This window comes from Falco rusticolus, chromosome Z (genome assembly GCF_015220075.1).
Source record: "Falco rusticolus isolate bFalRus1 chromosome Z, bFalRus1.pri, whole genome shotgun sequence".
Classification (NCBI taxonomy): Eukaryota; Metazoa; Chordata; class Aves; order Falconiformes; family Falconidae; genus Falco; species Falco rusticolus.
In genome coordinates this window covers 7669292-7741380 of record NC_051210.1, presented here as the reverse complement: position 1 = coordinate 7741380, position 72089 = coordinate 7669292, and the positions used below count along the sequence as shown (strand labels likewise).

The 72089-nt window shown below is 42.5% G+C and overlaps 1 protein-coding gene across 1 annotated transcript; it reads left to right on the top strand.

Annotated features, from left to right (window-relative positions):
• The first annotated feature begins 32879 nt into the window (after positions 1 to 32879).
• On the top strand, positions 32880 to 70024 carry ELL2 (elongation factor for RNA polymerase II 2). Its single transcript, XM_037373742.1, has 12 exons — positions 32880 to 33008; positions 40692 to 40739; positions 52571 to 52692; positions 54714 to 54877; positions 56612 to 56871; positions 59609 to 59733; positions 59872 to 59971; positions 61804 to 62365; positions 64664 to 64733; positions 68097 to 68268; positions 69280 to 69324; positions 69463 to 70024. Exons 1-12 carry the CDS (start codon positions 32880 to 32882, stop codon positions 69601 to 69603), a joined length of 1938 nt encoding a protein of 645 aa, XP_037229639.1. The 3' UTR covers positions 69604 to 70024.
• Positions 70025 to 72089: the final 2065 nt, after the last annotated feature.

Below are 72089 nucleotides of genomic sequence, written 5' to 3'. Positions count from 1 at the left end.
TGCATACAAACTGTAACATGCACTGCAACTCCTATAGCCTGCAGTTTGCAAAATATTACAGCAGTATGGAGATGAAAATCTGTGGGTTCCCAGCAAAAGGAGGTAAGCAAAGGAAGAATGACCAGTCCCAAATCCATCATACAACAGTTTTGCTCTCAAACAATTTTTAAGATTAATTCCATGAGAATCTTCACAGAAGACAAACAGTGAAAGCAGTCCCGTAGCCCCAGATGGGCTCCTAAGTCATTCAGGAATAGAGAAGGGTTGCTGAGACATGCTTCTGGACAAAGTGCATAACTGAGCCTAAAATCCCAGGTTCAGAATAGGAACCAAAAATGCAGGGACCGCTCACAATCCACTTCAGCAAAACCAGCTGCTTTATAAAAAAATTAAGTGTCCTCTTGTGTCGGGACCCTTGTATCTCTTGTCTGACACCCTGATGACCCAGCCTATTTCCAGGGTATTAAAATTAGCTCTCAAATTTATATTTGAGGGGTTTATCTTTTTCCACTATCAGCAGGTTTTCAATGTGAAAATCCAGTTTTGGGGTTGCTAACACTATTTCTATACCATTCACCAAAAAGTTGCAGAATGGGGCTTATGAAACATATTTATTGTCAGCGCCTGGACACATGCCTTCACAGGGGTTATGGCAGCACCCACCACAAAGAGGTTCTGATGTGGGTTTGCATCTCTGAGCACTGCTGTAATGGAACTTAATCCCTTTCAGGCAAAGGATCTCTTGCAGCAAGAAGGTTTTGCAGTTATGAATGCAAGGCGTACACACTTCACTTCTTGCTGCCAGTGAATGAGAGCTCCTGGAAGAGGTGGGTAAATTTTTGGGCACATTTTAACTTGCTGCAGCTGAGATTTTCCTTTGCATCTTTGCTTTTGCTTCAGCTGCACACCTGCTAACAAGCAGTGAAACCCCATCTGTAAGCTGCTGCAGGCCTGTGTGACATAAGCAGATCACAGGTGTCTTTTCATATAGGAAGGGTTTCAGCTGCACTGAGTCATACAGCTCAACATCCAAAGCAAATACTATTTGAAATGTACCGTCATCCAGGTCCAGTAAAAAAAACCCCAAAACATAAACACCAAAACACACAAAAAAAAAGAAACATTTGAAATAGTGTAATTGGTGAATGCAGCAGAAAGTTTGAAAGACTTCTTTAGAAGAAAGCATAACCTTACTAAACCTGTGTTACCCAGATTAAATAAACCATCATTGGGGTCATCCCTTGCATAGCCTGTGGCCAGTGGTGCTTTTGGGAAGGGGCAGATAAGGCTGGTGCGGGGCTGTGCAAAGATGGCTGTAGCATACACTGTGCTGGGGGTGAGGGCTGGAGTACCCTGTGTCCCCACACCAAAATGTCAAAGAAAAAATATTTAGCAGCCTTGAAATTTTGGAGGTTTTTAGGGACAATTAGTGCAAAACAAGGGCAGTGACCTTGTTGCGCAGCGGTACCCATCGGTTGGGCAGCAGCTGAGGAACAGGGTCCGGTTTTTGCACAGTCCCTGCTGTGATGCGCCAGTTGTGGCTCTGCTGGGCTGGTATCTGCTGTTAGACAGGGCAAGGGGACCCGCCGGGCACCTGTGATAACTACTTATCTTGGACAGAACCACCATGGCACAAACCCCGGGCTTGGTGAGGAATCTCCATCAGAGACCTCACAGGCAGGCAGTCCTTTGGGGAGGTGTGAAAAGGAAAATGAGCAATGCCAGAACTTCTCCCGGTACTCTGTAGATGGCTAGAAAGGATATTTGAGTCTTGCACTGCACATGTAAAAAGACTCAACCATGTATCTGGGCTGGTGTAGTAACAAGCCTGTACAGCTATGTGTTCCCTTCACTGGTTTTGCCTTATTTTTCTGCCCATTTCTCCCTGCTGTACATGTTCAGTGATGCCCCAGCTCCCTTTCTACTGCCTGCCTGGGGCTGGCCCAGGAGCAAGCCACAGGCACAAGGTCACAGGTATGAAACTCCGCCAAGAAAAAAAATCTCTGCTGCTGCAGCAGCAGCACAGCACTCCTGTGTAGGTCTTTTGCAACCACTCTGGTACAGGCTAGTACATAATAAGTTTTTAACAGCCGTGATTTCATTTCCTTAAATAAGAGAAACTTTTGCATACCCTGCTTTTTACTTATTTTCTTAGGAAATCACTGTTACCAGCTTCTATCCTGCCTGAGAGTGTCTATTATTGATAGCTCAAGTAGGTATTGCGTGCTCCCAGCATCCTTTGGAAGCCTCACAACCCTTCAGACCTTCAGCTTCCTTTTCCACCTATTTTTAAACTGTCTGGCTTACAGTCAGGGAAAGAACTCCGCAGGAGTTTTGATAAACATTCACCAGCATAAAGTATCTTCCCATCTGCCTGCATGCTGTTGTTGGGTTGTGCATGCTGATATCAGGTGGCTGACGGAATTGAATGTGTTGGTGACTTTGAGACAGTTGGAGGGAACAAGTTGTTAAGGGTTAATTCAGGTAACAAGCACTTTGCAAGTTCTGCTTAGCACAAATCCTTTTGTTCAGAAAAGGAACTTTACAAGGGAAGCACCTCCACTGGATAGACAGGCTGATTGGAAATTCATCATGGGCAATGAGCTCAGCACAACTAGGGGAAAGGTAATTCTGGCAGGGGGAGATGGTAACCACCGACCCATTGACCACTGAGACTCATTGACCACCAACTCCAGGAATCCCCCAGACCCCAAAGAAGCTGAGACTGAGCATGTGAACTAATTAACACAAGAAGTGATAGAATTATTTAACAAATGGGAAACAGAGTACTAAGGAATGAAGGAGTTGGGTAACCTGTAACAAACGAGGGGTGATGCCTTTGTGTGCTAAATGGTAAAAACAGTGTAAAGTTTTGACAGTCAGAGAGCTAGGCATTTGTGGGTTACCACCTTGTTCCCTTCTTTGCACAAACTAGAAGAAATAAGGAATGCTTCAACTCAGTGTGTGAATTGGTGCTGTGCACCGGGCAGCAAACTATGGGACAGCAATGCCACTGCTGGTAGCTCAGACACACCATGGAGGATCTGGTTCTCTTCCATTTTCTGCTTTCTGAGGATACTTTGCTCAAGACAAAGCATTAGTGAAATCTAACACGTCTCTTATGGAGCTGCTGCCTCCTTAAGCAGCCATTTGTTTGACTACACAAGCAGCTGATTTAGGTAAAAAATAACTGGTTTTGCCAGTGAACAGGGCCTGACCTTGTGCAGCCCATAAGCAAATGTAACAGCAAAACTGAGCCACTCACATGGGACAGGAACAACCAAAAGGAGAAAGATGAAGGAGGAGAGACTCTTTTAATTCATCTCCCTGCAGAATGTTCATCCATTAATAGGCTGAACACAAAACACAGCAGTTTTGATGTGGTGCTTTTTGCCCTCCCCCAGGGACAGGCACGAGTGATGGTACAGCTTCTGTGTGTGCATCACACTTTCCATGACAGTGGATGTCCAGATCTGTAACGTGCTGTTTTCCAGCAAGGGTTGATCTATGACTGAAGAGGGTCCCAGCACCACGATCACTGGGATTACGAGCACAGCGCGGGTTATCATCAGGCGAACCGGGGATGGATGCTCCGGACCAAAGCTGCACTGCTGCAGCTTCCCCTGCAGATGCCCTTCCATGGCAGCACATGGTAACACGCTCCTACCTAAAAGAGGGGTAAGCTACCCTGTAAATTACCACAGTAGGAGAATGCCAGAGGTGGTTCTTGGAGCAGCTTGTTTGCTAGAACACAAGCTGTTAACTTTTGTACTAGTAACCCACCCACGTGCCAGTATCCTCTCTGAGCAGCAGGCAGCAGAGCCTACAGACGTCTCTGCACGTGAAAGCTGCCTTGACATACAGCAGTCTATGAAAATAAAGTAAAATAGCTGCATCTGACTGCTGCCCCGGTCCCCTCTCCGCCCCTGAAAAATGGCAAGTGGTGCTGCTCACTGAAAAACGCATTAAGGCAGTTAGTTTCAGACAAGGCATTTTTTTCCCCAAACCAGGAGTCTAAAACTGTAATTTCTCTGAATTCCTACACAAAATTCTTTTTGTGTGCGTGAAATCACCTAAGCTTCAGGAGGTGCCGCTGTTTTACAACCGGTGAGCACACTGTGAAGTTGCCATTCAGAAGGGGGCAGCAGGCAGATGAATGGGATCCACCTCCTAGCTGCACGTGAGGAAAGGGAAAGTGAGAACAGATTCAGCCCCACAAAGCTGTACTCTTCACTGATGTGAGTGAATGAGACAGTGACAAAATTCACTGCTGGGACTTGAGACAGACATAAACCATAAACGTGGACGCAACAGTGGTTACACTTGAAATTCAAGACAGTTTTTGTTTTCTCTGTTGGTGAAGCTCTCATCTCAACCTTATTTAAGCAGATTGCTAAACAGACACCTTTTAGCTACTTCAAATCATATCTTAATTGCTGTTCAGCCATATATAACAATTCCACTGAGAAGCAGTGCAAAGTTTTGTCCACAAATACTGTTTACATCACTTCCCACTAGCAAGCACAGATGACATTGTTCATATCCAGACTGATTAAGAGCAATTAATCATCAAAAGTCAGAGTTTGAACACAAGCCTCACAATGACTTAATCACAGATAAGAAACCTGCCATTACAGAAAGATGTGCATTTTTAGCATAGCTTCTCCCTGGTAAGAACATCATGTTCTGTGCTGCTGCACTTTCAGCGTAAAAGGTGATGCGAACAGAGCTCACTGCAATTATTTTGTGGATATCTTGGGAATAGATCATTACATTTCTTAGAATTTTGGGCCAAAGAGTGGCTCTTTCTACAACTTCCAATAGTCACTGCTCAAGATATGGCCCACATTAGCACAGATGTGTTAACAGACCCAAACAGCCTGAAAGTAAAAACTAAAGGTGGGAGCAAATGTTTATAAGTAATGAGACTGCTGGGGTCAGTTAATCCTTTTTGATGTAGGGACTCGCTTTAACTAGAAAAAATACCTCCCTTAGGAGCTGGAAATTAATCCACTTTCAATTGTGAGCCTGCCATTCAGAGAAGAAATGGTCAAGTTATTCCATCACTATGTAGCTGATCTTGGCTAAATTCTACCTGCAGCAGTTTATTCACAGCCTGCTAATTAGTAAAGTGCATGATCCTTATCTGTTGATGTGACTTCAGCCAGGGATTTAACTCCATCTGAGTCATGGCTTTGAGCATTAATTAGCACCTAGTTCAAACAGCATCACACCTTACAGATTTGTTTCATGTGCACTTGGCAAACACCCACTTGACTTTAAGGCACAGCAGCTCATGGTCCCTATTGCCAACCATCCTCATTGCAGCATGCTCAAAACAGAAGGGGCACCTCTCCTCTCAGTGATTTAATAGATTTTAAAATACCGTTCCTAATTTCACTGGAAAAAAACACCCTGTGAAGGCGGGTATTAAATTGCTGATGGACTTAGCATTGCTACCCACCAACCCACAGCAGTGCCATGTGGATTTGGGTAGATGATAGTTCACATGCATGCACTCTGGTCACGCTTGGACCCCTAAAAAAGTGGGGCAGGGCAGACTGCTGGGGCAGCAGTCACTAAAAATATGCTGGTTCATGCCAGCATGGGGATGCGCACAGGGATGCACTGCACTCTGCCAATGACACTGTGGGTACGGGTACTTGCAGGGAACTTTCCCTCACCTCTGCACCCAGACTCCTTCATGTCCCCTCTTTTGGGGCCTTTTTTGTTGCCTCTGGAGTCTGGCTTTGCATTGCATCCTTGCAGTTGCCACCGATGACAGCAATCAACCTGCCCTCTTGCAAGCTGTCAGGGTTGCCCTTTCTTGCCATAATCTCATGCTCATCATCCTGCCATCAGAGATGGTCAGCCTGGCCAAAGGCAGATTACAAAACCCATCTGGCATCCCAGCCCCAGCCGGCCAGAGGATGAAGCCTGGTTCCCTCCTGAGTGGAGGCAGGCATGGGCTCAGAGGTGCCGCAAAGCATCAGTGCAGGTCTCATGCCGCAGGGTCTGGCCGCAGAAAAGGCACCAGGAGCTTGACAGCAGAAAACAGATGCTGTGTGGGTCAGTGTTTTATTCTGTGCCTATCTCCATCAGAATTAGCCACAATCATTTAAGCTTAGGATAAACGTTTTTGACTTCTACACTGAAGAAAAACCATCCCTTACTACTCTAACTGAGATTTAGCCTCTTTTCCTAATTCAGTTGAATTTTACAACACTCAGTAGGTTCACAGTACTCAGCTGACACATTTTCAGAGGCAGTAAATGGTCATAAACATCTCCAAGTTTTGAAGGACAGTTTAAAAAATAGATAAACATACTGCAGGCTGCCTAATTAACACATAAACTTCCCAATCTTTCTGTTTATGAGCCTGTGGGAAACATGCGGCCTCTGCTTACTTCTTAATTTCACAGCTTGGTTAATAAGTTAGTAAAAAAACTGCAACAGCATCATGGCCACAACTCTAGCTTACTTCTGCAAAGCATATTTATCTTATCACAACAGTGTCTGATTTCTACCACATATCTACTTCTGTCCTTGCACCATGAAATACCATTCTGAGAGGAGATGGAGGCAGCACTGAAAAGCAAAATGTGGCATTCCACAGATCACTTCTGGACGACTTCAAAAAAATCACTTAACATTGACTGGGCTGGCTTTGGGAGTTATCTTGAAGCAACCGACCAAAAATAAGCACCAAAAAATCAGAAGTAGTGTTAGTAGACTCATAGGGGTTTGAAGAACAAGCCTTTGGCTTCAGAAACAATGCTTATTGACTGTAATTCTCCATAATCAAAGCAATTAATTGCAAAGATTTGTCCCCAGTCACAACACAAGTTACATTTCAGTTTTTGCCTAGTCTTTGCTAATGATGTCCACTCTGTAACTGTGCTGCTGCTGGGGAACATCTTCGTGGTGTCAGCAAGTTCAGTGCAGATTGGAGAAAGAAAAGGAGCAGCTTAAGGCTGGAATTTGCAAAGAGCCCTCAGATAGCATGAGGAACAACTCAGGCGCATGGCATTTGTACAAACACAATTATTTAGGACAACAGAATGATTTCGTTTTTAAGCTGCAATACTTATATTAGCACACCACCTTGCTTGGCATGTGGAAATATTCAAACCAGTGTAAATCTGTCCTTGGGGGAAAAGGCATCAGCACAGGAAAAAAGTACAGTTGCCACCTGCAAAAACCAATCCATTATTTAAAATCACTGAACAATTGAGGCTGGGAGGGATCCTTGTAAGTCATATCGTCCAACCTCCTGCTCCCAAGCAGGTCCAGCTAAATTATGGGACTTGTCCAGGCAGTTTACCCCACACAGACAAAATCCCAGCATGTTCTCCTGAACCACCAAAGGCAGCTAACACAGCCCCATGTTCACTCCCCTGAGCTCTCTGTGGAGCTCACTGGTGCTCCTGCAGCTGGTTTTGAACGGAGTTAAACCCAGCAGCTGAGGCTGCTACTACCCTACTGCCAAGCTCCTTGGGCAACCTAACCCAAAATGTATATGAGCTTCTCACAGAGACTTTTTGGATGTTTTCTTTTTAGCCAAGGTATGTTTCACAACTTCTACAAAACATAGTGACCAAAGCCAACCAGTACATGATCTTAAAGTTTCCATTTCAGGAATTTTCCAACCTAAACGATTCTATGATTCTGTGAATCTGTAAGTATTAACAAAGGTATTGGTTTTAGTAGAGCATTTATTGTTTGCACTGGGGATGCTGGACTCCACTCCTGCAATTATTGGAGCTGCTTCAGGGAACCATAAGAGTAATAAGAATACAACATGCTGCATGAACAGCTGAGCCTCAGGTTTTTTTTTTAATATCCAAGGTCACTAGAAAAGCCTTTCTGCATGTTTACAGTTCAAGTTGACCCAAAATAAAATATAAATGGGTTTTTGCTTTCTCAGTGTTTCCAAATGAAATTTATCACAGCTAATTTAAAGCCATTTGTTCTTTTGCCAACAATGCCCATTCATTTAAACAGCTTTTTTTCCTCCTGGACATCGGCACTGATGAATTTATAGGGCATGATCCCCTTGCACTGTGCTCAGCTAAGCAAGCAATTTCTTTCACAAGGCAACCACTGTGCTTCACAGAAGTAATTTTCATTCCACACTGAACCTTTCCACGCATCTATCCTGATGTGACATTTGCATCCTCTTATCATGGGCAACCAGGTTGTTTAGGGCATTTTTCTGTACCTGTTGCTCCAGTCCTTCAAACCCACTCACCTCACTTGCATGATACTTGCAGCAATGCTCTCTAAAATGACAGTAACTTCTAATTTTGCAGTATCACGATCACCAAATTTCTTCATTCCATTCTTCCTTTTTTTTTTTGTGCCAAGGTCACTAATGAAAGTATTAAATAACACTGCTTCCAAAAACCAATGCCTGTGCAGCTTTGCCAGTGGCAAATCTTCAGCTCAATAGTTCCTTCAGTGCAAAGCATTGTCATGTCTTTTTTAACCTATCTCTTTCCCAATTTACAGCTTTTTCTACTAATCTTTGCACTGACCAGTTTGTTGTGTATTTATTATGTCTGATGTTCAATGTATTATGATAGCCAGCATTTTATCTAAGCCCGAACAGGTTAGATCAACTGCCTATCTTTTACATAAAACATGAACATTTCTATCAGGGAAGGCTGTCAGGTAAGCTTGGCATAATCGATCATACAGTAAAACCATGCCACTTGCATAGTTTTTTATGTAATTCCATGCCTTGCTACTTGTTTTCTAGCTCCAGCGTACTATCAGCACTGTGTGCCAGTGATTGCTTTGATAAACTGGCAGACAGTTTCTGCAGCCACAAAGCATCGCTCCTCATTTCACACCTGTCTCAGCATCACGGGTCCTGCAGTTTCACATGCTAAAAATCCTTCACTGTCCTAGGAGGCAAAGCAGTGTCACTCCAGGGTCTGCAAATATTGTAATCTTTAACTTTCAGTCTCATCGTGGGGATGTTCATGTACTTCCCGGGTATGTACAAGGTCACAAGCCTTATGCTTCTCTAAGGCTTGAGCCTCTAGCTAAGAATTTAAACAAAGGAGTTAAATTCACAGATATTTTCATGTATTCTTAGCAAAAAGAAAAGTACAAGGTTTAGCTGTTCTTTTTCTTGTTACCTTCATGTTTATTGACTTTGCATAATCAGTGGGAACCAAACATCTTAGACAGTGTCCAATCCCACTGAAAACGAGCTATGCTTTGTAAATGATACCAGCTGACACCACAAAAGACATCATCAGATATCACTATGAAACAACCATACTGCCTGTGTTTTACTGTGACACTACAAGGCTCCTCCATCCTTTTTTTAATCTCACTTTTTTGAGCAACAAATGTTTTGTACACAGTTAGTTGAGCATCTTAAGTCTAGAAACAGTTCCAGACAGAAATCTCCTATCTAACTATTCCCAGACTGGAATCATCTCAGGTTCAGGAAACATTTTTCAAGGCTCCTTAAATTACTAGACAGCTGGGCAACAATCCTAGAAACTGTTTTTTGCAAATGTAGTGTGAGATGATGATTACTAACACAGAGGTCAGCATTCATCATGCCAATCAACATTCAGGAAAAATACACAAAATGGGTTAACATCGAGGAGGCATTGCTACAAACCTTAGCACATGCCTATGCAAGCCTTGATTTCTTCAGCAGCATTTTTAGGAAAGGATCTCAGGCGAAAGAATCACTTGACAAGTAGAATGCTTTCCAATGAACAGTTTTCCTTTGCAGTGAAAAGCAAAACATTTCAATTTGAAACCAAAGGAGCTGATCTTGAAACCATGACTCACCAGAAGCACAGCCTTATGTCTCTTGATCCTGCTATCTCCAGGCCAGATTCCCTAATGCCTCATATCACCCATAACAGGCTGTGACCTCGCTGCAAGAAATCTGGAAGGTCTTAGCTTAGTAGATCAGGGCAGCTGGCTTACTGAAACACAGAGGTATGACGTTATCTGATTTTTTACGCCAAATCAAAATATTTTGAGGGCTAGTCAGTACTTTTTTCTCCTAACTTTGTTGAAAAATCAGTGTTTTCTCTGGAGAAAACTGTTCTGATGGAACACTTTCCATAAACCTCTTTTGAGAATAAAATTTCTTTTAAGACATCTAATTCTAAATTCCAACTAAAAAAAACCTAATGCCCCAGCTGAAGAACATAGTTTGCAGGACTCAAAAATCCTGCATAGCCCTAACAAGGTTCAGAAAAACTTTCCTGTCTCCTTCACACCGAGAAAATACAAAACTACTGAAAACAGCAAGCCACAGGCACACAGCAATCTTGACCCCATCTTAGTGGATATTGTGCAAACAAATGTCAAGGAAAAACAAGTCTCCCAGGCAGGAATAACACTGCTGAAGGAACACATCTTCTAGGCACTAGAAAGCAGTGGTTTCCAAGAATTTCAGATTTTGCAATTGTGCTTTTTCTCTTCTAGCACACATTCACCTGCTTGAGGGTCCTTCCCCTTCCTCCTAAATAGACACATTATTTGAAAATAGGTATTTTTTATAAATTTGGGGGGCTTAAATTTGATTTATTCAGGCTTTTCTAGTAATGCCCTTGTAAAAGACCCAGATCACCTTGGTTTGCAGAAAGTCCACAAGGAACCACATTCTCATCCTTCCATCATCTTCATTCCCAGAGGAAGATGGACAGGTCAGAGCATTGGCTTCAGGGCTTTCACTTCACAGTAATATCCTTCAGGCTCTATAATCTCATGGAGAGATGCAAACCCATTTCCCAATTAAGTCAGCTAGGTATGCCTGACATTAAAACACTAAGGAATAAAACACAGGGTAAAGAGCAATAAGTTTTTAGAAAGCTGAAAAAAAAACATCAGAGCATCCTGGTTGACAGATCACTGGGTTTATTAGACCATAAAAATATGCAATATGTGACACAGCAATTAATTAAATAGTGTGTTCAAGCTTTATTGAACTCTCCACACCTGTACTAGGTGTCCTTCTTCCAGGAAACCAGCCTCATCTGAGGGCTTAATAAAGTATTGTGCTAAAATGAATCCAGCTGTGTCATATTAAGAACGAACCAACACTGTAAAAGAAAAATCAAATGCTTAATATTCCAAATTTGTGCACTATACACAACCTAGCTGTAACAGAAGTACAACAGAGCTAAGGCTATGACCTGGCTGTATGTGACTACTTGGCTTGTACAGATCATTTTTCCCTGGGCAGGATGTACAACCAAGGTACATCAATATGCTCAAATGAACGGATAAGATTTTCTGTTACAAAAAGCACTTGCTAATTACTGCCAAAATTTTGCCACCCAGCTTTATAAACTTGTCCTTCTGCCTCGCTGTCTGCAAGGTGCAGCACAGCCTGCTTGCACAGGAAGGACATACAGCTCTTGAAAACCCTCTGCCAGATTTGATGGGTAGAAAGTTTTGCCCTGAACAAGGGCACTCTAAATCAAGGATGCCTGGGTTTCTGATGCAGTGAAGGCAGGTGAGCATCCGGATCATTTTTGGCTAAGGAATTTGAGTAAGGCAGCAGGCACCTCATGTGTCTAAAAAAATTACATGTTTTGGACCCCACTTTGCCTGTTAAACCTTAGAAATAAAAAGCTGGCTGGCAAGGCTGAGTGTGCAAGCACATGCTGCCTCTGGGTCTGTGGTGGTCACTTATTTTTTCAGGTGTATAAGCTAAGACAGGAAGATGTGCTTCCTGTAGACCAGACTTTTAAGCACCCTTAATAACCAGTCAAAAAAATGCAACTGTTTGAAGCAACATTTCAGTTTTACACTGTGAAAGGGCTAGCTGGAAATAAATAACTAAACAAACAAACAAATAAATAAAATCTTTACAAGATGACCAGCTTTTTCACCATGTTTAGCTCACCAACTGTATACATGTTAGTCACCTTAGAAATGACAGGACAGGGCCGAACCTGCAGAACATCCCCAGAGATGGTTCATAGAAGTTGATTAGTTAAAGGAAGACTTTCAGCTGCTGTTCTAATCTTGCCCTTTCTTTCTAGCACATATTAAACCCCAGTGCCTAATGAATTACTTGGAGAAAAAGCAAGAGAGAAAGATGAGGAGGAAACCCCAGATAATTATATTTTCTTCAAAGACACCATGGTCCCTGCGTGGGGGAGTAGAAGTCCCCCGGGGCAGGTCTCAGATATTCCTCTGCCCTCCAGACCCAGGTCCTTCAGCTATGGCAGGTAGGACTAACACTGGTGATCTTTCTTCAGAGATTTTAGATGAAAAATAAGCCTACCAGAAGTCTTTCAAAGACGTATGTTACACTAAAAAGAGGAGCATAAAGACAAGTGGTTTTAACCCTTTCACTCACAAGCCACTTTTGGAAGACAAAATTCTGATTTGTACCTGGAAAAAAGAAATTTTGGCAGACCAGCCTTCCAGATCTGGTCTGCTCTGGGAGAAAGCTGCACAGTTTAAGGCACTGGCACAGGCAACAGATAATGTCTCCAGAAGCTGCCCAAGGTCTCCCAAAGTGAAAGAATACAGTGTTCCTTTGGTCACCCTCCCTGAGCTGGCAGGTTTCAGCACTGAGATAAGGAGGCTTCACCACTCACACGCATATGCCCTGGGGCTGAGGACTCCTCAGCTTGCCTTTAAGAAGAGCCACCCTCAGTCCTGCTGCAACCCCACAAAGAAACCAGGGTTTCTCTCAGGCTCTGGAACTATCAGTACCACTCCACTGGCTATCCTTCTCCCGGCATGGTCACGCATAAAATAAATACACAATCTTTCAAAAGATTCAGCATAAGTGTTTATATTTGTGTTCTGCTAAGAAGCATAAAGGACACAATAAATCAACAAAAAAAATCTTGGTAATATAGAACAAACTCTTCTGTGCAGCCAGCAATTTGTACTTTATTTTTTTTAATTTTTACTTCTATTTTTATTTACTTTTAAGCTTTTCTTGATGGCTGACAACACTACTTTTATTATCAAAAATGTAATAACATTTATTATGTTGTTTGTTATGTTTCTGTATTTATAAAGCTATAATCTCACAGGATGCCTCTCAGGCTCTGGAACTATCAGTACCACTCCACTGGCTATCCTTCTCCCGGCATGGTCACGCATAAAATAAATACACAATCTTTCAAAAGATTCAGCATAAGTGTTTATATTTGTGTTCTGCTAAGAAGCATAAAGGACACAATAAATCAACAAAAAAAATAAGCTAAAACCTTCTAGATTAGGCTACAGAGCCATCTCAGTTTGTCGGGCTCCCCCCTCCCATTCTGGGTGGATGGGAAGAGGGCACAGACTCTCATGGCTCTGCTTTTACAGTCCACGTTTACTGTATTGTCGATCCTCTTCCCAACATCTCCCTGTCTCTGCTCCTCCTATGGGGATGAGTCACCTGCAGCTACTGAAGTCATGCAAATTACAGCCTACCCTAAAAACAATTAACACATTAGTCTGAAAACTACAGCAGCTCAGGGGCTGCTCTCTGCTGCTGAATGCTGAAATGTTTTTGAAGCAAAATAAACGGTATTACATTTTTAAAACTATTCTTGACAACACCCTAAATTTCTAGTTTAAAAGGATCTTAACAACATCAAGAGGTTCATTTTGAAGTCTGTGGCATCCCTCAGGGCTGGTGACTTAGGAAAAATTCTGACTCAAGGATTAAAAAAAATAAAAAAAACAAAAATACAAAGCTGCTAAACCAACTCCCCAGCAACCGAGTGGGAGCCACTTAAGTTACCTTAAAGGAAGGTGCCCCCACCTGTGAGTGTCGGGGGGGGGGAAGTGAAAAAAGTATTTGTGTTTTTCAGTATAAAGCAAAAAGAAAAATAATACAGCTTTATTTGGTTTCTTGTCTTAATACAGGGAATTATGAAGGCAGCAACGTCACTGCACGGTGATCCATGCAAGTTGGCACAAGACAAATGATCACACGACAACAAAGCAACAACTGGATGAATATTAAACATGAACCAAACATATGACCTTTCAATTAGCCAGATGAAATTGTGCTAATTGAAGTCCTATGCACTGTAATGCCTTCCCATTTACTTCTACCGCACAAACTGTCCCTAATCCTTTATTTAGAATGTCCTGTAAGGTTCTGGTAATCCACTGACGTTAGTGGGGAATTCCACCTCCATCACCGCATCGATGGTGCCACAGACAGGTAAGCAGGCTGAGTGCTGCGTGTTAATCCTTGATCCTGGCTGCTGTAAATTCTCAGGCTGGTATTTGGCAGTGATCAAACAGCATCTATCTGCTATATTTTTTCAGCTGGCAAGCCAGCACAGAGAACTGTCACTGGTTCAAGATGAGTCCCACATTCCACTTGACACAATCAGCAGGAAGCCTGGCTTTGGTCTTCATGGTGCGTTGTTCTGCTGGACAATGGGATACAGCCTAACAGCACAATTTGTCTGAAAAATCAAAATTCTCCTTGAATACCTTACTTTGTATTTGGAAAGTAAACATGAATTCTCCTAGCAACTTCTGCCAGTTTCAGCAATGCTGTGAAAAAATAAAATGGGGTGTAAATTAATATAATTTACATATAAACAGGTTAGTTCATTTGCATAGAGTATGTAGCATAGCAACTTTTTTTTTTCTCTTTCTGATTGCTATTTCTTTCTCTTCTCAGATGCACATCATTATTGACAATTACTGCTTTCATTCCATCACTTTTCCCCAGAGCTGCTCCTCTACCCTCACAAACAAGACCGTGGAAGGATGGAGTGGGATGCGTTCTTCCAATGCAAAATGAAAAGTCTTGCAACTCTTAAAAGCTTTCAAAAGACATGTAAAGAATGGCAGCACCAGGCAGAGCTCTCTGTGAGTCTTTGCTTTGCTCTGCCTCATCCTGTTTGCTCTCCCCAGCCCGGGGGGAGCGGGACCACTGTGGCCATGCCTACCCCCCGTTTTCAACATGAAGGATCGTTTTTGGAGAAGCAGCCCTGACACTCTTCCCTGTGCTGCAGGCATCCAGCTCACACACAGCCCAGTCACAAATCACTGCTTAGGTGTGTAAAGGTCCTGGCAAAAGCTAACATAATACAAACATCCTTCCAGCAAACCCATCACCATTTTTCCTGCTGAAAGGAATAAAAATACAAATAATATTGCTTAATCTTATATTTAGCAATTATTTTTTCCAGTGTGCTGCTGTCCAGTTTTTCACCAGACTGCAGTACAGCTGCTACTTTTTTCCTGTGCATGTTGTGACACAAACTGAATGAGGATTTCTGAAGCTGCTACACATACTGCAAGCCAAACCCTCATGAGCAGCTGGAATAAATTCCTTTACACAGAATGTTTTTAAAAGATGATGTGTGAAACGGTTTAAAGCAACAGGAGCCTTTAAAAAGCTAATCAAAACTTTAACATAGCAAGGTGGCTACCTAAATTAATATTTTACGCTTCTTCCAAATGAACCGTAAATCATATCTACCATCAGGGACCATACCAGCACAATGCCAATACTTGAAAAAGCCACAGTACATCATTAAAAGCATAACCAGCAGAGAAGTCAGTTTTTTCTTTATTCTTTTTTCCTTTTTTCTTTCTTTTTTTCAATAAGAGGCTGAAATTCCCTCCTTAGCTCTGTGTCTCTAATTGCTGCAGCATGAAGTACGTGGTATGTGAGATGTCCTGCTGTTTGGAGACTACTGAAATCTCCAGCCCAAACAAAATGAGTTAATTTTAACTCTGGCTCCTTTACTGTTCTAGATTAAGCCAATGAAGTTGTTTAGCAAATTTTTTGCATACATTTTCTTTGTTATTTTTCAATTTTTGTTTTAAAAATCCATTCTAAACAGATATAGCTGATAGATGAGATCTAATGTGCTCTGTTTAGCTCTGACATACAGTTTTCATGTATCTGTAACTCTTCTATACCCCAAAATATGTCAGTTAAACTTTTACTCGTTTCCCATGCTACCTGCTCTTCCACATACTGCATCTACTCTTAGCTGGCTAGTTTGTCCTGCATGTGCTGATACAGACCCCACTCCTTGCACAGCTCACCGTTTGTGATGTGCAAAGGAATTGCAGCTGGTACACACAGCTTAGAAACCGACTTGTCAATCAGTGAAGTTATGGGACTTGACGTTGTATGTACTTATGTACGGTACACCCAGCCACTTGCCTTGGTATTTCAAGCAAATGGGAGGGAATGGCGGTGGAAAAACATGGAGGTTTTTACCAAAGTTATGAGCATGTGAGGAGGCACGTGCCCAACGAGGGCAGGGGAGCAGCAGGGAGTTGGGGATGTTCTACCCTGCATCCCACCCACTTGCCAGGAGCAGTGGTCCACAGCACATCCCCATGCCCACTCCAGGGTTGCTCCTGCTGACAGTCACCTGCCTGGGCTGCTGGGCATCCACCAGCCACTCTTCCACTGCCTTTCCTTGCCAAGACAGATGCTTCTCTGATACCTACCCTGCACCATGAACCAGGGAGGGCCATGTGGACAGCCCTGTGCCCATCCCCCCGCAGCCCTCCTGTGCCTCCAAGTGCCCCAAAGCTGCAGCACTGGGGCTGGGGAGATGTCCACACCAACGGCATCCTCCCCATCTGCAAAAAGCCCTTCACTCTTGGATGGGGGATTTTTCGCCATAGGCACAATCTAACTGCAGAGTGGCAAGTATCCCAGAATGAGGGACAGCAACAGACACTCTGGCAATGTGCAGATTGTCAACATGGAAATGTTTCCAAGATTAATAAAGAGTAATAATACAGTATCAGTATAATAGTAACCCTTGGGAGACAGACAGGGTGCTTAGAATTTATTCCTATATGGTTATGCTGCTGGGTAATTTAAAAAGTAACTACTTTTTCTGTTATAAACAACAGATTTGCTTACTTGATATCCGTAACAGTTTTGAATCGCCAGTTAGCTGGCGAGGCGTCACCTTTACACATGACCGAAACAACCCTCAGTCACACTGATCTCTGTCATTCAGCACAGAAAGAAAGAGATGTGTGTACGGAGTGAAGTTACACCCCTGGACTGGGTCCCATGATGTCATCCTGCATGAGAAATCTGGGGAGGGCTGCGGGGAGCTGGCTGGGGAGCAGCCCATGGCTGGGTAAAGAGGTGAAGAACTTACTATTTTCTAACCAGAGCTTACTTCATGGGAGAGGTAGCAGCATGTCTGCAAAATAATCCACCATCCCTCCCATAAAAAAACCAATATTAATATTAATAATATTTTATATTAATATTAATAATAATATTAATATTAATATTATTATTATTAATAATAATAATAACTCCTCATTGTGTCTTGTGTTTAGAGCACAAAAACCATGGGCTATGGTCCATTACCTGTTCGCACAGTGCTAGTTCAATAATCCCTCAGCACAGAGCTGCTAATACAATAGCCCTCAGCAATCCCCAGTGGCAAGCCATAAAAATTCTCCCATACCTCAAACCAAGCCGTAATAATGTGACACATTACTGGACCAGCTGCTGGGAAAACGGCCTTTATCTGGCAGCTCCGCCACAGATATTTGGGCAACTTCCCTCTGGAAGCCCTTTGCCTCCAGCACCAGAGCCCGTCCCTGATGGCAATGCAGATTGAAGCACTGTTGTCTTTTCATCTGGCAATCCAGCCGATTGAAACAACAGCAGCAAATTGTGTGGATTGCTCCCATACGTGGGATCTCAGCTCTGAAGTCTAATCATGACAGCTTAATTGGCAATAACGTTAACTGTTTCACAGCTCAACTCTGTTCCAGAACCAGTGTGCATTTGTTAGGGCTGGAGACACCTAAATCAGTTGTGGTGGTCCTTTCATTTGAAAAGGTACCAATATGTGGATTTTAGTACAGGTCACAGGGAAAACAAAGATGAAAGGTCATAAACTGAGGTATATGCTACTCACCCCTGCACAGAGATTGGAGGATTCAGGATTCAAGACATGTGGGCATCGTGGGAGGTGGTGGGCTTGTGCACATGTGGGTTAGCAGGGCAGGGGAGGTTCCTCTTCTCCTGCTCAGAGCAAATGAGCAGAGGAGCTGTGCTCTAACTCATGTAAGGAGATATGACACTCCCTAAGACGTGCATTTTTTCAGAGGTGTCTCACTTGTCAACTTGTTGCACTGTCCAATTCCACCTCTGTTACCTGATGTGTTATTCAAGTTTATTTGAAACATCAAGAAATTGATGCCTTAACTTTCAGCCTACTAACTGGAACATCATTAACTGGTTTATAATTTGCCGTCAAAGTGACCTGTAATCTCGAGGCCAAAATTAGAAGACAGATTTGGTCTAACACTCAAGATGTTTTCATACTCGGCCAAAGGCTCAGCCTACAAACTGTCATGCAGGAATTTGATTGCAATAAAGCTATTGTAAGTTCCACTGAGGAGCATCCACAAAGGAACATGGAACCTAGTGCAGATTTCCAAGCAACAGCTATTTTGACATCACTCAGCTATGGTTATGCACCAGATCCCAAAATGAGGACATTATAGCTGAAAGGTTTATAATCATGTATTTTCTGTACTTGCAAACAATGGCCATCTTTTTAAACTGATATTTATTATTATCATGCAATCACAATGTGTAGAATGCTCTCTATAGCTAATGGAAGGAAGGCTTCCTAACACAAAAAGGACTTGGTTGTTAAAAATGCTAATACCTAGCTGGCAGTTGTGAGTGTCTGAGCACCCAGGTGACTGAATTTTCTAGAGAAAGAACACTGTCCTTATTAAAAATATTGCCAAGTTTTGCTGAATTACTCTGACACATCAGCCCTCTCCTGACAGAATTTCACTGCAATTAATCTTACAAAGCCTAAGCCAAAAGACAGACATCGCCTACAGCTGCAAACACCTGAAACTATTGCAATTAATCAAATGGTGGTGGACTAGCAAGAGTCTGACTTCATTGTCACCATAACTGCATTCAGGTTGGTATTCTCTGGAAAAAGTGCAGAGGAGTTTGTCTAGGAACTTAGATGCTGACCTAGAGACTTTATATAATATATACATAAAAATATACAGTTTGGTGCACTGGCAGGTTTCTGAGCTTTATGGAGCTCATTAGTAGTTCAGATGGTGTCATGGCACGAGATCACTGGGGACTCTTGGATACAGCACACCCCAGCTCGGGGAGGAAGCTCCTTTCAGCATCAACAGCTTACCCAGGAGCACAGCCAGCACAGTCCCTTCCCACCATGGAGTAGGAACCAATTTTGTCTCCTTCTGAGCTGTTCCCAAAGTGGCTCTTATGCACCTTGTGGTCTCAACCCTATGCAAAGACCCTAGGAAACCCTTAAGGATGCCATTCCAAAGCAATGGTCACTCTGACTACAGCAAGCCACCTGCCAGAGTATCTCATACAACCTCCAAAACTGGTTGCACCAGATGTTTTACAGGGGGTCTTGCACAAGTAATCAGCTGAAAAGATAACAAGTGTCTTACCAGCTCTCTGCCAAATACATATTTCTGGGCAGCAATAGTAATTTTTGAGGTGTTCTCTTAACCTAGTCCCTATTGATGCAATTGCCAGTGATTAGCTAGATGCAAGCTTGCCAGAGCATCAGAAAAAACTTTGGCTTACAAACCACTCTGGTTTGGCAAGCGTATTGCACCCAGACTTGGCACTCACTACAAGCAATGTAGGACTTACACTTTATCTCTACCAATTCTCTTGCCGTGACTCCCCAAAAATTTGTGTGTCTACTCACACCACTCTATAACTTAGACTTATTATTCTCCCACAGACATTCACCTTAGTTCTTTCATATAAAAAGATCCAGAGGGCTCTGCAAAAGCTCTTTTGTAAGTCTGGAAGCTCATTTTTTGTATAGAGTAGCAACACAAGGAAAAGAAAGTGAAGTGACATCATGGGAGAAAGTACAAAAGCTCAATCTCATTTACTTGAGACCTACTTTCACGTTAAGTGTTGTAGTTATCATTTCTACCTGCTTCTTCTTGTGGCTGAGGTTTGTCCACTACCTCAACCTAAACCAAATAAGGACTTTTAGAAAAGGTCTGGATGCGTTTTTCTGCTCAGTCTCCAGCTGTAAGTTGCAGCTCTTTTGCCTGGTATTGCATTAGCAATCATTTACTGTCACAGTGACACAGCTCAGCTTCCTGACTGAGGTGGAAACTAGAACTTTTGGAAAGGCAAGTTTTCAGTGGGGTTGGTGAACTGATCTGGATAATCATGCAGTCACACACACCATTACTGAGGCACAAGCAATGTGCTGTTCAAAGGAGTGGAGGAGGATCAATGTGTCTAAACCAACCCTGAGAACATGTGTTTGCATTTCCCTTGGAGGCACCAGATGTAAGTGGCTAGAGAACAGCTGGTGACTAGTAATTCATGTTTCCTCCACGTTTTTCAGGTAAAAGTTAATTAGGTGTCTGTATATGTGTGTGTGTGTATATATCTATATATCTATATCTATATCTGTTCTTGTCATATACAGCATCACTAACATGAGGTTGTACTTTGCAGCTTCACATACTCCATCGCTCTGGCTGGGCAGGTGGCAGAGCCAATGCTAGCAACCATCAGAGTCAGGACAGGAAAAATGCATCTCTCCTGAGAGAATACATGAACGTTGGCTCACACCGCCATGCTCTGCAACACCCAGACTCACATGGAAAGTCACAACAGTGTTTGTGCATCTGCTGTGCACCCAGCAGAAATGCACGGCTAGGCATGGATCATTGCAAGCATGCCTGTGCCATTGCAGCAGCTGTTGTTGCATCCTACCACCATGCAAAAATCAAATCTCAGGTGCTGGCAAGAGGTCATAGCATTCAGTCAACAACAGGTGACTTTTCTCTGACAATGTGGGCATCACCAAACTGTTTCATAACAGTCCAGGTCAGGACAAATCCTGGCAGCTGCACATCCTAGCAGGGCTGGCCCCATGGCAGCCTTTCTAGGAGTAGCTGAACAGTATCCAGAAAGAAAACTTTTATTATAAGAAGGTTATAGAATCATTTAGGTTGGTAAAGACTTGTAAGTCCAACCGTTAACCCAGCACTCCCAAGTCCATCACTAAACCCTGTCCCTAAGCACATCTATGCATTTTTTTTAAACTCCCCCATGGATGGTGACTCCATCACCACCCCAGGCAGCCTGTGCTGAAGCCTGACCACCCTTTCCATGAAGAATTTTTTCCTAATACCCAACCTAAACCTCCCCTGGAGCAACTTGAGGCCATTTCCTCTTGTCCTGTTGCTTGTTACTTGGGAGAAGAGACCAACCCCCAGCTGCCTACAGCTCCTGTGAGGTAGTCAAAGAGAATGAGAAGGTGCCCCCTGAGCCTTATGTAGTGCTAGGAGCAATAAAATGCTGCTCAGAAAGAAAAAGAAAATGTCACCAAACCACCCCAAACTTTAAAAAAGGAACCCTTTCTGGCGTTTGAACCCCTGCTTCCTCTGAGGAATGAGCTGGGAGATTTGTTGCATGCCTGCTCACATGGGTGGGATGGCTGAGCGACCCTTAAAGGGACTGGAGACTCTGCTCCACACAGAAAAGCTTCAGACTGAGAAATCAGGCCATGTGTGCCTGGAACAGGCATTGAGAGTGATGGGAGGATCCCGCTAGGAATTGGGGCTCCCTGCAAGGATCCCTTCAGAACAGTGCCTGGCAGCATTTGCATCCCCCGCATGCCAGGTGCCCTTGAAAGGTGAGGACATTAATTTTATCTTGTCAGTGAAGTCTTTGGTCCAGAGAAAGAGCTACACAGCCCTTCTGGTTAACACCAAGGAGCTAATTAGATTTGCTCCTAACTTAATGAAATCCTGAGCAAAGTCATTAAGGGTTTTGATGACAGTAAGTGACTCAGAAAGATGCTAATGAGATGCCACAGGGACCTACTATGCAACCAAAGCTGTGAGATTTATTTCTGGGTTGTCCAGGAAATAGACAGCATATATGTGTGCATGTGTGCGTGCGTGTGTGTGTTGGCTTTTAAATGAGAGCCTGCACGCTTGATATTTCTATACATAGATATATCCAAGGAAGCGGTCCAACAGACTTCTGGGGACTGTATCAGTCTAATAGTCTGATGGAGAATTTGCCTCAGGATACTAAAGAAGCGCTAGCTGACAGGATGACTTAGTGGCAGCCGCTTATTAATTTTTCTACTCTATTCATTTTGGAAGCTCCCCAAGAAGCTGCTTTTTAGTTCCTGCAGCGCTGTAGCAATGACATCCAGCAGTGTAAGCTGCGGAGTGGCCTAAAAGGGATGTCTTATAACAGGAAAGGGCTTGTGCATTTTTCTTTCTTGGAATTATTTGCAAAATAAAACCTCAGGCCACTTGTGAACATTTCAGTCTTCCCTGGTGAAACAGCCCTCCTTCTGCCCCAGCATACACACCACCTGGGCAACACGCATCACTCATGAACAATATCATTGCGAGAAATTCCCCTTCTGAGGACTGGTCGTTTCTTCATGATCATCTCACACTGTCTGGAGAAATAATTACTAATTAATCCCAGTGCGGTCTTCAATTTGGTGGCTTTCCAGCAAGAAAACTACTCCCAGAAAAGATAAATCATGTGTGAAAAAGTTTTCAGGATTAAGGCTAAATTAATTATTGCCAGGCACAAGAATACTGTTAATCCTAACTTCTTGTTCTCCAGTTTTGCTTCATAGTAAGAGAGACATTGTATAGTAGTTGCATTTTTGCATTTACAGAGTAACTTCCATTATAGGAATTCAAGACACTGCAAAGGTAGCTAAATCAGTATTACGCGCCAAAAAATTATGTTTCTTTCAAGTTACTGCCAGGAGCAGGAACAAAGCCCCGATCTTTTTGCTATTATATACTTGTATTATTGTAGCATCTACCAGCTCCTAGTCATAAGCCAGTTTTCCCTCACACTGAACATCACTGAACCCCTAGTCCCAAATTTGGCATTTTGTTTCTTTTTGCCATGAAACTGAATTGCCTTTGCCTCTGCTTCAGTCTGAGCCAAAAAGCATTTTTTTCAGTGGGTCAGGGGGTGGCAGGAAAAAAGATCACAGTGAAATGAGCTGGTTTTGTTTTCTTTTGCAATGTCCTTATGGTCCCTAGGGTGATATCTGTTCCTATGCAGTCAACAGCAGCTTTCACAACAGTTTAAGTGGAATCATTAATTCCAGCCAACAGCAAATAATAGCGATACTGGTATATGGCACTTTTCCCCTTCCTTTCTTGTTTTTGAGTGTGGACATTAATTTATTTTTTATTTATACAGTATAGTGTAATCCACTGTCTAATGCAGTGGATCACATGGAGTACCTGATTTCTCCACCAAAACTCATGTCTTCATTTCAAATGCATGACAGAAATTTAAAGACTGGAAACTAATGTGGAAGGCAAACATTCCAAGTCATACTTAACTGTTCTGAATGAATGAATAAGCTTTACAGAGCAAATGTAAAACAAAACTAACTGAACATAAATAAGCTGCTTCCAGCAGTTCCAGCCTACATCTAAATTTAAACTTCTCTTCAATGAAGTAGAAAAAACTCCAAGCTTGCAATTAAAAGACAAAAAAAAACCCCAAACCAAACCAAACAAAAAAGGGGGGGGGGGGGGGGAGGGGGGCCAAGTTTAAAATACAAGAAAGGAAAAAAACATTTTAAACTGTGCAATGTAAAATTGGAAGGGGTGACTAGCTAACAATTACTTGATAGTATAAACAATAGCAAAGTGGGATGCACAACGCTAATTGTCAAAATTACAGTAACTGTGGTATTTTGACAGAGCTGAAGGTGTCTGAATGGTGACTGTGACTATTTCTAGCAAATAGGGTAAACAAATCTTATTACTACAGCATTTAACAGTGCTATTTGTAAAGAAAGCCAGTGCTGCATGCATGTACCTATTCCAAGAGCTGTATCTAAACATCCGGGACAATTATACTTTTAAGAATGGTGCAGTGATAAAGAAGGTAAAAAAAACCCCTAAACATCTTGCTACATACTATGTTACATATAAATTTATGGTTGCAAGTCTCAAAGAAATTATAGTCAGCAAAAACATGGCTCTAATTGGTTTAATGATTCTCTGTCATAACAGAGGCATATAAGACATGTATTATATTGGAAAGAGGCTGTATTTCTATTTATAGAATAAAATTACAATAAGGGCTAAAACTACAATAAGGGCTCAATCATATGCTTTAATAAGGAGTTTAGCAGCTGAACTCTTCCATAAGAAAGCACATCAAGGCTGGTGTCTGTCAAACTATGCAAAAGTAGTGCAGAGTAAAAAATCCTTCACATTCATAATTCTCTATATTTTACTCAAGCAATGAAACAAAAGATACCTGATATGAAGTATGATAAAAAATGACATAAAAAGAAATTTCATGAAATCTGAAAGCTTTTAATCGTTTTATAACCTCAAAATAAAGAGGAAAATTTGGAAAGCAGGTGTCGTTCTCATGAGTAACAAAGTTTTACTTCTTACAGTTTGCTTTCTCAGTCCTGTTTTCCCCATTTTGGGAAAAGTACACAATTACAGTCTCTTTTCATCTCTAAAGACAAAAGCAAGTAGAGAAAGCAAAAGTTGTGTTTATTTTCTTCTAAGAACATTTGCCTTGTACTTAGCTATTTACAGAAAGTATAATCACCAAGAGTTCATTCATGAGAGAAACCAAGCATATTACAGATTATTACTCACACTTTTAAAGGGAATGGAAACCAAAGTTTAGGTCCATTCTTTCTACTGCTTTTCATGAATCAACAAGACAGCTTCTGATTTAATTTTATGCTTATTTTTAAGTCTGGAAATACTAGACAGGATCCAGGGATGCTGGGAAGATGATCAGAGCTGTTTGAAGGACTGAGGATGTGAAGAGACTCTTAGGGTGAGCTCTCTTCCACTCAGTGGGAAAATCTGCAGCAGGTAGCATGGCCCGTGCTTCTGCACTCCCATGTAGTCACACTGGTGCATTCGTGGACAAGCTGACCCTTTAAACTTGGTCTGGGTTAAGCAGAAGTATAGCCAAGAAAACACAAAAAGGAATGTTTGTAGTAGTCTCACTGCTCAGCCTGGAGCAATGCTGTCCCAGCGCTATCCCTTCTATCTAATATTAAGCAATAACTTAGTTAAAAATCACTAGGTAATTTCAGAGCACAGGCCAGCTTGTATTCAGCAGTTTGTATTGTTCACTTTTCCTCCCCATGCAAGTGCCAGGGTGCTGGCACCACCATACGGACACACAGCCAGCAGACACCGCGCTGTGCTGGCACTGGCTCTGCGCTGGCTGCTGGACTCCCCAGCTGGCTGTCCTACAGAAAGAAAACACCTCTTTCCTACATTGTTTCCAGATTTTATTTCCCTCAAATCATCACAGTGATTTAATGTTTGGGTTTAGTGTATTTCACCAGGGAGGCAAAGTGGTTTTGGTCCAGTGGATGTAGTATTGCGCAGAGCCATGGAGTAATTCAGCTGAACTGCTGTAAACCTCTAGGACTGGGACACGCTTGTTTTAATTATATTTATTTCGACAGCAATTAATGTACCAAATGAGATGAATTTTCATTGCAAATGCACAAGGTTTCTAAACCACAGAGTGTGGCACATGAGCTCTTCTTCCTATTGCAGCTGCACAGAGGGAGAGCCACCTCCTAGATGACTGGCTGCTCTGAAGTGATGCTCCTCCAACAGCACCGCGCCTGGAAAGCAGGGAGGGACACCCAACCTCCTTCTCTTTGAGAAACAGGAAAATGACCTCAGTCCAGGCAGGACCATTAAAAAAACTTAATTTTGGGCAAACACATCAATAACTGTCCCTACTGCCAGATTTTGTTCAAAGAAGGAAAGAGGGAAGGGAGCAGGAAAGAGACAGGTAGCCAGACAAGCCCCACAATGTTGGAGGGACTTTAGATGGTGCTTTTTGTTTTTGCATTTTAACCCTTTGCAACAGTGAGTGAGGCAGGCAGAGTTCAGGTGTGGGAAAACCACCTGTTATCAGCTTCAGTTTCAGGTGCTGATGTGGCGCGCAGAGCCCCTCATGTCACAGGCAGGTCCCCCCACAATGCCTGCCCGCTTCAGGACTGGGAGCTGAGGCTGGGGCTCCCACGTGGGCCCTGCACAGGGACGAGACACTCAGACAACAGCCTGAAGAGCAGAGGACCCCTCTGATGGCACCCAAAGCATCTGCCATCCAAAGCATTTGCCATTCAAAGCATCCACCATGGCTCTGGACCATTTTGTTGACTATGAAAAAAGCCCGTGCATCATTTTACCCAGTAAAACCACCTTAACCAGCCAGGGAAACAGATTTCATGCCTTGATGACTGACCAAGAAAATGAATGAGATTTGGAAACAGCATGTTAAAATTACCAACGCCGGACTAATTAAACTAAGTTTTCACAGCAGAGAGCAAGCACTTGATAGTGATTCTGCTTTAGACATACATGACTTTGGTTTACCTTTCTTCCCACAAACCCTTACATGCATATTGAACTATCAGCAGAAATGGTCTTTTGGAGTCATGGACTAAAACACACAAACATATATAAAACAGAGCAGCAACAACAACAAAAAATCTTACAGACCTTTCTGTGTACTACTCTGTCACTCTATTCACCTCCTTCAAACATTAATCATAAAGTCAACAAAGTTGCAAAGTCAATTTTTTTAATATTGATATTAAGTCAAATCATAGTTTCTTCCTATCTTGGCTGTATACAGAATAATTATGCTAGCGTCATCCCTTCTATCTCATAATAAGCAGTAATTTGGTTTAAAATCACTAGAAAATTTCAGAGAAGCATACACATTCATCCTTTTGCATCTGAAGCTATGCCTTAACAGAAGTACAGCATTTGCTTCAGAAATGTCAGACTGTCATGACATGATTACATTTCTGTATAATTGATTACAGAAGTGGATAATGTCCTTCAGCCAAATAAATTACTAACTAGTTCTCCTACATCTTCATCCAAATCTCAGTTACCTTAGCAACTTCATGTTATCCAGGGGAATTTAAAACACATCACAGCCATGCAACTTCTGATAAAACAAAGGCAGCATGCTGTGCTGTATGCGGTGGGTGCTTCCATGCCTGCATGGCATGTTGCCAATACATGGACAGTGTCTATCCAACTAGTTCTTTGCCTACAATATGTTTTTTTCTTTAAGCAGGATAAAGAAAGGATTGTGTTTACAGGCAGGGAAGACTGCAGGAGTCAAGAATAACTACAGCATACATTGTGCAGGTATATCTCTGTTTCACAATTCTGCTGAATTTCAGGGGGAAAAGTAACAGTGATGATTAGTAGATTTAAGTTATCACAAAACATTTTTACATGCTTCTATATTTTCAACAGCATTTTGAAAACAGAAATCTTGCCTATGCTTTGATACATATGCCACAGAAATAAATACCATATATATATTTACATGCATATATAAAATAAAGACCATACATGTGTGTGTATGTATATGTGTGTGTGTATATATATATATTTAATACTTTTTTTTTTTTTTTTTTTTTTTACTGTGAGGGCGGCAAGGCGCTGGCCCAGGCTGCCCAGAGCAGCTGTGGGTGCCCCATCCCTGGCAGGGCTCAAGGCCAGGCTGGACGGGGCTGGGAGTGACCTGAGGTAGTGGAAAGTGTCCCTGCCCATAGCAAGGGGGTGGGACTGGGTGGTCTTTAAGGTTGTTTTCAACCCAAACCATTCTATGATTATACATACATACATACACATATACATACATACATATATATGCGCACACATACACACAGGCAAAAGCATAGCTTTAGGACCAACAGAAAACAGCCATTAGCTTAAGACTGCATAGAGGTTACACAAAATAATTCTACTTTCTAAACACTTCCTGATCTTTCCTGTGCCTCATATAGACCAATAATATACCTAAATAATTTGTTTGGGCAATTTGAAAATGGTACACCTCTCAGTCTCACACAGGCAGTGAGTAATAGTAAAAAATAAAAATTTGCCAACTCAACCTTGGCACTCGGCAGATGCAGAAGGCTGCTGTACAAAGGACTAGGATTGCACAGGAATTATGCACTGGACCCTATATGATACCTGTTGTGGGGTTCATGAGAAGGGATGAGGTTTCACTTTTTGACACAGTGATCCTGTGTAGAACAGGGGTAAGGGATACAGCTATAAAAACATGCATGTTTTTATACACACATACATATATAACATGTAATTTGACATAGCCTGTATGACAGACAGTATTTCACTAATTGACACTAATGTTTTATGAATGTAGGGAAAGAACCACTTAAGTGGTTAAGCAGATTAATAACTCAACACTGCACTGAATCTGAAAGCAACCTTTTGACGCTCTTGTAACTAATTTACTGTTGAAGACTACTGAAAATTAAATACAACCATTTCTCAGGTACACTTAAAGATTTTGTTCCCACTATCTCTGGAAGTATATTTTTAGCCTTCATAATGAGGAAATGGTGATTTTTCTTGGCAGACCACAAAATGGGCCTAAAACATTCACCTCTCTTCCAGCAGCATCAAGTGCCACTGTAGCCTCCATTGCCCCATAAACTACAAAGAGCTCACTACGCATTAAAGAAAGAACAAATAACGTGAACGGCTGCTTCGCAGCAGTAATTGGATGTTTTTCCCCAAATGCTGGCTACTTTATGTGTTTTTAAGTACAATTGTTAGAGGAAGTGCTAGATGTTAAGACCTTGAGGAGTCCTGTTTATCCAAGTGAGCCACGTGTTTCAGTAGGTTCAATTTTACAGCAGGAGTGTGCAGGACTGAAGCCATCTAAACTCTGGTTATAGTAACATCAGTTACCAAGCATAAACAAAGAAAACCCCCAAAACCCACAAGCTGGGTCATGGCAACCACCTGGGAGACCCAGTCTTACTGAACAGGAGCATGGGGATGTCCTACCAGTGACATTAGCAAGAGGAAGTTCATGTCAAAAACTTGTAGTTGTGAAAGTCCTTTGCAGTTAGTTGCCTTCCTCAGGCTCCAAGCAGCCTGCCCTGCCTAGTGCTCCACAGTGGCACTTCAGGTGTGCTGAGCCACCGTCTGCTCATCCGCACAGGGGTCCGGAGGAACCCTTGTCAGAAATGGAAGGGTTTCCAAAGCATCGCTATCTCCTTCCTCCCTTCCTGAACAGAGAGCAAAGCACTGCTGATTTTCAGCAACAGCATCACAGGAGCAACAGCCCAATTCCTACTACTGGTCAGCTAAACCATGTGTCACAGTAGCGTGCAAGCTAACGCACCATATACCTTAAAAACATTGGTAATGAGTGTTCTCCAATTTTGTGCATGTGTGCATGCATGTAACTGCACTACAGCACTAAGAAACCGCAAAGCATTTGTGCTCATTTCAGTATGGAATGAAATGTAGGCAAAGCAGTAGAAGGAAAGAAAATGGTCTGCTTTTATCTGTCACTTCCCTTTGGTTGTTGTGTTTTCTATAAGCATAATGGTGCACCTCTGAATCACATCAGTTTTTTTCCATATGCAACCCTGACTCCTTTCGGCACATAGGCTGCTCTGTCACACCTCACTAGGCAAGGGATGAATAACACTGTTGCCCAGCTACCAAGCTTCTTATTTTACAGCTCCTTTCTCCAAGCAGCTCTTCTACGGCAGACTATGGAAGAGGAAACAGCATACACAACTACCAGTATAGTCAGCTCCTCTCCTTCACACACTCTCCAGTTCAAACAGTAACAAAAATACCTCCCAAACTTCACATACATGTACTAGCCTCTGCCTATAGAAAGCCGCTGTCAGGAAGAAGCAATAGTTTCAGCATTTTAAGATGAAATTATATTTCTCACCTTGACAATTGCAGAATCTGTATGAAAAAAAATCTAATCATCAGAAGATCTAGAAACTGCACAAATGTTAAAGCTCATCCATGCATGGAATTTGCATTCAAAACAAGGAAGAGAAAGAAAAAAAGCCTTCTTCCATATCTACCTGCGCTGGTGGAAGAAATTATATCACTTGTTACTTGCCACCAAAGCAGGTTGTGTCAACATTTCTTAATTCACTTCTGCAAGATAAGCTTAAAACGATTTACTGTGAAAGAAGCCTCTCTCATTAGCCCAAAGGTGTCCACTTACAAAGCTGCACTGGTTTAAGTAGCTCAGCATGCAATCACACCTTTAATTAAAAAGGTTCAACTCCATACATTGGCAAGACCACAGGTTCTTCCCTACACAGGCAAGCCCTAAAGAGCAAAAAATACTGCAGTGTGGGGAATGCAAGGCTTCTGACTCCTGTGGAATGCACGCAGGGTTTTCTTCTGGGGGCTGTTTTCAGGAGCAGGGCCTGTGAACTCATTTTGTGAAACCAAGGAGTGAGCTGCGGCACCATTACCAACCTGGTAAGCTGTCCATTATTTTTTTGCGAGTCTCGTATTGTATCCTTGTTACTTCGATCCTGATAACAGGAGCTGGACTAGATCCTAAATTAACTGAATAACCAGAAATGTTTCATTTCCTACCAAAGATTATTTACATTCTCCATATTGTAACACATGAAAACTAACAGCAGAAAGAAAATCTGCAAGCAGGCAAAATGAGCATAAATTAAGCTTTGTTTCTGCAGTTGCTGAAAGGTGTTTATTTTTTCCACTGTAAAGCTTTGGCTTGCTTTACTAAAGCTCCTGGCTGTGTGTCTTACAGCTGAGGTTCTCTCTGCTTTTCCTGGGGCTGTTGGCAGGGGGAAGAAGATCTGCTGCCTTCTTCCTGCAGTGATGTTTGGGAGCTTAATGTAGGGGAAATGGATGGGAAAGTCTCAAAGTCAGGAGCTGAAGCAGACAGTTCTATTCTCAGTTTTTAATTCACCTGGTATCTAGAAATACAGAGAAAATTATTATACACCTCACACACACACCCCAAACAAAAAAAACCCAACCAACCAAACAGAAGGAAAGCAAAAAGCAGAAAACTCTCTAAAGGGCTGAGCAATGGCAGAACATATTACAGGAACTGCAAGCTCAGAGGAGGATGAGAATGAAGGTACTGCCTCACTAATACCATGAGCTCTCTTCAAGGTGCTCACACAAACATTTTGCCTTCTACTTTGTTTTTGTACAGACTCTGTGTTACGACTTTGCTGTACATATTATGACCTGGTGAGAACTTCAGGACATTTTGAAGAAATCACTGATGTCTACTCTCCATACCCTATTGGTCCCTGAGATGTTATTATTTATATAATAAAGTAGTTGTGTTAAGAAAGATTCACATTCCAGAGAACCAGTCTTGCAAAGAAACTTATACAGGCAACCTTGATTGCAACAGAACACTGCATAGACACACCTATTACAGTTATAGGACTTAATTAAGCCTTCCCTAAACACGAAATGATACAATATAGATAGAATTATGCATTATATGGTCAAGAGATTACCATTTAGTTCTCTTATTATTACGCATTTTGTTTACTTAGTTTGGCCAGGAAATAACAACCATAAAAAGGTGAAGCCAAACAGGTAAGAAATGACCTGAAGAAAGGGGTTTCTATGAGGGTATGTGTGTGTATATCTATTTGTATATGCATGTATATATGTGTGTATATATACATATACATGCATATAGGGGTGTGTGTGTATATATATATGTGTATATACATATATCAGAAAGTTGTTTTGGTCCAGGGCAGTACAGAACAAAGAGCAACTACTAGTGGAAGAAAAGAACAATATTGGTGGAGAAGAAAACCAAAACAGCAAATTACAATCTCAGCATGGCAGTCAGAAGACCAGATCAGGGCAGATACGGACATGCTCTTGAAGGTAAAGACAAGATTTTAATTTGTGACATTAAGAATGTGCTTTGGAAGATAACAGTCAATGCATTTTAACTAGTTTGCTTTTAAACCTTCACTCTGTAAAGAATGGACAAGGTTTTGGGTCACGGGGGTTTTTTGTGTGCTGGCTGACTGAGATGAATTGTGGAGCCAGGAGTAAGATTGGGTATGGGGAAAATGAAAGCACAACGATTTTAAGCTGCCTATAAAGTATTTCGCACGCATGTAAGTAACTTAAATGGCAACCTGCAGTCAGCAGAACTATCAGCCTGTAATTTTGGCCAGCGCAAAACTGATCACCCTTGCACGTCAGCGCGGAGCACACGGGAGCCCCTGGATGCTGTCGGCTCGCCTCTTTTTAGGGAGCCGTGGGGTGCCGGAAGGCCCGGGGGCTCCTCGGACAGTTCCCGCACAGCCGCGGCCCCGCAGCACCCTTGCGGGCTGAGCGCCCGGCGCCGGGCCAGCCGTGCCAGGGGCAGCGCGCCGCGGCCGCGCCCGGCGTTGCAGCTGCTCCGCCACCGGTGAGGCAGCGAAGGCGGGCAGCTGTCTGCGGCAGCACCCGGTGAGCCCTGGTTCGCGCTGCACCGCTGCTTCCGCAGCTCCAACGGCCAGCGCCCTCCTTTTTTGTTTTTTAAAAAAACACTACTTAGCGGTGGCGGTGCGGCAGGTGAACCGGCCAACCGGCCTGCGGGACCAGCACCGCCCGGGGCACGGTGACGCGTCCGGAGCGCGCAGGGCACCGTGCCTCCCGGTGTCCGCACCTGCGCCGCCTCACTTTCCCCGCCCGAGGCCGGCTCCTCCCGGCACAGGGCGCGGCGGCGCTCCCCGTGCTCCCCCTCAGGCCCGGCGGGAGGCGCAGCCTCGGCGGGACGCGGCCCGCCGGGCCCTCACCCCGCTCTCTGCGCTAAGACGACGGCCCGGCGCGGCCCGGCCCAACGGCCGTTTACCGAGACTGGCGCGCAGCGCGCGCCGGCCCCGCGGCCCCGCCCCGCCCCGCCCCTCAGCGGGGGGCTCCGCCCGGCCCGGCCAATGGGCGCGGCGCGGCTGCGCGGGCATGGCTGTAGCGCGCGAGTGGCCGGAGCGGCCGGCGGCGGCGGCAGTTGAGGGGCGTGTAAGATGGCGGGACTGAGGGACGGGGCGAGGCACGGCGTGTCCTGCGGGACGGGGAGACCGAATGTCAAGGTGCCGCACGTCAAGCTGACCGAGACGGCCCAGCGAGCGCTGGAGAGCTGCCCGGGTGGCAAGGTGAGCGCGGCGGCTGTCGAGCCCCGCGGGTTCGCGTCGTTACGCCGCCCGTGCTCGGTGCGCATCCCGGCGCTCCTGCCTCCCGCCGGCGGTGGCGGCGGGCAGGTGCCGTGGGGACCGATCCCCGCGCGTCGTGCTCCGTGGGCGCCCCGGGGCGCAGCCGCCGCCGGCGGGGAACGGGTGCGGAGCGCCCGGTGGAAGTTGGAGGTCGTCGCACCTTCTCCGCGCTGCGTGACACTTGGTAAACTTTCCGCAGCCCTTTGGCGTGCCGCCCGGCGAGCATCAGCTGCTTTGTCGTTATACCTGACGGACCCGAGCCCGCGTCCCCGCGCCGCGGGGCTGTCCCGGCGGGTGCAGCATCCCCACGGCGGGGACGGGTGCCCGTTGGGCTGCCCCGCCTTGGAGCCGCGTGCGCCAGGTGCCGTCCTTTGGAAGTGACTCGGGCGATTTGGCGTTTGCTCGTGGTGCCGGCGTCCGCGCAGAGAGCCTGGAAGTCACTAGGACAGGCGAGCTCCGTGCTCCCGGGAGGGGATGCTCTCCCGCCGGCAGCGGGGTGCAGGTGCGACCGGCGCGCCCGGGACCGGAGCGCATCCCTCGCGCTCCGCCGGTGGCAGCGGAGAGCAGGTGCCACACGCGAGGCTGCGGTTTGACGTCCCAACACTTCTGCGCCTTTCAGCACTTGACGAGTTAGAAATTGTGCTGCCTGTAGTAAAAGTATTTTCTTTACTTGCAGGTATATGTGTCTCGGAAGAGGTTTAATTATTTCTGATTTATGAAACAACTTAATTATTGCCCTGTGTTTTTCTCTTTCCAAACCAGGATAAATTTCCAAGTTAATGTAATTTTGCATGAAAAATGAGCAATACATGCCTAATCATCAGGATATTGCAAACTAAATAAAGAGCTATTGGTGGTCATTATGATAAAAGAAAACAACTAAAATTCTTTTCCCTATTTGACTATTTCTTCATCTCCCTGACGGTCAATGACGCTGTGATTCTTCCTGCAGGTCTGCTTTCCGTAATCTCGCCCTGCTGGAGTTTGAATGTGCCATTTGAGCAGCGACAAGTGGAAGAATAATGGGACATAAAAACTTCGAGCTTTCTTACTCTAGCTTCTGGAATTTCTGGGTTTAGAAAGGGTCGTCTTTTAAACTCTTCAACCAAATCACACATTGCTAACTTTTGCACTGACAGAAAAACCTCCCGCAGAACTATTCAGGATGTGATCCTCAGTCACCTCATTGCAGATGCTTTTTTGGTTTGTTTTATTAATAGTTGACGAGAACGTTGGCATCAGGGGGAGGAAGGAGAAGAAATTGTCTCTTTCTGTTGTCTCCATTTTAGGTAGGTCTGGGTGTGATCTGCTAGCTCACCGTGTTTGTGCGGTGCCAGATGCCGGAGGAGGACAGGATTGATGGTCCGTATCTGGTGATACCTTCCCTCTCACTACCTTAATGTTCAGCTACCTTGCAGACCCATTTCAGTTCTGATGGTGCAACTGAAAAATTTGCAATGAAGACTTAAAATCAGCAATTAGTGATAATGGTGGACGCAGTGAAGGGAATGCAAGGAAGGTAACATACAGCTCCACTGCTGCCTCTGTTCTGTGCTGGGTGATCTTATCTGTGTAACACAAGTAATATCGCAAAAAGTGTGTGTCAGGATAACCCTCTGATGACCTGCTTACCCCATAACCTGTAGAACCTAGGGAGCATGTAATCAGGGTCTGTATACTTAATCACTTAAGGCTCAAATTTAAACAGTCTGCATAAAAAACTAAGTGCTTGCTTCTTGTTGTTAACTCTGCTAAGAATTTTCTTGGCTTGTGTGTCAGTTAAAACTTGAGAGGCAATTAAATTCTTACATTGAAAACATCTAACTTCACCTCCACCTTCAGAAACACAGGATAGAAATTTTATCTCTTTGGCAGACCTGATCTCTGCAGCTTAGTGTAGGTGAGAACAAACCCTGATCTCCTGCTCATTTTATGTGCTCCATCATCTTGGTCTGGGGTTGACCACATTCAGGTGACAGGACATTCTTGACTAGATTTCCTTCAACCATAGTGACCAGCATGCTTCAAGATCCCAGAGCATCGTCTGTGGCACTATTAATTTTGATTAAGGTATACAAGTATGGGCTTTGGCACCTGTGGTGGGGTGATTGATGATGGGCAGCTGGGAAGTTCATGATGTGAGACTTGGCTGGAGAAGATGGGAAGATAAGCCCTAGGGAAACAGAAGAGCAGACTGGAGTTAACTGGGAGTGATGGAGAAGACTGGGAGAGAGAATGAGTGAGCAGTCAACTGCATTACCTTCCTGCGGAATTCCAACCTCCTCTAGGGCACAGGACTGCCCTGGACAAGTCAGAGGTCTGGTATGAAGTGACTAAGATGTGTATCCTGTTTCAGATGTCAGGGGGTCATGGCTAACAAGACACCAGACTGCAGGAAAAACTTAGGGCAGCTAAATTCTGTCATAGCAAGTATGATGGCCTGATCATAGTGCTTCACCTGCACCCTGCACAGGTGATCAGCAGAGACACAACTGAGCTGTGAAAGTCCAGAGTGGGATTTTGAGATGGCTTGGACAGGTTTGAGGTTTCCTGACTCCTGAAAGGGGAAAGTCCTATTCCACTTCTTTCCACTGGAGCAAAATACCCATTTAACTATTTTTTGGGGAACATCATCTTCTAGGTTAGCAAGCTGAATGAGGGTCCGGAAGAGACACACAAGTGCTGGAGGAAATGGGTAGAGAAAGGAGCTTGACCTTGCTTTTTCAGACACGTGAGCTGTTTAGCAGCTGATGGCCATGTGACAAGAGTACAACTTTGTTATCCAATACAGCTAAGTAAATCTATTTGTCAGCTTCCCTACGAGAGGCAATCCTGCCTTCGGAGCCAGCATCTCCAAGCAATTTCCCTCTCCCAAGGCTGCACCTGTTGAGCCCCAGGGCTGCAACATCAGAGCTGTGGCTCCAGGAGATGGGGTGAACTGATGAGGTGCACCAGGGAGTCCCGTTCCCGTCTGCCTCTGCACGCTGCTTCTGGTCACCTGGTGCTGCTGCTGGTGCTGGCAGTCTGATTTTGGCACCAGGCGATCGAGTGCTCCCTTTGGCAGCATCCCTCATGCAAACTGCTGCTGCTGCGCACTGGTTGTGGGTAAAGTGGAGGGAACCAGGAGCTACAGGTGAGAATATCAAGTGCCAGTGAGTCTCAGTGAAGATCAGAACTTTTGACTTTTCGCAGTTGACCCCCAAAACTGGCAGGTACCACAGATCATAATCCTGTCTCTCTTTTACTGCTTGTTAGATTGTCGTAATGCCTGCTTATGGTGAATAGAGGATAAATGCACTGGTATTTGTGAAGCACTCTCTGTGTAATGATGAGCGCTGTGTCTCTAGGGTTTATACAATAACCAAGTTGCACAGCCGTGTGCTAAGTTTTTTACAGTGTTTTGGGTTTTCCTGCTCACTTAATACTGTCTAGATTGTATGAAGACATGGTGTATTAAAAAAAACCCCAAAAACCTACACAACAAAAAAACACACCAACAAAACAAAACTTCAAAACTAATTGGGAGGATTAGGAGCCACCTAAGGAGATGAATCAAAACTAATCAAGAGCCACCAAAGCAGGCTAAATTCCCATTACATATCCATATCCATGTATCAGAATGACTGTGCCACCCCACAGCATGGTTGTTTCAATATACTATGCATTTGGAGGTCAGAGCTGGTGATCTGAACTTCATTAAGTGCAGCCTTGCTGGCTGCTTTGGCTCCTTGGTCCTTGCAGCTGTTGGCAGGCCTGATGTGACCGATGTGCTCGCTGCAGTGTTTACGTAAGGAGGGATCCTCTGTGGCAGTGATAACACTGTCTGTAGTAATTCAGTGGACTTTTTCAGTGCAGGTAGTCTTTCTTCCCTATTTTTTCTTCTGCTTGTGAGGAGTTCCTCAGCTTAAGTTGCGCTCGTTGACACAACAGTGCTCCAAACTGACAGATAACTTTTTTGGGCTCAGAGGGTGGCTGTAAACGCCGAGGCTGAAAAGAGGAGGAGGGGAGCAGGAAAATCCTTAGGATGGCATTGCCAGGGAGCACCAGTACCTTGTTCTCGCCTCCTCCTATGTAATACATAGCTCTTTAAAAATTATCGAAGCATATGAAAAGTTTTATTATACATCACAGTGTCTAATGTGCTGATATGAAGGCATCTTCTGCTCACTCGGAGTCAGCATGCCTGAAAAGCAGTATATAGTTAGCTTTATATGCAAGAGTGATGCCTTACAAATATTGAAGTTATTTGCCGTGTGCGGTGTGTGCGTGCAGATCTTGAGTCTTGTGAGCAGATGCAGTCCCTGCCCAAAGGCTATTAAGCAAAATAGTGGATTTGGATAAGAAAGCTGGCTAGGTCTTGAGTTCTTGCCCTCCACAATTTGAGATTCAAGACCTGACTGTCGCAGCTCCTCTTGTAATGTGTTTTTTTTTTTTAACCAGTCTTGTGTAGGAGAACATTTGTTATCTTAAATAAAATCTTCAGAGGCAAATAAAGAGTAGTTACTTAAGTGAAGTGTGCCTGGAGCTGTTTGTAACTTGGTTTTCAGCTGAGTTGATACCTGATTATTGCTACTCCTTAGCCCTCCAATGTGGATGTTGCTCCAGCTGTTAAGGGGGCTAACAGTTTTTTCCATGATCACTTCCTTGGGCTAACTGGGTGGGACTCTGGAGTTTATGCCCCAGGTGTGGGATCACAGGGTTTTCAAGTTCGCAGTGTTTCAGAAGTGTTGGGCTCACCTGGCCAAACTGGTGAGAGTGGATTGGGAAAAGGTGTCAGCTGACATGTTAGGTGAGAGGAATGATGTGCAGAAAGGGGTCTGGCTTAGCAGTGGTGGAAGTGAGCCCACCTCTGATTTCCCCGGTTGAGTCAGTTCTGGAGCCAGTTTCACCTAAAGTTTCAGGTGTGGCTTGGAGAAGGTACTGAGATGTCACAGCTTGGAGGTGATACTTGGATTTTTCAGGTGATCAGAAAGTGATACTGAGGAGCTCCAGAAAGACCTTGCCAATCTGGATCAGTGGCAAAAAAGGTGGCATATGGTTTTCACCTTAGGTAAAGTAACATGCAGGGGGAAAATAAGCTCTGTATAACATGAAACTTGGAATGGGCAGTTGCAATTACAGGCTGAGAGATCCTGGAGTTGCTGTTTCCAGTCCTTGGAACTTGTTTGTTCGGTGTGCATCACTAGCCAGAAAAGCTAGTCGAGAGCCAGGCACCATCTGGGAGGGTGCTGAGTGATGGAGAGGGTCGCTTTGGTGCTGTGTAAAGCTCTTGGGCCCCCACGTTTTGAGTCCCCTGTACAGTCCTGGTTTGTGAGGGATGCAAGGGAAGAGAGCTGTTTTCTGCTTACCTGCCAGCGGGTAGGTGAGACCTTTCTGCCTGATGCCCTGCTAAATTCAGATTATTTTTTTAAAAGGCATTTTCTCACACTGAAGCAGGGGAGACAGCTGGTTACACCAGCACAGTTTCTCCAGGTCAAAAACCAGCTTGTGTCAAATTCTGTGAGCTGCTGTAAGAAGGTGATGGCTGTTGTGTGGTCCTATGCAACCGCTGCATCACCTGTCTGCCTCAGTGTTTTGTGAAGTGCCTTCATATGTTCATTTCTGTGTGGAACATTAAACTTTGTTCTGGAAAACCTCAGACAATGTTTAGGACTTGTAACTGTGTGCCAGACTTTGCACGTGTAACCCATGGCATTTGTAAAGGGAGTTTACTTGTATGTGCTAGTTAAGCAGACAGGTCAAATTCTGCTCACTTCTAAAACTTCCTGGCTTTAAGTCAGGAGGTATTGCGGAGCAGACAAATTTGCAGCAAGCCGTTTCAGGGCTTAAGGTTGTCTGTGTTATCAGCTGCTGCATAGCTTGAGATAGCGTGTAAGCCTCCAATCACTGCAAGTCATGCATAGGGATTTTTGAAGACCCCACTGCCAACTCGTGTGGGGACTGCAGCTCTCCAGTGGTATTATTTCTGCCTGAGCCCCGCTCTGGGGTTTTGCAGCATTGGGTGATGCTCGCAGGTGACATGGAGCACCGGTGAGGCTCCACTTCGTTGTGCGCTCCTGCTGCCCCCTCTCTGCAGGCTCCAGCGCTTGCTGGCACCCGTGTGAGCGCCATCAACTTGTCGCGCAGCCCAGCGGGGGCAGTTTTCTGCTGGACGAGTGAGAGGTATTACTGCAAAAGGGCGAGGCAAGTGCAAGGCAAGGAGGAGGAACCTGTGGCTGGAGGGAGGGGACAACAGGGGCTGGATCTAGCTCACCTTTCCAGTGATGCTGAGTCCTGAATAGCACCTAAATGTTAATCCATAAGCACTTCTTTTGCTGGAATAAAGTCTGTATTCATTAGGATTTAATCTTTTGGTGCAGCTTGTTTAGTGTAAGTGTTTGCAGAGGGTTGGCAAACTCCCTGTAACACTCTGTGGACAAAGCCGCGCAAATTGAGCTAGTCAGCATAGCTGCCCTACGTTTTTGTGTCCAGCAGCATAATTTCAGGATTCAGTAAAGCTGAGCAAAGTCAGCATTGCTGCTAAAATGGGATATTCTTATCAGTGAGCTCCTGCTGGCACTGGTGGTGTTGCTGTTTGGGCTGTGCCAAGGAGCAGATGTGACCAGGAGCCAGCTTGTGAGAGAGAAAAGTAGTTTCCAACTGGCAAGCTCCTTGATTTTTACTTTTTATGTCTTCATGGGCTGTGGTGTCAGCACAGCAGCAGTGCAGGTCACTTCCAGCCTTGCAGGTCAGGAACAGGCTGCACTTGGTGCTGTGCAATTATAGAGAGAGGGTGCAGGTGGCTTTCATTATTTTCAGCCATGCTTCCCATGGCAGGTAAGTAGCTGAAGAGGTGAGGATTGTTTGGGTGAGATCTGAAGTTTTTTAGGGCCAGTTTGATTGTACTGAATCTCTTTTTCACCAGTAAGACACTTAGTAGCTGAGGTTAATTAGCTTAAGAGTGTAGAAGAAGAAGAGAGGTGTTATCCCCTGCCTTCCTGAGGTCAGCAGGGCTGTCGGCGCTGCGGGGAGCACACACTGGTGCCGTGGTGGGAAGCCTGGTTTCCACTGGCAGGACTGGTGCGTGCATGGGGGGCCAGGCAGAGAGCAGTCATCTGAGAGAGTGGGAAGCGATGGAGGCCTGAGCATTGTCCTAATGAGGAAAGCCGTTGTTACCAAGACCTTTCAAGTAGGCTGGTTGCCTGTGTTAATCACTTAATTCGTTCCTGAGTTGTGTCTCCAGAAACAAAGCCAACCCCAATCCGTAACTGAGACAAGGGGGCAGGTGGGGAAGCACACTGCTTGGGACTCCCATGTTTCAGTGATACTTTGGGCAGAGAAGGGGTTGTTTTTCCTTTCAGTGCCAGCAGATACTGTGCACTCTGTGGCATTTTCTCAGACTCCCATGGTCCCCCAGTGTCCTTGCTGGCCAGGATAAAACACAGGCTCTTGGGCTTCTCACCTAGAAGAGAAGAAATCGCAGGTGCTGCGAGGAGCCCTGACCTGATGGGTCTGCACCATGGTACAACTGGGAGGAGCCCTCCGACTTGCTGTGGGCACATCACCTTCTCTTTCTGCAGCCAAAAAACTTCTGCACAAGTGTGGAGGTTTGTCATTTTACTTATACTTATTTTCTTTCTTTTGTAGGACCGTACTTCTTCTCAACCTTCAGTTTGTTTCCAAGGATCTCAAGGAGTGAGTATTTTGTAGTCTTATATAGGAAAATAAATGCAGTGTAGATTAACCACTTCTTTAAAAAAAAAAATCCTATTAAAAAAAATCCTACAGATGTTCTTAAGATCTGCTTAATGCTGGATATGTTTTGGTCTATATTTACTTAAGAGCTGTAGCTGAAAGTTGAAGAGAGTCATGCTTTAGGTATGCTTTGTTATCTTTTGTCATCATTTAGCTTAAATGTGAAAGCTGTGGGAATAACTTGTAAGTCATCAACTGAGCGGTACAGATTTAATATTTTAAAATGGACTTCAGGTGGTTGGTTTCGAGGTATGAGGTAGGACTGCAGTTCTGGTGGGGCAGGGTTTTGTATACCACAGACTACTGATGGTTCTTGACCCTTTTCTGAAACTCTAATAAAACAGAATATTTCAAGCCTATTGAAGGAAAATACAAGGAAATGTGGCTTCCTAAAGGCCACAGGTCCTGTTGAGCAATCAGGAGTGCAAACTGCAGAACTAAAGCTGAAGGTAAAATTTGATACAGGCTGTGGGGTCTCTATAAATCAAATGATTTTGGGTTTAATATTTGGATTTTAAAAGATGGCTAAAGACTCATTTTTAAATGCTAAGGTATGGATTGTGCCTTTTGTGCTTAATTCAGATCCATTAACTGATCCAGTTTTCCATGCAGCTGCATGGTGATTGTGTAGAGATGGCCAGGAACGGATGAGAGAAGGATAGGTAAATCTGTGAGGAGGTACTCCTGCCCACAGGTGTGAAACTACAGCCCTGGTCCAGCATCCAGTTTGGCTGAAGGGTGCTCAGATGCTGGGAGAGTCATATCTATAACAAAGCTACGTGTGTAGACAAAAGTCTCTTTAACACTGCACTTGTTAGAAAAACCTTTCTCCTTATAGCTTATTCATAGTTTAAACTATACTGGCAAATATTTCAACTATAGGGGCAAAAGGATTTCCTTGCTAGAATGAATAACCATCTTAGCTAAGAGAGTCAGCCAAAATAGCTGTACGAGAAAAGAGTGGCTGGGAGCACAGATAAGTTTGAATCCCTGCTGCCATCAAGAGGGAAGTCATACTTGCCAATTTGGCTGGGAAGTGGTCCAGTAAAATGGCCTGTGCAGCCCTTCTGGCCAGCTTCCTGACCCACCAGCCATGGGAGCAGGTGTGCGAGCACTGCAAGGGATGGATCCGGAGCCCACTCCAAAATAAGCTCTGGGAGTATAAGTAATTAACCTAGCTGTTAATGTGAAGTTCTGCAAGTAGTATGCTGTGAAAGAATAATTACCAGCATACTTTATCTACTCTGAACCCTCTCTCTGCAAAAATTCATGTGCTGCTTTCCCCCGTGTCTCTAGTAGCAGCTTTAAAGCAGTGGTGTATGAGGCTTGAGGTGTTACTAGGCTGGGAGAGACCTTCTTTTTCTGATTTAAAAAGTCGGGATTTTATCAAAAGGTGTCACAATCTGGGGGGCGCAAGACTGCTGAAGAGCCAAATGTTAACTCACAATGGTGTCGCCCTTGTTTTTGTTAAACAGTTAATTCAGGTCTGTGCTTTTTCACGATGAAACTCAACAGTAAAATCTGTTCCCATGCTCTATAAGATGGAAACATCTGCAGGGACTTTGCTGCTTGCTGCAGAAGCAATAACCTCTTACGGTACTTTCCCAGTCTGTCCATAATTAAGGAAATGCAAACCAAGGAATTTATTGCAGGAGGTTCCTATATCCCAAGTCTCTGCAATAGGGAGAGGAATTTAAGGTCATTAACATAGATGTTAAATTAAAACAGGGCACGTACTACTGTACATAGAGCAGGAGGGAAATGGTTAACTTGTTATTTCTGTATGTTGTGCACCATGTTCTGAGTATTCCCATAGTACACAAACTGCATGGTGGAGGACTGACCTGGCCCTTTGAAAGGCCTTCCTTCCTCTTCTGGACTGGTTTCCATTTGGTGCTTTCCAGAGTGAAGAGCTTTCAAGGTGTGTTTGTCAGTGCCAAGGCTTTGCAGGTTACCTCTGACTGCAAGACATTTCCTTAAATGCTGCTGAAAACAAATAGTGATTTTATTTGTCTCCTGAGAGTACTTCCTCTGCAATTCAGGCAGCTATCTAACTCCCAGGTGAGGATAAAACAGTAGCGGGGGGGGGGGGGGGGGGAAGGCTGCCTTTTTTTTTTTTTTTTTTTTTTTTAAAAAAAAAAGATATTCCATCCCTACACATTCTAGTCGCAGTCGTCTGTGGATGTTGGGAAGAGCTGGAGTGGAGAAATAGAGGTAGCTTTCCAGTTTTCTGGCTTGGAGTGGTCTAGAGTTTTGCGTTAGATGTGGGAATTGAGAAAAGAGCCTTACACTAGCAGAGGCAAGGGAGGAGCTTTTATTTCATGTGTGTGTTTAACAAGAAGCCGAGATTGGTGTCAAAGGGGCTCAACAGTCACTTTGCACAAAAAAAAAAAAAAAAAAAAAAAAAAGGCAAGCCAAATTTATTTCTGTTGTACAGTAATGCTGTTCTGAAGAGATCTGAAAAGTGTTGGAAGTATATAGATGGTCTCAGGAGGGCACAATAGCAAATCGAATGTGGTGGTAAGATGGTTTGCATTTGGTATGATAATAAATTATCTCTGCGTGCTGCATAGTTATCCTTTAGATGGTCTTCAGTACAAGAACCACTGAAACCGTGCTGGAACAGTTTGCACAAAACATGGCTAAGAACTCCGTGATTTGTGTATTTATAAAATATCAGTGATTGTTGAAAAAAACATTTGCACCAGAGCACAAGTCAGACCCTGAGAAGGAGAACTTTTCCTCCTGGAACATCTTACTCCCAAACTGTATGCACAGTAATGTCTGCAGATAGCCAGGATAGCTGGAGGATACCGAGGGACTGCAAGAAACGGACCGTTACGGTGATACAGATTAATTTTTAAGAAATACCTTGAAATTAAACATTTTGGAGTACATCTAGGCATCCTGCAGAACATAGCAGCTGTGTTGCTAGATACAATAGCCCTGAGGAACCTGAATATTAGCAATTGAATTGTCATGCAGTAGGCATATACGTACAGAAAAGAAAAAGAAAAAAAAAGGCTACTTATACTCCAGTGTACTTCTGCAGTGATACTTCAAACAACTGCACTTTCCCTGCTATGGCTTGTGACCTGTATTTTTAACTTTGCCATGTCCTGCAGATTGCAAATACATTTCTGATATAGAGACAAGCTTTGTGAAGCATGTACCATACTCACAGCTGGTAACATCCTCGATCTGCTCCTGCGATGTACAGGTATCCAGGCTGCTGTGGGGCAGCCGCCGCGATCTCTCCTTCCAACAGTGAGTGTACAAAACCAGTCGCCCAGTTAGGGAAATTCAGCAGCCTGCTGAATCCTCCAGCTCCAGTTTAGGGACAGTTGTTGCAAACCTTTGGTCCCTGCCCTGGAGGAGGGTGCAGCAGCATGGGTGTCAGCGATAGCTGTTGCAGCCCCCGCTTTTCTGCAGCAGGGTGGTGACAGATTCCTGCTGGTTGGCAATGAAACCACCAGGGTGGCCAGCACGTGGGTTCACACTGGTAAACTGATGCATAAAGGCGAACTGCATGGATTTGGGGGAGCAAATGTTAATTTCTTGGGAAAAAAGGCCAGCAGAAAAATAGGAAGGAGAGAGGCAGAAGAACTGAAACTAAAAGAAAGTCCTTCCCCTGAAGGTTGTCCAGTTGTCTACAGGTCAGCATAATAGGTAAAACATATACAATTGCAGTGTTTTTTTATGTAGCAAAATATTTCTTTTTGCAAGGCAGCCGTGTGTAGTCACATTTTTTCTGTAAAAAGGCATCTTTATTTCCTTTTTGAAAGGCATATTGGCCGTTTATGTCCTGTAGTGTGGATTTAACAGAGGAGGAGGACGTTTAGTACTTGAAGGAAACAGCATTTTGCAAAAAGATTGTCACTTATTGAAATGAACACACAAGAAATCAGCACTGAGATTTTTCTCATGTTTAAGAGCAGTTTTTCAGAGTTTCAAATTGGTCAAATAAGTTTCTGGAGCACTTTTGTCTCCTTGAAGGTGCAGGCTGGACCCTTCTGCTGTAACGCAGAGGAGCAAGGTTTAGGGTCAGGAGCAAGCTTAACTGGGCAGAAGACACTGCAGCAAAGATCCAAATGATGCTATGGCAAAAATCGTTCCTTTGGGGATTTGTAAAAGTGGAAGTTAGATGAAACATGGCAGAGTGTCCGGGCTGAGCAGAAGAGTGCCTTTCGCCAGTAGCAGGGGTTTGCCTTTTGGCATTGCTCCAAAGAAACTGTGAACAAACTTCAGCTTAGAAATGGATTAATTGGAAATGTCTCTCAAAAAAGTAGTCGGAGCCTGACTTGGAGGGCCCTGCAAATTTTATTTTTAAAAAATCCTTTAGTCCTGTTTTAGAGGCTTGTGGCGTGAGCTGGGTGCTGGCATGGCTGCCCATATAGGGCTGGAAGCAGATTCCAGCTCAGGCTTGGGAGCAGCCAAATCTTATCCTTAAAGGAAAGGCTGTGGGGGAAAACCACTTGTGCGATGGCAAGATTGAAATGATTCTGAGAAGAGGCAAAGGAGAAAGAGGGTTTAACACAGCTGCTGAGCAGGCACCTAAGAAACCAGTGCTCATATTAGCCTGATGATGTGATGCTGTACAGTGGAAGAACAAGAGGAGTGGGTAGATGTGTTTAGAAAGAGAAGAGATTAAGTGACTCGGACTTGGAGAGCGAAATACGTCAAGCCTGAATTGAGGGGTATTCTTAACAGCACACAGTATCAGTGAGAATGATGGAAAAGAGGAGGATAGAAGTGGCAAAAACTACAAGCCAGAAAAATTGCAGTGAGTCCACACAAGAGCTTCAGGAGAGAATTATGAGAACTACTTCTGCGTTGGAGAGGCAGTGAGGATGATATGTCAGAGTGAGAGAGGGTAATGATAGATCCGGAAATCAGTCACCGAGAGGAAGGGATTGAAGTCAAGAGTCTGAGTTGTTCTAGTATGTATTCTCTATTACTAAGTGCTTTAGTAAGAAATGGCAAGCCAGTTTGAGGGTGTAGAATTTAAATTAAAATTAGGAAGAAATTCTCCCTGTGAGGGCGGCGAGGCGCTGGCCCAGGCTGCCCAGAGCAGCTGTGGGTGCCCCATCCCTGGCAGGGCTCAAGGCCAGGCTGGATGGGGCTGGGAGCAGCCTGGGCTGGGGGGAGGGGGGTGGGACTGGGTGGAGTTTTTCATCCCCCCCCCGCCCCCCCACCAGTGCAAACCATTCTGTGATTCTGTGATTTTGAAGTAGGCTGCAGAGGGTCAAGAGGACTTCATACTTGTCCTGAAGTGCTCCAGCTGGGGCAGTAGCAACACTGGGACCAGGTCAAAGCACAGAAGCCTGCTCTGTGTATGTGTTGGTCCAGTGTGCTGGTGCATGCGTAAGGGTCTGCAGCTGTGGGCTTTGCTGGGGAACCTCCTCCAGTAAAGGAGTGAAAGGCAGGAGGCAGGAACAGGGTACCCCTTTGTGCCACAAAGCACACTTCTGTTGGTACCCTCACCTCCTGGCTCTCCCCAGGTTGCACACATGCTTGACTGGAGCTTGCCAGAGTTCATCTGAGTTTGTTTTAAGTCTTGAAGGTTTTTTTCTTCCTTTTTTTTTTTCCTTCTTTTCAGTTAAAAGTAGAAGCTTGTTTTCATTTGAGAAGATTTGAAGTCTTCTCTGCATTCTTTTGTTTCCAGGCAGCTTGCATAAGAAAACTTTACAATTTTATCCTAAAGTCTCAAATTTCAAAAGCATAAAAATTAGAAGACTCAATCTCTACAGAACATCTGTTCTTCCACTTTTGTTTTCTATATCCTGTGCTAAGACTTGTTATTTTTAATTGAAGAGGACCCTGTACCAACTCAGTCCTTCCTTCCTGAGATTTCCTTTAGCATATACAAGCTGGCATCTTTACAAATTTCACTGTGTTTACCTATAGATAAACAGATTTGGTGTCCTTACTGTCCTGTGCACTGCTATACTTACCAACACTCTCTGCCCTCTGGTGCTCAATCTAACTGCAACAAAGCGGTTGTCGGTTCGTGTTTCAGGTAGTGATGCTCTAGGAAAGGAGGACCCTGCTGTGAATGCTGTCACTGTGCATTTGCTGCAGCAGTGATGTTCATGAAGATGGCCTAGAAGAAAACTTTTTTTAAAATTTCTTATGTAGTTTTCTGCAAGGATAGCTCTCTGCACCCCTGTGGGACTGACACAGTCAAATGCCCTGGCTGGCCTGGGGAAAGCAGTAGGAGCATGCTCATGGAGCCAGACTTCTTGGTGGCAGCTGCCTGTTAGGTTGGCTTCGCTGTGTTTTAAGAGCACGCCATATCACATGAAACCAACACTAGCGTTGTTAAAGTCTCTGCTAATATTTGTGTCCTAAAGTCACCTCAGTACTGGAGATTTGGATGCTTGAAAGCAGGACATCTGTTATCCCATCATCCACTACATAATTCAGGCAAAAAATGTGCCAGTGAGGGAAGATTCTGAGGGTTGATGAAATTTTTCTTTGAATTGTATGCAAACATAGACAAAGTTATTTTCTTTATGGACCCTTAGAGCAGAGGCAGTAGGAGCAAATTTCCTGCAGCTGCTGTCAATTAAGGATGATCAGCCACTCCTGTCTTTTCAGAGTGGATCTAGAATATAGGTTTTCTGCATCTCCATTAGCCTAGGGGGAAGCTTTTGACATTAATGGCAAGAATTCCTGCATGCTTCTGTTAAAATAACGCAAATTCTGTAGCCTAAACAAGCAATTACTCAATTTCCAGAACTGGAAAATAACTCTCCTGAAGTGGCTTCTGACACTACCTTTTTCATGTCACCTTTGACAAAGTATTAATCAGTGGATTCATCAAAGATAGAGGGTTTTTTTAAATATTTTTTTTTTAAAAAAAAGGAAAGAAGAAGGATGATGGCACAGATGGTAAAGTGGTGTGAGAAGGCAGCTGTGAAGTAAAGCAGAGAGGGAATGCAGAAGGGAAGGGATTGAAACAAACAGCTGGTCACTACAGAGCAGAAAATGTGGTCAAACCTGGCGGGGAAAACAGAGTGTTTACCTGTCTGTGCCTTAGGTGCATCTTGGCTTGTGTCTTTTTTTCCACACTTCAGTGCCTGCATTGTTGTGATTGTTTCCTGGCCATGCAGGAGAAACACCTGCTGGTGGTACTGATAGCATCCCAGGGATGCTAAGGCTTTTAAGCATGAATGGATGTAGTTTACTGCTTTGTAAATCCTCATCCATCGCAAACTAATTGGGTTATCATATGAAACAGACTGGTGATATTCTTCAGGTGTTTATCAGTTGTGGGCTTAGCTAGAAGCTAGTGGCTAAGAGGGGTATTAAGGGCTGACCTGGGTGTTAGCTGAAACTGGGTCACTTGCCTGAAGGCTGCCAAGCAGTGGGAAGAGCAGTGAGGGCTGTGCGTGTTGGGTAGGATGTACAGGGGAGCTGGCGCAAGGCGTAGTGCAGCTGCTTGCATGGATGCATCTTCTGGCTTCAGGGAGAGTCTTTCATGTGACAGCCTTCTTGCTTAAGTGGGGAAGGAAGCATGTGCAAGGATAAATGTGCTTGGGCATGTGAAAAGAAAAATGATGCCTTGCCTTTCTATGCTAGTACCTCTTCTGGGAAGTATATAGGCAGTGGACTTGCCAACTCAGACCCCTTAGTTAAGGTGTTTGAAGTCAGGCAGTGTTAGGGGAAGGCTGCAGGGTTCATTGTATAAGGATGGTGCCTAGAACAGGGGGAAAGGTTGTTGTGAAAGGTGTTGTGTTCATATACATCCATTTTCAAGGTGGCATCTTCCCTTGTCTGAACACGACTGGGGCAGCTCTTCAGGTAAGATGTGCAAACGTGGAGCTTCTCTTCAGGGCGCTCTCATCTCCTCTCATTGCCTGATTTGGTTGGCTGCTGGTAAGGATCTGGTAGATCTAACAAAGGATTATGGCAAGGATCTTGCTGTTTCTGGAAGAACCATGTGTATCAGCTACAAACGATGGTCAGTTTGCTGTTGAGAAATCCCCCTTTTTGCTGTAAAAGAATATAACAAATTTCTTGTCAGTGTATTACATGCTATGTACCAGCCAGGATGCTCTTTATGTTTAGAAGGTTGAATACAGATCAAAAGCAGCTTGTCCGAAATGAACATGCTCACAGTGGCCTCACAGTGCTACTTTCTGATGCAAGCAGAAGTTTATTTTCTATTATGGATTAATGTAGTTGCAATGTGTATTCTTAGTAAGGGCTCCCTCGACCTTCTCCAAGTATCACTCAAATAGGAAAACCAAACTTTTTGTCACTATGCTTGTCTCAAACTGAATGCAGTATCTTAATTCCGTTGATTAATTAAGTCAAAAATTCTTGAACTGCCTATTGAGCTTTTCAGAACTGTGCAATATAAGTATACAGTGTAAAACCAGGACTGTTTATTCGAAACAGAAGGCTTATTTTCAGAAGTTTCCGAGTCTGTAAACTACTTCAAAGTGTTATTTTTTCTTTCAAGGTAAAGAAAGAAATGGCAGATATGTCAACAGCAGTAAAACTTGTTCTTAAGGGTTGGGGGTGACAGTAGCCTTTTGCAAACGTAGGTATTGTCAGCACGTTTATCCAGATGAAGTACTGCTTTCTCTAGGTTACTGGAAATGTATTAATATCTGAGAAACAGTTTCTACACTGCGTATTGCCTAGCAAAAACCCTGTGCTATACAAGTGTGCGCCTGCAAGATGTTTACTTGATTTATCAAGGGATGAGATCATTTTTGCAAAGAAGCAGGGGGGAAGCCTTGAAATCTCTTCAGGCCGAAGCTGGTGGGTGGCATTTGGTAGAGGACAGTGCACCAGGGTGGGGTTTGCACTGCATGGCAGGCTGCTGAAGCATTGTCCTTCTCTGGAGCAGTAGTGGGAGGGGGCAAACGTGGTAGAAACCTCTGGTGAGCTGGCAAGTGGATCAAGAGTGGCAGCTCCCAGTTGCAAGTCTTGCATCATCATCCTGGTGTTTAACCTGCTCTTTCTTGTTGCTGTAGTCACCTTGGTGCATGCCAGTACTGCAAAAGCATGATATGGTACGCTTGTGTTGGTGGGACATTTGACTGTAATCCGCAGGTAATTTTCTGTACACCTGCTGCCCCATGTTTGGTTTACTTCAGATAAGGTACCTTGCAAAGCCTCTGTCAAAGGGTATTATACACCTGTTTCCAGACTCCATTCCAGTTTTTCAAGGCTGCTGTGAATTTTACTCCATCCTCATGCATTTTGTCCCTGACAGCTTCGTATTAACCCACAGATTCAATAATTGTACTCCATTCCATTTCATAAGTGTTTAGGCTTTCAGTTTTGATCCATAATATGGGAAATGGGCTTATCTGATTTAATTACATTTGATACAACTTTAAAAGACTTGTTTTTTTCCGTTGGACCTTGTCCCAAGTTTTTTAGACTGGATTATCTGAATTACTACAGACAAGTACATTTGCTTGTTTGAGGGACACAGCTTTTGGTTGTGTGGATACTCTGAATGGGTTCCCCAAAAAAGTTGACAAAAATCAAAGGCTTTTGTCTGCTGCATTACAAATTGCATAATAAAACTTTGGAACCAGGGATGAAAGAGTTAAATTCTATCCTCAGGTTAGTTGCACTGCCACTTTTGACTAGCAGAGCAATATTCCCCCACCATTCCTGCATTCTCTTAATCTAAATTAATGAATACCCAAGGAACAGTCATCTAGTTCTTCTGAAGTGTGTGAAAAATGTACCTGAAAATTTCCATTAAAAAATTTGAGAATGCAAGTACATTTCTAGACCTCAGGTCTCTTTCTTGCCAAGTTTGTTGGGTGGAGGAATGGAGCTGTAAAACATTTTTGTTTTTTCCATTTGAGACTGATCCTTGGAAATCATTGTTGATATTAAACTTCACAGGCATTTGCCTGTGGAGGCAGTCTTGTCTTTCCCCATACTTTCATCAGTGTCTTTTTTAGTATTTGTGGTAAATGGGACCTTGTTGATGAGAGTGGAACAGCAACAAACATATTTTTAAATGTGCTCTGACGCCAGCTTCTGCCTTCATGTTACTGTGTGAAAATGCATCGAGCCACTCCATGGTTTAATAACCACAGCAATTCTACCAGAATTTGAATTATAAATATTAGGTTATAGAAATTCCTGATGTGTAAGGTGACTTTATGCACGTACATTCTGTAGACTGATTAATGGAAAATGAAGACTTTCTCAAAATAAGCCTAGAGAATGAAGCAACAGTCACCTGCTTCCCTCTGCTCTGCTGTTATTTCTTGAGAGCCAGCCTTAGATTGATCATAGTGTATATTTGTTGGCTTTCCAAAAAGTCTGTCAGACTGAAAAGCATTACCTCTTCTACAGTGAGTTGAATTCAAATTGTCAAATACATACACACCTGCTGTATTTACAGTAAAATCAGTATGCTGAAACATTCAGTCAGTGGTACTTAATTTGTTACAGAGTGTAGATGAATTTTAGTGTCATTTGGGCCCCTATGGTCTTCGTAGGTTGATGGCTTCTCTGTAGTAACCTTCATAATAATTAAAAGGTGAGTATATAATCCAAGTTCACGTGTTTGGTAACTTAAACAATTTATTTCCATTCTTATACAAAATGCACAGATTGCTCTTTTAAGCATACTAGTGGCTTAAAGTAAGTAAAAGAATATGGTGTTAAGATGACTTGTCTTTCTCCTTCAGACAGACAAGCCACTGTCCCAAGCTGCTGGGAAGCTCTGCCAGGTACTGATGATTAAAATATAAATCGTAATGCAATGGCGTTGTAGTATCACTTTGTGCAAATGACATTGGGATTTATGAAGACTGGCCAATCTCACAAGCGAAATATTGAGAGAAAGATTTCTAAGAGGCAGTTGGATATTGCTTTTACATATCTTTGTCAGTTGTGTTTAATACTCCATTAAAAATTCAAGCAAATCTCAGAAGAATAGCTTTTTAGATTTACTGCAAGCTAGTTTCACCTTCGGAATAAAGTAGTTGGCTGGCAGTAGTTTTGTTGTGCTTCAGTATTGTTTTGTGTAGCAGCACACTGAAATATGTCCTTGTGCCAATACACATTGGAATGATTTCTCATATTTACATTTTTAAGCTCTAGCAGAATGCAGCACGTTCTGTACTAAACTATTAGTTCGGCCAAGGAAATCAAGTTTTGTTTTTTGTAAGTTTAGTCAGATGTAACTATTTACATTTCACATTTATGCAAATAGTCACATCTAGAGCTGAGTAAAAGATGAAGGCTTTTAGTGCCTGCTGGAGTTGAAATTAATCTTTTACAGTTTAGGAAGTTTTACTCTTGTAATTTAGGGGTTGCTGTTTTTTTCCTTCTTGGAGCCGACTCCTGTATGTGCTTCATTAGGACCAAATAAATGACAAAATTTGGGGCAGTGTCCGCTGTGGTCTGTGTGAAATGCTATCATCTGTTTTGTTAGATGGGCTTTGGTCCTTTTTATTGTACTCAGGTGCTTGCATTTAAAGTCAAGCACATTATGCTGATTCCGCCAAATGGGACGAGATTACTTGCTACTTGAATGCTTTGCTGAATTGGAGGCTGAGGGACTGTAGCTTTTCCAGTGCAGGTACTGCTGTGGCAGACATGTAGCCAGAGCTGCTTTCAGCAGGAGAATTGTGCCAAAGGAGCCTTTTTTTGTGATATGACTAAAATCATATCAAAACTTGTGAAAATAGTTTCTCATTTAACATCTTGGACCTAGTTAATTGCAAGCAAAAGAATGTAGATTGAAGTTTTTATGTAAACTTTTTCTTTCCTTTTAGCATGTTAAAATTCCCAAAGTTGATTCCTCAAATGAAGTGAAGACATTTAGCTTCAGCTCGTCAAATGTTGGCAAAGATAATCCTCAGGGAAGCTTAGACTGTGTCCAGCAAATGAACTCAAGGTAAGTTTTGCTTGACATTTTCTTTAACGGCAAATTTTAGAGTCTGTGGCTTTGAGCATATAGCAAAAACTTGTAACAGAAGCGTGCTCCTAGTGATGAGTTGCAGTAGAAAATTTCTAGCAACAGTGTGGTTTCTTGCTAATTGTAAATACTGACTTTTACATAGAATTCTTTTGGGTTTTGCTCTTTAAAGAGTAACCTTTTGAGTACTTTCTTACCTCTTGGTGCTATTTTTAAAAGCATTCTGAGCTCAGCATCACCTGAGCTAGACCACATCCATTCTGCAACAATATGTAAATATGATTATGGCTTGCAGCATGCAAGCATGCTGGTCATGATGGATTTGTCTTACTTCAAGAGCCACATAAATCAGTGACCTTATTCATAATTGCATGACTGTGCTGTTTCAGAACCCAGAAGTAATACAGCAGCACCTTGTTCTGGTCCTTTAAGTCAGTGGACAGTGTTAATGTCTGCGGAAGTTGGGAAGGTTCTGTGTTTTGCATTGTTTGCTTCAGGTTCTAGACTCTTCCTTCTGCATAGTAACCGTGGTGCTAGGTAACTGCGCCGTTACTATGACGTCACAGGCAGAGCTTGTGTGTTGATATGGGAAGCTGGTAGTGGGCAGGCACACCAACAGACGTCTCCAAAAGGCGCTGCTCAGGTTCTAGGTTACAGGAGAGCTGCTGCTCTCAATTTCAAAACAGAGATGTGTCTAGATAGCGGGCTTTTGGAGCAATAAGAAAACTGCTAATATAATAGCTTTTTGCCTAACAGGAGATCTCTCATCATCCTCCTCTTTCTCCCTCCTGGGGGAGCCTGAGGCAGTGTGGCTTTGGGGTTTTCTTGGTTTTGTTTGGCCTTTTTTTTTTTTTTTTTTTATTATTACTAAAATATGTCTGAAAGGGGCCGGGCAGCTGCCATGGCTGGCAGAAAGCAAGCGACAGGAGTGCAAGCTGGGGTAAGAGGTTCTGCCTCCGCTCCTGACTTGTCTCTCCCAAGCACCTCTAAGAACTCTTCTATTCGGTAAGGAGCACCTTCAGTTGAATTTAACAGTATTTTTAAAGTAAGATTAAATTTATGCAGCTTTAACTGTGAATAATTCCAAATAACATGCCTAGGTAGTTTTAATGTGATTTTACCAACCTTCTTCAAAATCTAATCCAGACTAGCTAGCCAGCTTTGTTTGTGCTAAATTAATTAACTGGCAAAGTTAATGCAAAATTTGTGACATGTTACAGACAGTTAATTAAAAAAATAAACAAAAAACAAAAAACAACACCAGAAAGGACCTCCTCAGAGCCTCTACCTGTAATTTTGTGCTTAAGGCAGGTCTGTCTTCAAAACTGGCTCGGATTTTGAAAATGCCTAGCCAGAGGATGGGATAACAGTGTTTCGGTCAGTCCTTGGCTCTTCTCATGGTGACAAAACACATAAAGGCAGTGATGTTCAAGAAAATGGGCAATGGGTAAAAGCTGTGCTTTAGATGGCAGTAAGGACCTTTTTGTCCTGTTGTAAATGTGGTGATTTCGGAAAGGAATCAATATGTAGCTCTAGGCTATGGGCAAAACTGTAGCTGTATCATCTTGCAGTATTTGGTCAGTGGCTTGGTCCAGCTTTGACTTCGGAAACAATGCAATAAATTGGGAATGTGGGATTCTTGACCCTTCTTGGAGCATTGATGGGGAGTTTTAGAGCACTTAAGGCATTTCGGGTTAGCTGGAGCCAGTGTCCTTTCTTTGGTGGAGCTGTTGCCATGGCGGGTGCCATGCAGGGTACTTGTTAAGGGTGATGATAGGACAGCTTAAACAAAGCCGCTGTTAGTTGGGGTGCACTGCTGGCAAAACTGATGCAATTTGGACGTGTAGAGACAATTTGAAATATATGTGTGCCCTAGCTAGCTGTCAGAACCTGAAAATGTTTTTCTTCACCTATAAAGACAGGTTTTAAAGTTCCTGATACAACCATATTTATAAACCTGAACTAGTGCTTGGGCTTAACCTTTTTCAATGTTTTTATAGTTCCGGAGACTCAAAACTCACTAGCCTGGGAGTTATACAGAATAAAATCGCCGTACGTGCAACTAGTGATTCCTGTCAGACGACTAAAGCACGCTTGACCCAGGTAGAAGAGGAGTCATGCAATAGAAATCTAAAGGTCATTAAAGCTGGTGGACCATTTCTAGGTATGGTTGTATTTCATTTTCTACTAGATGTCTGTAAGATTTTTAAATGCAGTAGTTTGTCTTTTCAGCATATTCTTGGGTAAAGTGGTTGTTACCTTGGGTAAGGTCTTGGTTGTACGTAGCTTGCCTCTCATGTGACAGGTTTGCAGTCTCCTGTTGCTGCGTTCAGACATTCTTTTTCACTCCCAGAAACCTGCCAGTCCTTCCTTGTTCCATATTGCTTGACTGGTTGAAATTTTGGCCATTGAGCTAAGGGGTTTTACCACCCCACGCACCTAAATTCTCTGGTTTACTAGCTAATGCTATGTTTGTGTAACAGCAGTTTTGAGTCCCTGAATACTGTGCTAAACTATTAACCTTAATTTGTAATCTAAAAAATTTAACATTGAGAAGGTCTTATATGCAAATTCATAGCTTAATGTGAAAGACTTTGCTTTTCACACTTGCTAATGCTGATTTAAATGCTTACAGTATCATCTGTGGAGGAGGGGTGTGTATCTACATTGAATTTACCTTGTCAGAAAGTTTGTAATGTGTTTAATAGACTGGCAAGTTCATACTGTTGTAAAAAAAATTTGTGTGTGTTTGCATGATTGGATTTGTTCTTGGAAACCAGAAGGACAGACTCTGGGGGAGCAGTTGAGGTGGGAAAGATTTGGCCTCCACTGCAAGATGGAAACAAATTTTTGCTATTCCGGAGGACAAGCAGTACGTAAGCACAGCTCAGTCTCTGTGTTTTTGATAGAAGAGAGCAAGCTCCAGATTGTGTCATCAGTACTCATTAAGGCTCCCTCATGTACCAAACATGAGCTGTTGATTTCAGAAAAATGCCTGGTTTCTGTCACATCCTCTGTTGGACTGCTAACAGTATTTACTAGAATAATGTTCTGTAGTATTCTGATTTTTTTTTTTTTCTGTCCAACAGCAAATGCTGACTAAAAATACAGAGGAGTTTAAAAACAAGGGAGTTGAAAACAAAAGTTTCCAGTTTAAAAACACTGGAAAACTGAGATTCAGGTTGGGTGGAATTACTGTAAAATTCTGAACGCATCACTGGCAAACACTTGCATTGTTCCTCCAGCTGAGAAAGATGGGTTGTGTATTTTTTGTAGAGTATGATCCAAAGTGCTGTGCAGGCTGTGTTTTAAAACTTCTCTGGCCTGGCTCCCAAGAACTGTTGAATTCTTGGTGTATTGTTTCTGACAAACGTGGGCTTATTAATTAAGTGGGGAACATTTCAGCTTAAAATGTGGGGTAACTTATGGTAAGTCAAGTGATTAACACCAAGTGTTGGTAGTTTCTTTAAGCAGTGATGCAGGTAAAGGTTTAGACTTGGTCTCCCTAGACATCAGTGGGGAATCTTTTAATGATATGGAAGACTTTTGCATCACACTTTAGAGTGCACGTCTAAAAAAATGCCAGATTTTCGGTATCAGTGCTTGAGCTTATAAACTGGAAAAATAATAACAGCACCATCTATATAAATAATCAATAAAGTCTTCTTACTAGTATCCCTTATTTACTAGCATTTTTTAATATTGGATATTTGTTAATGTCTATCTTGATGTATCTTTACTACCTGTATTCTTATAGATCTTGAAATGCTATCTAAATAGTTTTTAGAGTTTATCTAGTTTCGTAAATTCTTTTAAATCAACTTTCTTGTCTTCTCCTAACCTCCCATGTCACCCTGTTTTTTTCTTTCTTTTTTTTTTTTTATAACCCTTACTTTAGGCAGAAGAGTACCGATCAAAAAACTAATACGGTGTGGTTCAAGTCCTGTGCTAGTGCGGAATAAAGTGACATCCACAAACTGCGGCAAAACATCACGGAGGTCTCAAAAACACAGTAGTGTTTCCCACAGACCATACAAGGACAGGGTGGTTCACTTACTGGCACTGAAGAATTACAAGAAACCAGAGCTACTTGCTCGCTTGCAGCGAGATGGTGTCAACCAAAAGGACAGGAATTCCCTTGGAATTATCCTCAAGCAGGTGAGGTCACAGAGTTTGTGCCAGCAGTTTTTCCCTCCTGCTGTTCTTTTAATTGTAGTTTCGAGCTGTGTTACTCCAGTGTTTAAATTAGAAAATAATAAACAACTTGGGTAATGGTCCCTGTTAAGTTTTTCAGTAACCTTTACACAGATGCCCCAGACTGCAAGTCAGCATGATGAGGGGAAGGGCAAATTAAAAAAATTTTGTGGAGTGGTTTTGTTTTGCTAGAATGGCAGGCAATAATTAACTATTTCTAGCTCTGTTTGTCCTGATGTCTTAGTTTTTCCTCGCTCTTACTTGGACTGTTCAGCTGCTCAATTGAGAGAAACTGACCACATGTACTCTCAATTCTGTGAAGTAGTTTGTCATAGTATTTAGTATTTCTTGTGACAAGTTTATGAGGAGAGAAGTTTGGTAATTGCATAGGTTAGAATTTCAATTGAATGTAGCTGGTGACCTGTAAAGGTACTTGGCTTCTCTTGGGAACTGTTAGAATTGTGATGCAGGGAAGGGTGTTACAGCCAAATCATAAATGAAATAGGTGGTGGTGGTCCAATTTTGAGCATAGCCTTTCTTTGGTGTCATGTGGATTTTGTCTTTATCTTACTTTAAACCTTTTTTTATATTCAGTGACTTTTCCAGTGCTCCATTAAGTTCCACTTGTATTTCTTTATCACATCCATCAAAATTATTGGTAAGCTTATAATGTGGTATTGGTAAGCCTATAATGTGGTACAGGTGAAAGTTTTAAGCTGTGTGTTTGAGAGCATCACTTAGTAATTTTCTACAACAACCGTTCAGAAAAGGCTTTTTGATGTATAAGATGGCAGTGGCTTCTCCCTTACTTTTTAAATATTTGCTGTATCAGTAGACTGTGGCTGAATTGTGCATGAATTAATATATAAAGAAGGAATATTTCTCATTTATCAAGGGAAAGAAGTGTTTTAGAACCTATTAAAGTGAGTAAAATTCTACATTTATGCAGCTTTGATCCTACACTGAATTTTAAAAACTCATTCCTTGAATATGTCAAGTGTTGTTGCTTTGTTTACACGGTGCAATAGTGGTTTTTTTACCCTGAAGACATACACAATTGAACGAGATCCGTGTTCTTACATACAGATTGAAGCAGTCAATTTATTAAGTCAATTATAAAATTCCAAAAGATCAGTTCTCAAGAGGGTAAAAGGTGCAAAAACTTTGTGTCCTGTTTCTCTTGGCAATGTTTAAGGACACTTTCTTGGAGTCTGTTCCCTTTATGTGGAGTAGACTACCCCAGGCTGTTGGTTTTCACTCAGAAATGGTTGTGTTAGCAGCACTAAACCCTGAAAAGCCTTGCTGACTCTTTTTTCCAGCTTCGTAATAAGGGGTTTTAGGGGGTTTGGGGCTTTTTTTTTTTTTTTTGGGGGGGGGGGGGGGAGGTGGGGGGGGAAGCTGTGTGTGTGTTTTTTTGTACAGATCTAAAAGCAGCAGCCAGAACTTGGTAAGATCTAATACACACAGATTTGCTTCTCTTAGAATCTAGCCTTCGTTCTCTTTTTAATGAGTGAATTACTGTTTCAGGGTATCTTGGTTACTTTGGGTTGGTTTGTTTGTTAGTTTTAAGCTGGGAACAGACAGACACACAGACAGACATGAATTAGTATTTATCACTTTTCATGTTTTGGAGGAAAAAATAGGCAAAGCTGTGAAAAGGCGAGTTATTCGGCATTTTGTATTAATGGAGAGCTTTTCTTTGAGGTTTTCTCTGAAACTCTGAACAGGTGTCAAGTGATGAAGTCTAAACCACCACTTTAGTGGTCAGCAGTCTCAGGGTTTTACTAACTCATTTTAACTTTTTGATTATGAGGAAGATATAAACCCATTTTATTTTCAAAAGTGTACAGCAAGGCATGCACGCAGCCTTCTCGCGACAATACTTTGCTGTAACGAATCCTGTGTCTGCAAAATTAAGAGTGCTTCTCCTTAATTTTTAGCACTCCTTAAATGTTTTAGCACTAAACCTTGTTTTCAAAAAGTAACTTGCTAGATGTGAGTAGAGTTACTTTTTTTCCCCAATTGGCAAAACATTGATATGGCTTAAAACTAATGGCATAGATTAAATAATTAATCTTTGTACTTGAAGTAGTTCAGGGCTAGTTGGGTTATCGCAAAACACTGTGCAGTAGAAAGCTTTTGTGTGGCTTTTAAACAGAATTGCTTTTCTTTCTCAAGCCAAATGATGACATACTGTGGTCATTAATTGGATGATGGAAAAAATGCATTGTTCCATGGATAGTCTGCTCTGCCATCCCAGTATAGCTGTGTAAAACGAAAGAACAGCAGGTTTCCTCCTGCAGTTGAACAAATCTGAATTTGTATGTGGAGATAGCATTCTTCAGTTGTTAAAAAAAGAAACATAAATAAACAACTAGGCCTCTTAATGTAAAGTTTTGGCGTAGTATTGGCTGTATTAAAGACAATATGGTGAGGAGAGAGGTTTTCATGGAGTATGTTTCATACAGCAGCAGTGTGGGATTTTCTTACATTCAAATTCCTACCTCTCAAATGGGTCGCATTTTTTTTAAATTGGTGCTCATTACGTGAGAGCCACTTTTGATCTTCACATCTGACAAACCTGGAAAACTGGTGTATGATTGCCTTTTCAGCTTTGATTTAGCTTTGCAGTACCAGTCTTATTTCTGTAGTTCGCATTTAGGTATAATGAATGTTTATTTTCTTAAATGTCTGCCTGTAGGTAGCCAGCTTGAATCCAAAGGATAACTGCTACGTTCTGAGGGATTACTTATTTAAAGACATTCAGAAAGATTGGCCTGGATACACTGAAGAAGAAAGACAGTCATTGGAGTTAATACTTTCAAAGTAAGCTCAGTTTCCAGGGGAAGGAAAATAGCCTTCTAAAAAACTTTCTCTGGGAGATGAATGTCTGTCTTCCCTATAATGAAATAACTATGACATAGACATTTCTGCTTGTAACCTGATGTTGGGTCATCCTTACAGGAAGTTAAATCCACCTCAGAGTGCCGCCACTGCCACCACTACCAGCAGCGATTCGGTCTCTGCTGCAACTTCTAAGAACAATGATAAATCAACTACTCAGGTATGTTTTTGGGGGGTGTGTGTGTGTTTAACATTATTTACAATGTATTAAGATTTAGCACACTTTATATAAAGATTCATCACACTTTATAGAACACTATATAAAGTTGTGAAGCACTAACAGACTTTTTAACACATGAAAAACTGAAACTTTTATTTCTAATTGGTTTATTTTTTTATAGAGGGAGGTTTGCACTGTCAGAGAGATTTGACAAAATGTCAAAACCCTTACAGTCACGTAGCTTAAGGGCCGCTATATTTATCATTCTGTATTTCAGAATGTTTATTAAAATATTTGGGAAAATAAACAATTGCTCTCTACACAGTATTTTGTAAACACACCTAGGTCTCTGACAAAGATGAGCCTTGTCATGTTTGAACAGCCAACACCTTGGCCTAAATCACAACTGACCATGCATCGCATGTTGACCTTGCAGAAGCCTTGTAGAGTTTCAACTCACCTGCTGAACTTCTTGGTTACCGTTACTGTTACACAACCCTGTACTATGGTTAAATACTTAAAACTGTTTTGTATTGCCACATAACTTGTTTATCTTGATGTGCCTGAAGGTCTTCTAAAGACAAGACATGTATGTTTTTGTTACATGGCTGTATGTGTTCAAGGTTTTTGTGGTATGGTAGTTAATAATACACAAAATATGCACAAACATCCTTGTGCTACTGTTTAAAGCTTAGGAAGGTCTAAAATAAAGACAAATTACAGTGGTGATCCACTTGGAGGAATATGTTTTTAATTATTTTTCCATATAGGCATCATTTAAGCACCTGTTTTGATTTAGGGTAGCCCAGGTATGAAAAGGCAGATCTGAATCAGCAGGTACATCTGCCTCCCCACAGCCTTTTCAGACTTAAAATGCACGTGTCCTGTTTTCCTATCAATACAAGAGGATTGTATTGATAGCATATCAATATGCAAACACTTTTAGAAGAAGTTTGGAAGATTTTGCTTAAAAGGCATCACTTTAAGGAGAAATTTGATACCTTCTATGACTAAAACTGCACACTTCAGTGCACACAGTGTACAGGGGTAAACTGGGAGGTACAGAAAGTCCTTTATCACCGAGATAACCACATTTAAATGGAGGAGGGAGGGCACACCTCTGTTTTTTCCCCCCTGATTTTCTTCCAGTCAGAGCATGAAATGCTACAGGTCCCAGCGACCTCTGTGCGCTTGCCTCTGTACACACGGAGTCTGGATTTATTTCAGCAGGGTGGCACAGAGCTGTGTCTGGCACTCCTGGTCCAAGCTGTCGCTTATACATCAACCTGAGCAGCATATGTTTGCTAGGCAAGGTGATGTGAGCCATCGTTGCACCTGGAGAACAGCTGGGATGACAGCTTAGGGGAACCAGGGGCTTTACCTGTTCTTATCAGCTTTGCACTTCACACACCCTGGTAAGCTCACTGCCGTATGCTTCTTGGGGCTGCTGTAGTCAGCTGTGTGGCTGTGTGACAGCAAAGGCTGGCTCTTGACCTGGTGTTTCCAAACAGGGATTGGTACCTGAGCAATAACCACCTGACCTCATTTCGGTGACGCCTTTGGTAGTAGAGCTGCTGTAGAGAGCATCTTTCTCCCAAAGACTTTTAGCTGTAGATTTGAAGAGCAACTTGCAAAGTCATAAGATTAGAAACCTGGGATGTAATACACCATGTATTTAGCTGTAGTACTTCTTTGTTTGACAGCTCTTGTTAGGGAAGGTGTGTTTTCAACAATTGCCTGTTAAGAAATGCTCCTTTTGCAGAACGGCAGCAAAACTTAATTCTGATCTTGTTTTTTTGGTTGGTTTGTTGGTGTTTTTTTAATTATTACAGAAACGGCATTCGAGTCCCATTTCTGTCCGTCACATGGGCAAAAAGCAGAGGATAGCTCATCAGAGCAATCGAATGTACCCCTTGCTCAGCAGCCACCTGCCAGCCCTCAGTGCAAAAGCCACCACTGCCCCTCTGCTGTCCACCACCACCACCACAACCATCTTGACTCCCTCTTCTGCGTTGCTACCTTCCACATGCCTCATTTCCAGCACTCCTCAAGTTGCCTTGTACAAATCCCCCAGCACCCCTAAGGGGCAGGGGTCACAAAAGCTGCCGGTGGCCACCTTCAGTCAAAATGGAAGTATCGCCTGTGAAGTGCAGCAGGAAAAACATACCTCTCTGACTCCTTGTGGAACCCCAGTGGCTCCCGCCGTGCAGGTGAAGCCTCCTGTGTCTGCCGGCAAGAAGCCTGTGGTGTTGCACAAAAAGTCCTGTAATGTGAAAGAGCATGAGAAGAACAAAAGCAATACGCAGGATGTTAGGGCAAGTGAGGAGAAGAAAAACGCTAGTGAAGAAGAAACTAGCAACTGGAAAAAATCCTCCGATCTGGATTCAGGTGATGGTATTAACACACTGCTTTTCCTAACTGCTGTATGGGTAATCCTGGTGAAAAGGGACCGCCAAGAAAATGGTCTGTTTTTTCATTTGCTGTATGTTAAGTGCTTTGCCATTATCCCTACTTTATGGTCATGAAGAATCATTTTTTTGTTTTTGCCATTGCATTACCTTGTAAATGTTAGTTTGAAAAAAAGAAGGAAAAAAAACCCCAAACAACAAAAACCACAACAAAACCCAGAAGCTGTCCTCCTGGAACTTCATCTAAATTTAGGTTCATTTTAAAGAATTCTCACTGTGTAGTACAAAAATAATTAGAAACATTAAATGGATCGCTGTTGGGCAGAAACTGGTGAAGAGGAAGAGCTAGGTGCTAGAACAACACAAGGAATGGATTTTTTTTTGTTTAGCTTGATTTCCAGTAAACTGACAGTTTACTGAAGCTTAATCCACTTTTTCCCATCAGCCAATTGTAAAGTCTGTATGCTGAAAATAAAAACCTGTGATGCATATTTATAGCATACTAGTTTACTTAAACACACAGATGTAAATGTATTTCATTGTGTATCACAACACAAGGTTCATCAAACTCTCAGAGTCTAAAACCTACATAAACTGATGTGGTTTACTAGAGTTCTGATTTGAACTGGGCTGTGGGCTCCTCTCCATCTTAGCTGCAGAATTTATTACTTCAAAAGATGTAGAAATGGTACACGCTTAAAATGGCATTGAAAAGCTTAACAGAAGTGCACAAAGAGTACTTGATTTCTTAACATGCACACACACACAAAATAGGGCAGAGTTCAGCTCCTGTGTTAAATCTGCGTGTTAACTAATTTCAGTGGTTTGACTCGCAGATTAGAAGTCAGGTTTAGCTCTCTGCTGTCACAGCTTGGGAGGCATCTTTAGAGTATGCAAGGTGCCTCTTTGAACTGATGGTGTGCTTTGAGATGGTCTTTCCACATTAGCCTGGACATACCTCAAGTGCCTGCATGGTTTGGGATTGCTTTGAATTCGTAAACATCTGACCCGTCTTTCTCCAGAAGCTGGTAACAAAATTTTGAACAGCTAGGGAAGGAAAAAATCTGTACAGCGTTTCAAGTTAGTGCTTACCCTGAAGGTTTCAAATGGTCCAAGCCAGAATGAACTTGAATTTTCGAAAATCAAATGCTTGCAGGAAAACTGTTCACATAAGTTGGTTTTACATACTGTGACTATTAGTATTACTGTTTGCTTTTTTCTCAAATTTTGTTCCCACTTCTGCACTTCTCTTTATACTCTGCTGTGCCATGTAATAATCGTAATATTAAAAGCAGAAAAATTGAGTAGAACATCACATGATAGCTCTTTTCTCCCCCCATGGCTTAAAGCTGAGATAGCTTAGAGATTGGCAAGAATGTTGAGTGTTAGCAGAAATACTGTGTTTACACAGTGGCCATGTAAGTTAATAGTGAATATAAAGGATTGTGTGTTTTTTAAGCTCGCCGCAAAACCCCAAATGAAAAGCAGAGATTACCAGGACACTTGAGTGTTCCTCCTTGTCCCAGCTAACTTTTTCTTACAGCAGCTAATGTTCTTATTTATCAGAAAGATAGGAGGCTCCTGAAATATTCCTTTAAAAACAGGGATTAGAGATTAAGCATACTGTGCTTTCTAAATGCCATTTAAAAGAGCTAAAGAGCAATTTACAAGTGCAAATAACTTTCAAACCCAGTATTGCCATGTTAATGAGGAGCAAGTCTTTGTTGCAGGTTATTGAAGCCTGAGTGCCAGTAACCCATATACAATAGTATTGACTTTCCCACTTCGAAGAGTGCTGAAGTTAAATCTAACTTTGGATATCTGTAATTGGCAAGGAAGGAGGAATAAAAAACATGGCATGAAAAGAACTTAAGCTTTCTACTCTATTTCTCACTGGAACTCGCATGTTGGAATAGATACATATCTGTCTACCTCTGTGTCAAGCTGTTGTCTTTTGTGCAGCTACATTTGTTGCTGCATAATTTGAATTGCTGTGCAGATGCCACATCACGTCTTCAAATAAGAAAAACTGACCTTGGATGAATACTGTGGTAGCACAGAACCTGTAGAATAAAGTAGCCGTGCCCTCTTTCTAAACCCCGGGACTGCCTACTGTGGAGAAGGTCATGTGAGCCCTATTATTAACTTACAGTGCTTATTCAGAGTAATTTACTGTGAGAATAAAACTCTAAAGGATTATGTTTTCAAGCCTGTCAGGTTAGTATTGTTCAGCTATATTAAAAATCTGTTTTATCACAAGTATCAAAATTCTGTTTTTCTGTAGGACTTAAAGAAACTTGCACTGCCTCTGTAGAATCTCCTTCCTCAACATCTGAACAACCAGACTACATCCTGTGAGTAAAATGATGAAAACTCTCTTGCCACTGATGGAAGTAGTTGAAAAATCACATATAAAAACTCTCATTTAGCTGCAAAATCAAAAATTTACCAAAATGTAAATTTAGAAGAATGACATGTAATTTTAGAATAATGACAAGTTTCTTTAAGTCACTCAGCTGCCTTATTCAAGTACTGGTGAGTTTTAAACACTGAGATTGTCCCTTAATTATTGCAGGGGAAAAGAAGTGTAAAAAGAATTTTTGATATACTGTAGAAGAAGATTTGAAATGCTTGATTACATTCTTCTATAAGAACACAATTAAAAAAAACAACGAACCTGTGCTGTTTTCTTTGTAGAGGTCAGGCAATACAGGAGGAAAGCTGAATGCAAAATACTGAATATGTAAATTTGAACATCTTTCCTGTGTTTTCACTGCTTAGTGTTTCTAAGCTGGAAAGCTGGGGAGGGAAGATGGCAGACACTGAAGTCCAGCATTACAAAGCCTTTATATGAGCTAACAGGAGTTAACTATCAAAGTTATTTCTAAAACTTTGGTGTAGAATGGCCACTGACTAACTTGAAGTTACAGGAAAATTGTCCAATTACACCATAGAATTGCAGACTGAAGAGCTAGAGCAAACAGAAAAATCTCAAATTCAGATTTTAAATTTTAGCTGCTTAATTTTGACTACAAAGCAAGACAAAAATGCATTATTTGACTTGCACATCAAATGTTACATATCTACAATGACTGGCATTTTGCAGCCTATGGAATTACAGAAGGGCTTCCTGGTGAGTTTAATTTTAACTCCTTAACAAGCTGGCACACATTAGATTAAAATTCCCAAAAGATAAAATTTTCCTTCTATATAAAAAAGTTTTTAATCTATATCAAGTATTAAAGAACTTTAAAATTAAATAGCTCTAATAACAGAATCATTTGGTTGCCTAAATCCTTTTTTAGAATATTTAAACTTTTCTACCAGGAAGAGTTTTCATTACTGTTGTAAAAAGAGAAATAGCTTCCGCAAATGCCCAGTGTCTGGGCTTTTCCCTCACTGTTTTATCAGTGGGCTTTTTTGAAAATGTGAATGTTGAAAGAGGCTGCAGTAGAATAACTGGAATAACTTGGTCAGTGCAACCTGAATTTCTAGTAAAATGCTCTTCTCGTGGGAGGATAGGCACAGTGGGGAGCAATCTCACCTCTTTCCTTTGCTGGAAGTATGAGATTGAGAAGGTTTTGATGGGCCTTCAGTGCTCAGAGCTGAAACGAGCACCATGATAGGTAAAGCCAGGATGAGCCTGACGCTTGCGGGCAGTGCAGTTGTGTGGCACCAGCTGCAGAAGCAGCGTTGTTGAGTCCCCTCGTTGTATTTGCAGTGAAGGAGTGGAGGGAGAAGCGTGTCTATCTGTTAAAATGCTACACATTGCCAGGTTCCCCAGCTTCTGCCCAAGGAGTAAGGTCAGCAAGGGTGGTCAGACCTCCCCATAGCGCCTGGGTGCATCTTCCATCTGCATTAGAGCAGATGGGGTGGTAGCACCCTGCGTCATATTTAATGCTGTGAGTGATGCTTTGTGAAAAGACTGAGAGTTAGTCTGGTCCTGCAGGGAAGCAGTCTAGTCCTTCACGCATTAGCTAAGAACTCAAACCTGTGTTTAATTCCCAGCCTCTGCTGGGTGAAAATGAGCAGATTCAGCTCTTTGCTGTCCGCTTCTCAATCAGCTGAGGGCGGTGACACTGAGGAGTAAGGTATGTGGGTTTTGGTAATCTACTATTAAAGTTGCATGTCAATAGCCATTGCTACAAGCTTAAAAAAAAAAAAAAAAAAGAAACGAAAAGAAAAAAGCCTTCATGCAAGTTTTCATGAAGTTGGTTTAGTTCTGATTGGGATTAAAAGCTTTAATGAAGAATCCCTGTGAAAGGGGCAACATCTGGAGCAATCTCAGAGATAATCAGCTGGCTGTAGTGTCCTGGAAAAAAATGAGGTCGAGCTGTTTCAGACATCTGCCTGATCACTACAGAAAGATTGAAACCTGAGAGCAGCTGACTTGCAATTTGATCCAGTTTAAAGGACTTTGGTAGTTTATTCCAGCTTCTCTTCCTGTCTTTCAAATGCTGCATAATTCATGAGTGAAGGTACTTTCCATCTTAATATAAAGATTATGAGAGTAAAGGAACTCAAGCTTTCTTTTTGCTTAAACTTTGCTTAGAAGAAAACAAAAATGGATTCCTGTTTCTTTCCATTTCTACTCATTTCTTCCCTCTCCACACACTTCGATTGCAAGTGCTTTGCTGGGCTCTTGCCCTATGCTAGGACTCTTGCTGTGGGCTGTAGCCGGTAGTCCGCCTGTCACTTTACAGGTACCTCCCAAAATGTTGAAGGGCACCTGCAGTTTTCCTTTAAAAACCCTCTAGTGCTCTAATCAGGTTCATCTGACCTGGGACACATCACTGACAAAAAACGTTGTCTGCATTGGTACAGACTTTCAACTTGTTAATTTTTTATTGCTTATGAAAATCAACCTAAGGGTCGTTTGAAGGATTTGTCCCTGTGTGGAGGTGCCTGTGTTATCCAAAGAGAACCAGGTCTTCTGGCTAGGGGAACCAGAAGTATTGGTGTGATGGCGGTGCAAAGTGGTATCTGTTACTCACATTGCCACTTTGTGCTGGATTTGTCTAATGAGCTTGTTAAATTCACTCATGTTGACCTGAGGGAGAGGGGAATGAAGCAAGTTTCAATCACATCAGTCATGGGATTTGCCCTCCTTAGGAGGTGAGGTGATGAGATTTTTTTTTTTCTTTTGTTCCCAACTTGTCTGCAGTTTGTTTCTGTTGCTGTTTTGCAAATGCCTTAGTTGAGTGGACAGCAATGGAACTGGTTTTCATGAAAATAATTAATTTTATCCTTAACTAGGCTTTGCTGTTAGGCACTAATGTAGCCAAAAACCTAGCTGCATCCAACTCCATAATTGGAGTCACTTATAAAAATATAATGAAAATGAATTTTCAAAAGTAAATGTTACTTAACTGACCTGTCCTTTCATGGAGTTTATAATCTAGCAGTTTCTCTCCCTCAGTGAAGCTGATGTGTTTATTGGTCCTTCTATATTTGTATGATTGCTAATGTTTTCTAAGTATGCCACATATATTTTTCTTTGCCAGCTTCTGAATAAAAACTCTAAAAAGTACAATATTGGCAACTGTCATAAAAGTACGGTAGATTTCTGTAATTACATAAATGTGTTCTCTTGGAGCACATGTGCTTATCTGTGGAAGCAGTCAGTCGCATAGTTAACTGACTTAATGCTTGGGTATCTACACTTGATATTCACTGACCGTGATGTAAAATTTCACATGTACTTATTTTTCCATTAGAAAATACACAGCTATAGGCTCATACAATCAACGCCAGAGTTACGAGGATGACTTCAATGCGGAGTTTGATGAATACAGGACTTTGCATGCTCGAATAGACAGTGTCATCAAGAGATTCACGCAGCTTGATGAACTGCGGAAGAGTCTTTCTCCAGGGTCCAAAGAATATGAGGTAAAGAAGGATAAAACTGTGAAGATTGTGTTTCATCGCTCTCTTAGCCCTTCCAAAAGCCCACATTTTCAGCAGGGCAGACTCTTCAGTATATTAATCTATTAAATTAGATTAATATCATTTTAAAAGACTTGTCAGGTTCAATGTCTGAGACTGAGTAATAGGTCACGTAGCTGGAATTACCAGAGTGGCTCAGACTTTGCTGACTGCCTTAGCATCCTTCCAAGGTGGTTGCTGTTACACAGAGTAGGGAGAGGATTGGAAGCACATGGAAACCAGCGTCCATAATACCAAAGCTTTCCTGCTCCTCTGTTTCCCATGATTTTATACACTTAACTAAACCTACTGCCACAACTTACTCATCTCCCAGGTGGCTGATCCTAGCTACAGTTTTCACAAAGAGAGTTAAACACCTGATATTCTGGTTTTCCAACCTGGACTTCTCTGTGTTGGACATACAAATTTCAGATATTTGGTATTAGGGTTCTTTAATTCTCTGTGCACGCTGAGGATTTTGGGTTGGCTTTTATTGCATTTTTGGCCAGATTGCAGATGTGTTTGTGAGCAGAGGGAGTATTTTAAAATCCCTGGTACTGCTCGATCAGACAAAGGGAAGTCTTGTAGACCCTGCTCAGACCCAGACCATGCTCGGGCCCTGCGTGGGCTAGCTCTGATTTTTGAAGTTTGAGGAAACCCTGCAAAAAGTTGTTCAGCCCTGAAACTCTACCTATTTGAGCTGTCTGTGAATGCACAGCAGCTTAAGTGACTGCTCAAAGGGAATCTTCAAACACATGCTCCCTTTGTTGTCTGTTTAGAGGTTTAATTGCAGATTTTGCGTGATATGGGGAGTTGAGGGTTTATTTTTGCAGTGCCAGGAGAGTGGTGGCTCATGGATAGCGAAATATCTAGAGGAAAACTGAGTATATTTTTAGCATTTTACATAAATTTGCATTTTCTGACAGTGGTGAAATGTTCCTCATATTGTCTTCATGTACTTTTTTTTCCTTGAAGGTCTTTTGTGAGGAAGTCTTAGAAGAGTATCAAAAGGTAAAAGAGGTATGTGTAACACCAGATTTGTGGAAGGTAGCAGTCACCAAGACTGGCTCAAGGCTATTTTTAAGCAAAGAAGATGAAATACTAAACTCTGCAGAAATGTTTTCATGCCCAGATTTTCATTTTACCTCATCTTTACAGTCTTATCCCAGCTACTATGAAGAGAAACACAGATGTGAGTACCTCCACAAGAAGCTGTCTCACATCAAGAGAATGGTAGTGGAATTCGACAGACAGCAGGCAGAGACGTGGCACTACGCCTTATTTGGCCAGCACAGTTGAATGAAGCCTGTTTATTTAAAACTTAGTTGCTCAAAGATTCTCCAAGTTAGTATCAAACCTCTGCATTACATAAATTTCAGTATTAGTAGACTTAAGTTAACTACTTGTGGTGTTGGTGGTGTTTTATTGTTTGTTTGTTTGTTGGTTTTTTTTTCATATTTGAAGCTGCTTTTTCTGGTCCCTTTTCTTCAAGAGTTACGTTTGTCCATTGAAGTAATTCTGTCAGTAGATGCTGGGGACCCAGTGCCTTTACTATGAAATTGTGACACTTTAAGAAAATATTGTCTTAAACTGAAATGTGTTTGGGTAGGTATAAGCCTGTTTTCTGCCCTTCCTTGTTAATGCAAACTCTTTGCCTTAAATGGTAGAAACTTCAGAAATTTGCACAAAGTTAAAAAAAAAATTTTTTTTGGAGGGTTAAAGAGGCATGTATATGTATGTGCTGTATACAGCCCATTTTGTTACAACAGAAACTCACCACTGCAACTTCAACCATCCATTGCAGTGGTTGCCTTAAGGTGTTTGTTTGTGTGTATTTAATGCATTAAATTATCAGCTACACTGCTTCCCACTTTGCACCTGGGAAGCACTGTGTGGCCTACCAGTGTCTGGAAGTGTGTGCGTTTACTGTGTGTGTGTAAGAATGTGTGGGTGTGAGCATGTGTGATGGGGAAAATAAAAGAAACACACAAAAAAAGCTGCTACTTTACGTAGGCGCTTAGGTTAAAACAACTGATCAGTGTTGCTATAGGTTTTTCCTATAAAAATGCTCCTTCTATTGTGGAAGATGAGAGCATTTCATTTCAATAGTTTGTCAGCTTTAATAATATTGGGGAGATTATTAAAATAAAATACAGTTTTGGGGCAAGATTATAAAATTAAACATGTAGGTTACCTATTTATATACTACTACAAAGTATTTTTTGAAGAGAGATATGCAAAGAAGCTACTGCCTACATGAAAGATATATATTTAAAGATTTTTGTCCTGGATACCAGGAATATAACAAAGAACAGATGTATTTAACTTTAAAATACTGTGATCATCAAACAGCACAAACTTCCATTTCATGCAGTTTTTAGGTTTATTTTGATGTAAACCACTGCTTACTTTATCATGTGAAAACACAGGTTATTTGGTCAAAACTGAGGAAAACCTTTGTGTGTCTTAATGTGTTTCTCTTTTCAAAATGCTGCCAATTGAAAAGGGAAGCATTATGTTTACAAATCTGGAGGTTTTGCCAAAATTTTGGTAGCATTGCTAATACGTTTTATATCCAGCATCCAAAAAATGTTGTGTATCACTGTAAACCAGAAAATGTGCAATTGCCAGAAAACATGCATTCAGGTAAACGGGAGCAATGGAGTATTTGCCTTAAATTTCTTGGTTCAAAGACATCACATTCATGATGATGGAACGACAAGCAAGGTGCCTCCCTTTCTGTTACATGTCCAATACTTGTGTTACCTCCTTGAGACCAGGTTGGCTTTGGGTCTCTCAAATTAGCACAGTAGTTTTCAACTCCACATTTCAAACAGCAATATGAAGAGAAGGTTTCTTGCTTCCCGTTCTGCATTCATCTGGGTTGAATGCTGGAATTCAGTGCTGAGCGTACACCCACAGTAGTGCCCAGGTGTCAGCATGGGGGCATTCAAATCGTTGCAGGTCTGGATGCAGCTGCGCTGGGTTGTTAGCCTTCAACCCAGAAATAAAGTGGCTGTTCAGATTAAAACGGTGTGAAGTTCCCCATTATTGGGACCCATTTTGGCAGTTCTGTGCTCTTTATCTGAACTCTGTGCCTGGATCTGACATCAACTGCCATCATGGGACACACAGTGCTGCTACAGCTGTCTCAATGTGTTGCAATAACTGAGACTCAGTGCAGTTAATTGACTTTTCTTTTTTACCTTTACACCTTTTACCATTGGCCTGTATTTGCATGCATCATCTGGCTTACAGGCTGTGTATGTGTTGCAGCTGGATGTTAGTTTAGAGGTCCAGAACTGCATATCATCATCAGACCTGGCAAGCTACTGTAAAGGCCTTAATTGAAAGTTTTGCCCATTTGCCTTGAGCATTTCTGAAGCCTTGCAAGTATACCTGAAAGCCTGTGTATTGCAAAATTGTGCAGTAAATCTACACTTCTCTTGTTTCCTTGGCATTGACATTCCTGTTCAGCAAATGCTGAAGCTGGAGTAAGGCCTCTGACAGTGTGTTTGCCTTTCCTGTAGAACTGGCCTGCTCACTCAGAGAAACAAACATTGCCTGTGGTGGCATTTGGGCTGGGGTTATACTACTACAGATCTGAAGCAAATGATTGATGTAGAGAAGGGGCAACTGCATGTCTCCTTCGTGGAAATTGTGAATGTCACTACAGTTTATAAAAATAAAAGCACTTGATTGAAAGGGAGGTGATAGCCCTTCCCAGTTGGCTGGAAAAACTTGGGGATATTTGAGGGAGAAAAACTGCAGCCTAAGTAAATTAT

What these genes read in the sequence shown, in the direction of transcription:
- ELL2 (XM_037373742.1), top strand. Translation starts at nt 32,880, where the DNA reads ATGGCGGGACTGAGGGACGGGGCGAGGCACGGCGTGTCCTGCGGGACG. An exon ending in TTGGAATTATCCTCAAGCAG is followed by an intron (nt 56,872 to 59,608) that starts GTGAGGTCACAG and finishes GTCTGCCTGTAG; the next exon opens with GTAGCCAGCTTGAATCCAAA. An exon ending in ATGATAAATCAACTACTCAG is followed by an intron (nt 59,972 to 61,803) that starts GTATGTTTTTGG and finishes TAATTATTACAG; the next exon opens with AAACGGCATTCGAGTCCCAT.